Here is a 72,089-nt window from a genome sequence, read left to right on the forward strand (position 1 = left end):
AGTAGCTCATAGCATTTTCTTAAAATGTTTTGTATTTCTGTGGTGTCTGTTGTCACTTCTCCTCTTTCATTTCTGATTTTATTAATTTGGGTGCTCTCTCTATTTTGATGAGTCTGGGTAAAGGTTTGTCGATTTTGTTTATGTTCTCAGAAAACCAGCTCTTGGTTGTATTGATCTTTTGTTTGTTTGTTTGTTTTGTCTCTGTTTCATTTATTTCTGCTCTGATCTTTGTTATGTCCTTCCTCGTACTCTCTTTGGCCTTTTTTTGCTGTTCTTTTTCAAGTTCCCTTAGGTGTAAGGATAAACTGTTGATTTGAGATTTTTCTTGTTTCTTTATGTAGGCCTGCATTGCTATGAATTTCCCTCTTAAGACTGCTTTCACTGCTTCCCAGAGATTTTGTGTCATTGTGTTTTCATTTTCATTTCATTTATCTTGAGGTATCTTTTGATTTCTTCCTTGATCTCATTGTTGACCCATCCATTATTTAGTAATATGTTATTCAGCCTCTATGTATTTGTGTGTTTTCCAATTTTTTTCTTATAATTGATTTCTAATTTCATAGCTCTGTGGTCAGAGAAGACGCTTGATATGATTTCAATTTTCTTAAATCCATTGAGTCTTGTTTTGTGGCCTAACATGTGGTCTATCTTGGAAAGTGTTCCATGTGCTCTCGAGAAGAATGTATATTCTTCAGCTTTAGGGTGAAATGCTCTAAAAATGTTGATTAAACCTAACTGGTCTAATGTGTCATTTAAGGCTGCTGTGTCCATATTGATTTTCTGTCTGGAGGATCTGTCCCTTGTTGTCAGTGGTGTGTAGAAGTCCCCTATAATGATAGTGTTACTGTTGATTTCTATCTTTATGTCAGTCAATATCTGTTTTATATATTTAGGTGATTTTATGTTGGGTGCATAGATGTTTATTAGGGTTATGTCCTCTTGTTGGATTGATCTCTTTATTTTTATGTAGTGCCCTTCTTTGTCTTTTATTTTTTCTTCATTTTAAAGTAAATTTGTTCACATATAAGTATTGCTACTCCAGCTTTTTTCTCATTTACATTTGCATGAAAATCTTAGTCCATCCCTTCACTTTCAGTCTGTATGTGTCTTTTGATCTGAGGTGATTCTCTTGTATACAGCATATGCAAGCATCTTGTTTTCTTATCCACTCAGCCACCCTAAGATTTTGCCTGGTAACATTTTTTTGTATTTTTTTAAAATTAGTTTCAGGTGTACAAAACAATGTAATAGTTAAACATTTATCATTTATATCCCTCACTCAGTGATAACCCCTTCCCCCCATCTACTACCCCTCTGACATCGCATATAGCCATTATATTTCCACTGTCTCTATTCCTAATGCTGTACTCCAGTTCTTGTAAATATGTATATATAAAATTGTAGTTGACATTCATTATTGTTCAGCTTCAGCTTCAGGTGTACAGTACACTGTTCAGGCATCTATGTCATCCCAGAGGTGGTCTCCCTAATGAGACAAATGTCCATCGGATACCCTACAAAATCTTTACAACATTATTGATCACATTCCCCAAATTGACTTTTATATCCCAGTGGTAATCTTGTGGTTATGGATTGTGCTTTCTAATCCCCTCACCTTCCTCCTTATCCACACCTGCCCCTCCCACCCTATGTCTTTTGATTAGAGCATTCAATCCATTTACATTTAAAGTGATTATTGATAGGTATATCATTATTGCCATTTTGCTATTTGTATTTCTGGCCTTCATTAATTAGATTGTTCTCATCTTTCTTCTGTTTAAAAAATCCCTTTCAACATTCCTTCAATGCTGGCTTAGTGATAATGAATTCCTTTAGCTTATTCCTTTCTGGGAAGCGCTTTATCTCTCCTTCAATTTTAAATATCTAGCTTCCTGGATAAAGCAAGCTAGGTCATAGGCCTTTGTTTTTCATCACTTTGAATACCTCCTGCTACTCCCTTCTGGCCTACAATGTTTCTGTAGAAAAATAAGCTGATAGTCTTATGGGAGCACCATTGTAAGTTACTTGCTGTCTGTCTCTTCCTGCTTTTAGGATTCTCTTTGTCTTTAACCTTTGCCATTTTAACTATAATGTGTCTTGTTGTGGGCCTGTTTGGGTTCATCTTAGTTGGAACTCTCTGCACTTCCTGGCCTTGTATGTCAATTTCCTTTATCAGGTTAGGGTAGTTTTCAGTCATTATTACTTCAAATATATCCTCAATCTCTCGCCTCCTCTCTTATTCTTCTGGTATTCCTATGATGTGCATGTTGTTATGCTTGATGTTATCCCACAGGTCTGTTAACCTATTTTCTTTTTTTTTTAATTCTTTTTTTCTTTTTGTGGTTCTGCTTGGGTGATCTCTGCTGTCCTGTCTTCTAAATCACTGATTTGATCTTCGGCTTCATCTAACTGGCTGGTAATTCTTTCAAGTGTGTTCTTTATTTCAGTTATTATATTCTTTAGTTCTAATTGGTTGTTTTTTATTATTCCCCTATCCTTCTATATGTTCTCACTAAGTTCCATAAACATTCTTATCATCAGTGTTCTAAATGCCGTCTCTGATAAGTTGGTTACATCTATTTCATTTAGTTCCCATTCTGGAGGTTTATTCTGTTCTTTTATTTGGGACATGTTTCTTTGTCCTCATTCTGGCTGACTCTCTGTGTTTGCTTCAATGCATTAGGTAGATCCCTAGGTCTCTCAGCCTTTGCAGGGTGGATTTATGTAGTATGTGTCCTTTATATTTTAATTGCAGTCTGCCTATTCTTCTGCACGTGTGTTCCAGAGGTGTCCCTTGTGTTGTGTGTATTCTCCTGTTGAAGTGAGCTTTAATTGCTTTTGATTTGTCACTAGGTGGGATTGCCTCCCAGGCTGACTAGCTGTGAGAATTGGCTCTGCCCACAGTGTATGAGCTGTTGTGTGAGGGTTGACCCCTCAGATGAGGCTTGGCCCCTATGGGCTCTTGTGCCTGTAGAGAATTCCATTTGGGTGTGTCACGTGTAGGTCAAACCTGATAATGCTCTGGTTTGGTCTGAAGTTGGCTTCTGGATGTGTTGAATCTTGTGCCTCTTGGTCTGGGCCCTGGTGCAGGGTGATTTCAGCACAAAACAAACCAACAAGCACAACAACAAGAAGAAAAGAACGAATACACTCATGTAAAAACAACCGACAACCAACACTCAACACAAACAAAAAGATCAAAAATACAAAACAAAAAAAAAACACAAAAAAAGAAACAAAACAAAAAATAGCTACAATCCCCCCAAATAAAAAAGTCAATACAGAAAAATGGAAAGGAGGAAAAGTAGAACAAGGAAAAGAAAAAAGAAAAGAAGAGAGAGAGAAAAAAGGGAATATATATATATATATATATTAATATTCTATATATTTAATATATATATATTAATATTATATATATTTAATATATTAATATTACATATATTATATATATATTAAAAATGATAATAATAATCATAGTAAAAAAAAACAGCGCCAGTCTTGGCTTAAGTCCACCAAGCTGTATCCCCAGGTTGTCCTCTGTTGTACAAAAACTCCTCTGTGTCTTGTGGAGGCAGAGCCAGCCACCTAGCTCTCTAACTCCCAGAGTGACCCTGGCAATGCAGTTCTAGATGGATCGGGCTATGGGGTGTGATTGATAGTTTTTACAAAGTCAGTGCAGTTTCTGCTTTTGCCTGCACAAACATGCACTGCAAGCACCACAGCCAGCCACCGAGAGGTGGGCTTCTTCCCCATACGCATGTCTCCTGAGTTTTAGGGTGGGGGCTGGATAGGCAAGTGCTTTTTGTCTCCCTGGCCAGCCCATCTGCATCACACTCGTCCCAGCCTCTTCCCTAGGTCACAGCTGAAAACTAGCTCTTTCCAGTTCTTGAAGGCTGCAGCTTCTCTGTAATCTGACACTATTCCTGTCTGTTCAGGGATCAGCCTAAGACTCTGGAAGGGTGGAGGTGGGAGAGTGAGGGGAAGGGCCCAGTTATGAAGTTTGCTTTCTGTCTGACAGAGAGCCCAGCCGCAGTTCTCAGGCTGAGGTTTCTGCCTCCAACGCGGGACACCGCCGTCCTCTATGCTGACCTCTCAGAATGACTATGGGCGCAGGGAGGGAGCCCACTGCCTGGCTGTTGCGATCTCTGGTCTGCGCCCTGGGGCCCTGCGTCTGTACATCCACCGATGCAGGCCAGGTCTCCACACCTCTCCCTCCCTTCTTCCCCTGGTAGCCCTGTTTCCCCACCTTCAGGTAATCCTCGTGCGTGTGTTTTAGCTGTTCTGTCTGATGATCAGAGAGTCCTTTAATGAATTAAAGATGTTCAATTTGTGGTAACTTCCAGGGGAGAACTCAAGAAGCCCACCTCACTGCCACCATTTCTATGATCTGTGTCATGCAAGTTTCACAGGTCACTCAAAGACTCCAGCTATTGCTATGCATGAGACAGCAAACCACTAGAAGCTGTTGAGCTGAATGTGACTTAATCTGATTTATGCTTTAACAGTGGGCTTTTAGTACATGTGGAGAATAGACTGTGGGAGCTAGCATGGAAGTGGAGAAGTGGCTTTGCAGGGGGCCTGGTGAAAGATGAGGGCAGCTTGAGCAACCAGGCAGAGTGGGAAGCAGTGAGAAGGATCTGGTTTGTGGATGTAGCATGAAAGCAAAGCCAACAGAATGTGTGATGAACTGGATGTGTGGTGTGCGAGGAAGAGATGAGTCAAGCCTGACTTCAGCGTTGGGCAACCATAGCCTCACCCATTCAGCATGTGAGCCTCCTCTCTCAGGAGGTTTATCAAGGTAGATCTCTAGACAAAAATAGTCCTATCTGTAGAAGGGATTTGGGTAAGATGAGCTCATATAAATAATGTACCACCCAGTATATATCCCTGGGCTCCTTTTCTCCTCTCCCTAAGCAGGCAAAGGGAATTGAACAATCCTCTGGCAGGAAGACACTCAAAGGGAACTTTTCCTAGAATTGTGAGTAACAGAGAGCTACTAAAAATGAAGCCTGACTTTACAGGTCACATACTGGAAATGACTGGAAATGAAAGCTATTAATAGGTTCTTGCAGGACTGCTGCCATGATGAAATAGGCTGTGAGGCAATGAGCCTCGCCCAGCAGCATTCACAGGAGGTGAGAAACAGAACTGCAGGGCTTCTAAGCCACTTGAGAGAAATGAGCTTCATAGAAAGAAAATAATTTCATAGACTTGCCTAGGGTATGCAAAAAAAGCCAGCAGTCATTTTTCATTCACCAGTCTATTGCCAAACATAGCTATGAGCTATTTGAACTAAATAGAAAACTGAAAGCTTATCAAAGTAGCCAAGATAAAAGAATCCACTATAGTTTATCAGAGATGATGAAAAGTAATTTTTAAGGCACCAGCAGGACATAGACAACCTCGAACCTTAAATCTAGTAAAATGGTTCACTTAAATTAATAACTAGTCGACTCCCTGCCCCCACCACCACCACCAATGAGGGATTCTGAACCTAACTCTCCAGGTTCAAATGCTGAAAAAAGAGAAAAGATGCTGAGTTGGATTTTTTTCTGATCCAGTTTTGCCTTTGCATGAAGAACATGAATGCACACTTTGGTTTGCTTCAACATTTACTGACCCCTAGTATGCTAAGGCAGTGGAGGAGCCATAGGACAGCATCTGTGAAACCCAATGTGCAGTGGAACAAAGAGAAAACCATGCAACAAGGATGAGAGTGCTCGAAAAACAGCTCATTTCTCTCAAATGGCAAAATGCAACATGCAAAAAAAAAAGAAAATCTGAATTTCCTTTGTGTGCCTTTTTCCCTAGCCAGTGCTTTGGAAAACTATGGATACATAATGAAACCAATTCAGTGTAGTAAAGAGCACAGCTTTGCAATCTTACAGATCTTATTTTGAATCCCAACTATACCAATTGACCTTTGAGAAGCTGACCTCATCTTTTTGAACCTCAGTTATCTCATCAACAAAATAGACATAACACTGCTTACACTACAGTGCTGTGAGAATGAAATGGGATATTATCAAAAATGACTAGTGAGTTGCTGCAAATATTAGTTTGCCTTCCTGGCTGCTAATGGAAGAGGAAAACAAAGAGTTTAAGCAAAGGGAACTTATGTAGCATGGGAATCCAGAAAGAAACTGTCGTATTATGCATATTTTCCAAATAGCATCACTGACACTGGTCACATATTGAGTATAGTTGTGAGAAATGATGCCCTACTTCTCTGGCTCCCACAAGAATGTTTTCTATGCCAACATAGTATTGCAGTAATTTCCTTAGGATTTGTTCAGTTTGCAAATGAACATGAATTGCCTTGTGCTTTTTTCTTTAATCTTGTAGATTTGTCATGTTTTATCCAGAATTTAAAGTACCCCCAAGCTAGTGGGAGGGCATTGTTTTGATGCCAAGTCTCAGGAAACTCTGTAAGGTAGTTGGTCTCCCTCATTAACTTCTGGATTTCACGTGTATATCACACAAAGCCAGTAACTCCTCAGCTAGAAACAGCCTGTGACTGAATGAACACTTATTTTTCTAACCTCTTAGAAGAGATTTGGGAGGAATCAAAGTATCATTGTAAAACCCACAAAATCCCAAACCCACTGAGTGAGCAACAGATGAGGGAAATTGTTCCATATCCTGTCGAGAGGAAATGAACAGGACTGGGAGGAGGAATGTGTCGCATAGTGAGAAAGCTTGATTTTGATTCCTGATGCTGAACATCTGCCACACTTTTGTGTGGAGCCACCAGCTCAAGCTGACACCAAGGACCCTAAGCCCAGAAGCCTCCAAGTGCAAACTAGAGGTGTCACCCTCGGCATCTGTGGGAATGCAGGCAGGAAGCAAGGGACACTGGAAAAGAGTGTAGGAGTACATCCTGTGGGGATGGATAAAAAAATAACGGCCAGGCTGTGGGAACCTCTTTCGAGCAAACATTTGAGCTTGAGAATTTCCTGAGCCAAAGATCTGACTTTAGTTATTTGCTATATCTGTTTATTTTTTCCCCAGTGATTTTGTATAATTTTGACAAAGGGTAAAAAAAAGACATAAACCTCAAATATATATGATGGCTTTTTTAAACTTTTGCTCACAGAGCCCCCTCATAATACTGGGCAGAGTGGTATCAGTCTGGAATTCAGGATTTGCCATGTGTACCAGCAGAGCACAGGCAGTGACAAGGGTGTCTGACAGGCCCTTCCTGATGACAGAGGAAGTAGGTCAGCAGACATGTTAGGGGACTGGCCCATGGACATTTCCCTCAGCTCTAGGGTGTGCCTTCCTACTGCATCAGCCTACTCTGGGCTAGTGAAGGGGAGTTCTCTCAGAGTCCCGTAACCAGGAAGTAATTTATCACTGTCAGAGGCCTTATCAAAGTCTGGCATTTCTCTGAATTTCCGAGAAAACTCCATAATTTTTACTAAGACTAAGAATTCATCCATCTAATCCTGCATATTCAAATTTTAAGCAATGAAGTACATGTGTTGGGTAAAATACATTTTCTGTACTCTTTAGAGATTTCTGTTTTAACTCTTTAAAGTAGTTACCAAATGGATATTTTTGGACACCATTTCAGCAGCCACTGTGACACAGGTTTGTGTAATGGGCTTCTGCTCTCAGCAGGTGCTGCTGCATCTTTGCTCTCAGCAGGTGCTGCTGCACGTCTATTTTATGCATTTCATCTGAGTAAAGAGCAGAGTTCGGTAAACTGTGTCTCCTCAGTGCCTCTGTGGAATCCGTCTCCAGTGTGTCAAATCTCACTTTCTGACCATGTTTCTTCTCACCTCAAAGCTTGCTTTGCAAAGTAGATACTCCCTGTTTGCACCAAATGAATATTTATGACATGCTCTGTTAAAATTAATTGAACTTACCTTCATTGGATTTTCAGATTCACTTTTTTCTGCCTTGTCTTTCCAACCAAGGATCCCTCCACCTCATGATCTTCCCCTTGAAGTCTCCTCTGTATCCATCTCCTTAGGAGACCAAGTGTTGGGAACCTCCTTCCTACAAGGCTGAAGCTGCATCTCAAGTTTAGGCCCCACCTTAGTGTGGGGGCAGAGCCCCAGAAAGCAGTTTCCAGGCTCTCGGCCTCACACAGACAGGTGCTGGCTCAGGTAGTAAATGGCCATCAACTGTGATTGGATGGCCATCAGCTGTGGCTAGTTGACCATCAGCTGTAACCAGTGAGCCATTAGCCACTAATATGACAGCTGTGGGTACGCTAGCAGAAAGAGAGAGAAGAATGGGGGCTAGCAAGAGTGGATTGCAGAGAGGTGGATGCCGCCAGTGAGAATATAGTGGTATGACTCCCCTACCTATGGCTCCGTGGGTGTTCCTTTTTGGCCTCACCATATCCTGCGTTCTTGTGTGGGGAGTGGGAGCAGAGACCCCGCAGGCCTCCCCGCATGACACTCAGAGACACCATACTCATTGAGTGTAGTTTCTACTAATATAAGTTTTATTTCCATTTGATATAGATATCACAAATACTTTTTCTTTAAAGTCATGCTCCCTTACTTCCTGGCACGCCTGTCTTCAAACCTTTCTCTCTCTCTCTCTCTCTCTCCCCTTCCTTCCTTCTTTCCTTCCTTCCTTTCTTCTTTTCTTCTTTATACACTGTAGTGCTCTTAAAAGATATGACAGGGCCTGCCATCCCAGGTGAAGCCCCATGTGGACTTGAGGGTCATTTCTGTACCACTGCACCAGGACCCCTAACAGTGTGACCTTTCTCTTCACTCCCTTCCAGCAGCTGCAGCCAGAATGCCTGTCTTTCTACCTGCATCCATCTTTTTCCGGCATGTTTACAAGTTCATCTTCCACTGTGAGCCATCGTAGACTAAAGCAGTCCACCCAACAAACTTCTCCTCACCCTTGTGTTTTACTGGGCGAATGTGAACATCCACCTCTGTGATGGTAAATGAAAAGGGACAAGCAGGGAGATGGTCCCAGAAAACACAAAAGAATCATGAAGAAAATTAAAAATACCCCAGGATTTGGTGCTGAACATCTCTTGAAGTATCTTCTGATTTCACAGATCCGATGGAAATATTCTGGAGGTATTAATAGAATGCAGATGTTAGAGAATTTTTGACTTAGAATTCTGCAGAACAAATGACCCTATTGGGAGGTCGTTTCCAGTCTCCAGGGACATTCCACAGAGGGCCCAGCTGACTGTCTCATATTGAAACAACATGTCCAAGACACATTCCAGTTAGAAGAAAGCGGAACAGGGCTACTCTCACCAAATATGAATTATGAGGCAAAAGGGCAACTTAACTCCCTCAGCTCTCTCCCCTCCCTCCTTCCCTGATTCACCCTCTACCCTCCTCCCACCCCTTCTTACCCCCCAAGGAAAACAGAGCATTGACTAAGAGACTGCCAAGCCAAGCTGACTTAGGCGCCAACAGGAGGCCCAGCATGGCACAGATGGCAGCAGTTTGGGAAGTTCACAGCTTTTGGCGCTGAGGCCCTGATGTTTTTACTTCACTGCAATTTGTTTCTGATCTTCGGTCAAATCTACAATGCTGGAATCCCCTGGAAAGTTTATACTTTGACATTATGACAATTAACACCAGAGGCCAAGGAAAAAAATAGATAAGAGAAAAAGTCTGTTGGTGAGAGGTGGATGGTAGGAGAACACGGTGGGGTCTTAATACTAAAGTAAATGTGTTATTTGTGAAATTATTTCCCATCCAATAAAAAGAACACAGTGTCTTTAAAGCGACAAGTTGCCAAGATGGAAAGAAAGTCTTCTTTTAAAAACTGCCAGACGTGGTTACACTGTGTTCAAAAAAGGACACAAATTAGCTGAGGTTGGTGCTGAAGATCTTCCACAGGGCAGAGAGAGTCTTTTGCAGTTCAGTTAGGCTATGGAAATGTAGGCTAGCAGAGGAGGGTACCTGTCTAGGCCCTGCCTGCCCCCACCCCTGAGGTATAGGCCCAAGTCCTCACCCAGAAGCTGCGGTCTGGATTCCAGATTACCAGGGCCACCAGGGCTGCTGGTGGGTGATGGGAGGACACCAGGCCAAGAGGGAACAGCATCTCTTCTTACCTCTCAGACATGGCACAAGGAAGGGAGATAGAAACAACAGCTGGATGCCACCTAACATATCACCAGAAAACAAGGGCCAGTGACACCCAATGCCAACACCACCACCGCCACTACCCACTCCACTGAACAAAAGCATATATATCCTTGGTGATTCACCCAGAAATATGGACTTGAGAACAAATGAACCCAGGGAGGCTTAATCAATGCCTTGCCTGAAAACAGGGACGTCGCAACAGAGTCACTAAAACCAGAAGCCCAACGGAGCATAGACTAGGGCACAGGGCCTCCTGCTCCCAGCTTCCATTCCATCTCTCCCCTTGCTCCCAAATCCCCATGCACATGCAGGGCCAGGCATGGACCCCACAGCTGGGGCAAAGGCTGTGACCGAAGACCAGGGACACCATATGGGGCACTTGCTTAGTTCAAATCTTGGCTTCCTTTTAACTCTCTTTATCTTTCTTCCAAAGATAGTCCCTGTCTGGGGTTTGTTCCAGATCTGAAGTAACAAGGGGCTAGGGTGATATCAGTGTGTACTGATGGAAAATGGCTGGTGTTTGGTGTGCATGAGGTTTGCTGGGAGAACAGGTTTTTCCCCTATGTAGGGTTCTGTGGAGGAGGGTCCTAAAGAGCTTGGGCTGTTCATTATAAATCACCCCACTCCAGTAGAAAACAGCACAGAGCATGACAGATATAAAATGGTTCTAACCCACAAAGAGACGTGTGAGTAAGCATGGAGCAACAAGTCCAGCTAAAGAGGATAAATTTCAAAAGAAATTCCAAGTTGAAAAGAAATAGCCCAAATTAATTTTCCCCCTGAGAATTTATCAGAAAACAAGATTATTATTATCCTGAGCAGCTGAATGTTTAGGCTTCCTCAGAAAATAAAACATTCCTTTGATAGAGGATGCCTACTGACTCCCACCAGGAGTCCTGTTTTGAGGTTCCGACAGGGGCTGGGGTCTGTCCGCAGTGGAGAGCGTGGAGGCTGTCTGCACACCCCACAGGGAGCAGGCGGATTCAAAGAGCTGAGGAGAGAAATCTACTCTAGTTTAGAGAATGAGGTAGGCTGGCAGAGGAAGCAGAGTGTAGGCTGAGATCTGAATGAATTACCCAGGTGGTGAGGGCAGGAACAGTATTTTAGGCAAAGGGACCCACCAATCATTTTCTAGGACCTGGTATAGGGAGTGGGCTGGAAGTGGAGAGAGGATGATGCTGTGGAATTTGGTTTGCAGAAGCAAGCAGTGACAAACCATTAACCAAACTATGTTAAGGAGACTTCCTTTTTCAATTTTTTTATTGTGGCACAACACACATAACATAATATTTACCATTTTAAACATTTTAAGCATACAGTTCCATGGCATTAAGTATTATTGTGCAACCATTCACCAACATCCATTTCCAGAACTCTTTTCATCTTGCAAAACTGAACCTCTGTGCCAATTAAACAACGATTTCCCATACCTCCTCTTTCCAAAAATGACTACTAGTCTACTTTCTGTTTCTGTGATTTTGACTACATTAAGTACCTCATATAAGTGGAATCATACAATACAGTATTTCTTTCTTTGTGTCTGGTTTATTTCACTTAACATTACATCCTCAAGTTTCATCCATGTTGTGGCATATGTCACAACGTCCTTCCTTTTTAAGACTGAATAATATTCCATTGTATGTATACATTACATTTTGCTCATCCATTCATTTGTTGATGGACACTTGAGGTGTTTTCAATGTTTTAGCTATTGTGAGTATGCTCTTATAAATATGGATATACAAATAGCTCTTCTAGACTCTGCTTTCAGTTCTATTGGGTATATATCCAGAAGTGGGATAACTGGATCATATGGTAATTCATTTTTAAGTTTTTAAGGAACTGCTGCTATACTGTTTTCCATTAGAGCTGCATCATTTTACAAACTTGTTATAAAAATTAGACTTCTCAAGAGAAAAGCTGTGAAAGATTTTTGTAAATGTTCAATGCAGGGGGTTGAGTTAATCATATTTCCCTGCTCCTGGCACATTATCATCCTTTCAAGTCCCCTAAAATCGTTAAATTTCACTGAATCCCATACCCCACTCCATTCCCTTCCCCTTCAAAGACAATGTCTTTAAAATGTGTTTCTTCTTATTTGCATGTGTTCCTACAAAGTGTATTTTGTGGTTTTGTGCACACATATTCTCAATTTATGTAAATGAATGTAAGTTTATCTCATTACATTTTCTACCTTTTTTTAACCAATTGCTGTTTTTCAGACAGTCCATGTCACTAAACACACACAAAATCCATCGCTTCTAACCAGTATTCAGGTGGTCCACATACACAACTTTCCTTCTATCCCAGGTTGCTCCAACCTCCTGCCCCCCACACACAAAGCTTCAACGAACATCTTCAGACCTGTCATTTCAAGGTCTGGGGATTTCCAAGGAGTCCATCGCTGAAACAGGGCATCCCATACTTGATTTGGCTTAATGGGATGAAGTCTTGTCCAGAATCAGTGTCCAACTTGCACAACCCCCAGCAGTGCATGCGACTTCCCACAATGAGGGAGCTGTGGTGAGACATCATGCTGGAAAGCTGAGCTTGCAAACCTGATTTGAGCTGAGACTTTAGTTTCTGAAGAGTGGAGCCACCGAAGAATTTTTAACAGCCTCCTTAATCAAGGGAAATGATCCTACCTTTCGTATTCTAAATATGTACTTAACCAATGCCTTTTTTCTTATCACTCTCTTATACAAGGAACTACTGATAACTGGAATTGACAAAAAGATCAAACCTCATTCACACTTGGAAGCTCATGCAACTTTTTAAAACACATGTCAAATGCCATTTTCTAACAGGAAACTATATTAGAGGCAAGGATTAGGGGATTTCACCACATTGCTGTGATATTTCAGTCTGTTATTATAACCTTTACTCCCATAAATGAATATACACCTTAAATCGTAGGCTGAATGAAGAACTTAATGGAGGATGAAGGGTGTAGTCAGTGAGGAGAGTGAGAGGAGAGTTTTAGATGGAGGTAAAGTCTGCTAAGTAGATGCCACTACAAAACAGGAGGTCAGAGAACAACCTTCCTGGAGCTCCCTTGTCACCGACTATCAACATCCTAAAAGGGAACTGCAGTACAGAGGAACACAGAAGCACAAGGAGACCCCGAGACAGTGGCATTCTCCTGGGTTATATAGCATAAGGTTTAAGAATAAGTAAATTACATATGAATTAGAAATTAAAACTCTAGATCCTTCCCTTACACACTTAGCTGTCTCTAAACCCCAGTTTCATTACCTATAAAATGGTGTCAATAATAATCTCTATTTGTGTTTGTTGGGAGGGTTCACTCATTCTTTGTGCCATGCACTGCTCTGGGTATAAGGAACTTCAGCAATGAGCGAGTCAGACAAGATTTCTATCATTAGGAAGCTTACACCCCAGTGAGGTAGGATGGTGATAAAAATAATTTCATAGAGATGAAATCCCTCAATAATTTCATAAAGATGAAACCACAGCTATGGTAATCCAGATGTTAGCTGAGGACTCCAAGCTCCTTAAGATCTAGATAATATTGTATTTTACCCCTTTCCTGAGCCCTGTGGAAAAATTCCTTTCAAGATTTTTGCAAACCAATTTTCAGGAATTTACTTCTCAAGGTCATGTCTGCCTCTTTTTTTCTGCCTGCTCTGAATTATCGTTCTCACATACTACATCAGCCGAGTCTTTTCTTGATTCACACACACACACACACACACACACATACACAAGTGACAGAAAGCTTTGTTGAGTTTAGAGCTGTGGGTGGGGGCTCAGAGAGAATCAATGCAAAACTTTAACATTTATTTTTGGTTGTTTGTATTTGTTATGTTCCTTTTGCCATTGGGCCATGTGGTTCAGTCTCTCCTTCTGTGTACCCCTAGTTCTCTCCTCTCTGTTTTTCTTCAATCCCCAACACCAAGTACATCCTCCCATCCCTCTAGTCCCATAAGGCTCCCCAGTGACAACCCCCCTCACTGTCCTCATCTCCCTTTGACCTCCAAAACCTTCCACACTGCTGACGGCACCTTCCTTATGCAACTGCTCTTTTCTCTTGGATTGTCTCTCTCCCCCCTCTCTGCCACTCCCACGCAGGGCCCTTTGAGGCTCACACTCCTCCACCAGCATATCAAATGTAGGATCTCTTCAAGGATCAGCCCTAGGCCCACTTTTTTCCTCACGTTATGTACCAGGTGTCAATAAACTTTTTCTATTAAAGGTCAGAGAGTTAATACTGTAGGCTTTGCAGACTGTAGAGTTTTTGTTTCAACTGCTCAATGATGACAATGAAGCACAAAAGCAGCCGTAGATGACTGTCACAGACATGACAGTGTTTCAATAAAAGTTTATTTGCAGAAGCTAGATTTGGCTTGTGGGCCTGCGTTTGCCAACCCCTATACTCTACTCTCTCTTGAATGAACAGATGCATTCTCAAGGCTTCAACTACTATGCGAATTTGTGGTTTCTACCAGGTTTCTACTCTGAGTTCCACACCCATTTTTGCCTCCTCAGATAAATAAAATGCTCCCCAACTCAATATCCTCACATGGACCTCATGACCTTCCTACTATCCATTTACCCCCTTTTCTTTTCTATCTCAGAAATGACACATCAATCAGGTCAGGCAATCCAGACACCTGAATTCATTCTGAACACCTCCTTCACCCTCACTCCCATGTTTAAATCTAAGATGAAGTATGCTGATTTCACCCATTAAAAATTGCTTGAGTTTTACACTTTCCTCCACTTTCATAGCTACTCCTTTTGCTCACACTTCTGCCATTTTTGCCAGGAGAATGACACCACCCTCCCACCTGATTTACCCACATCCACCCCTCCACTTTCCAATCCATTCTCTTCAGCACAGCCAACAGGATGGTTCTAAAACATAACTATGTGTTCATGTCCTTGCATAAGACACTTTCTATTATTCTCAGAATAAATACAAAAGTCCTGAACCTAGCAGAATGGCCCAGCAGGGCTACTACCACCCTCCCTCCCCAGCTTCTCCTCAGACCATGTCTCTAATCCTCTTCATCTGCCTTAAATGCATTTTCTCCCCTTCTTTATCTAATTTCTTCTCATCACTCAAATCTCAATTCAAATATATCAAATTCCTTTTCATATAATCTAATTATATCACGTGTCTCTCCTTCATAGTACTTACTACATTTCAATTGTATGTTTATTGTTTCAACTGTGTTTGGCAAACTACAGCCCACAGTTTAAATCCATTCTCCATCCATCTTTGTAAAAAAAGTTTTTTTTGTGTGTTTTTTTTTACAAATCCACACTTGTGTGGTTGTGCATTGTGGCTGCCCATAACTTGGGCAGTTATGACAGACCATGAGATGCACAAAGCCTCAATTATTTACTCTCTGACCCTTTAGAGAAAAGTATGCTGCCCCTGGTTTTGTTTATTTGATAATTTTGTCTTCCACGCTGGACAGCAATCCCGCAACAACAGAGATCATGTCTCTTTTTCTTCATACTCCACACTCAGCACCTGACACTCAGCACAAACATGATCAGTAGTGGTAGAATGAATGAATCATCAGATATGCCACGTCAGGTCATGCTTTCCATCCTAAGACATTTTCTTAAGTTATGGTAATGGTAGTTACGATGGTAATTTTTCAATTTTCTTTTTCTTTGTCGCTTATAATTCCCACTCATTCCACCAGCTATAATAGTTGAGGCTCACTGAAGAAACTTCATGCTTCTAAAGAGGGAGTGAGCATAGGAATAAATAGTCTGAATAGAGGGTACTTGTTATTCCAAGTGTGGGTAAAGTGATCATACACTAACCAAGAGTTAACAGGCCTCTTTGTAAACAGCCCTCTGCTACACATTCCACACCCAATGTCACACAGCCTATGAGGGTTCCTTGGATCTACCCTCACTTTACAGCAGAGAGAACCTGGCTTGATGGTAAAGTCATTTGAAGAATCTCACCCACATCTTATGGCTGCAAATTCTTTTCTTTCAACACACCAACATTTCCAAAAATTGTGCTTTGTAGAAATGTTTATGAGAGAAAAGGGGTTTCCATGTTCAAATGTGATTGGAAAGCTGGTCGTATTCTATAGCGCTGGTAGAGGCTCTGCAAGAACAAAATCTGTTTAACATTCCCTAACTATATTTGACCTCAGCACACCTTTTCCCATAAAGTACCCACAAAATCTCTGCAGAGACTTGAAAAAAACACATATTTTTAACAATTTATCTAGAGGCTGTGGAGAAAAAGGAACCCTCATACACTGTTGGTGGGAATGCAGACTGGTGCAGCCGTTATGGAAGGCAGTGTGGAGGTTCCTCAAAAAATTACAAATAGAATTGCTATATGACCCAGCAATCCCTCTCCTGGGTATCTACCAAAAAAATCTGAAAACATTTATACATAAAGACATGTGTGCTCCAATGTTCATTGCAGCTTTATTTACGGTGGCCAAGACATGGAAACAACCAAAATGTCCTTCGATAGATGAATGGATAAAGAAGTTGTGGTATATATACACAATGAAATACTATTCGGTGGTAAGAAAAGATGATATAGGAACATTTGTGACAACATGGATGGATCTTGAGAGTGTAATGCTGAGCGAAAAAAGTCAGAGAGAGAAAGCAGAGAACCATGTGATTTCACTGATATGTGGTATATAAACCCAAAACAACAAAAGAACAAGACAAACAAATGAGAAACAGAAACTCAGAGACACAGACAATAGTTTAGTGGTTACCAGAGGGTAAGGAGGGGTGGAGGGTGGGAGATGAGGGTAAGGGGGATCAAATATATGGTGATGGAAGGAGAACTGACTCTGGGTGGTGAACACATAATGGGATTTATAGATGATGTGTACAGAATTGTACACCTGAAAAAAAAAATCTATCTGCCATTTATCCCAGCTTAAAGCCAATGCAAGAATCCATTCGATTCTCTGCACAATACATATTACATGCCTGTCCTTGCTGCCCTGAAGATGGGAGGATTTGACTGGTAGTGGGAAGCAGTGTCTCAGGCCTTCCTTCCTATAAAATGCCTTCAATTCCTAAATTACCCCCATTGTTCCATTTTCTCAGAGCAAATGATTTAAACTGTCTTAAGAAAAATGAAAATTCATTATCTGAACAAAGGAATTCACTCAAAATAAAAATGAAGGAGATAATCCTCTTAAGTGATTTTTGAGTTTAAAGAGCTTACCTACTTACATGTTAAGTTGAATATGAAAATACTGCAGGTTATGCCCCTGTAAGCATCCCATCTATACTCCATGTTCATAAATAAGGATTAGTTAAGCAGCATCATTCTGAGGTGCTACCAATTGCCTAATCTGTTCTCTGTTGCTTCAGGTATGTAACTCAATATATATGATATAGGAGGCCTGCAATTAGTTCACGAACTTGTTGCAACAATGTTGCAAATGTGTTTTTTTTATATCAGAGGGATTATTCATTATGAATTTGTAACAACTGAACAAACAGTTAACCAAGTTTACTATTTGGAAGTGCTGAAAACGCTGCGTGAAAAAGTTAGACGAAAACGACCTGAACTTTTCGCCATCAATTCATGGCTCTTGCATCACAACAATGCACCAGCTCACACGGCACTGTCTGTGAGGGAATCTTTAGCCAGCAAACAAATAACTGCATTGGAACACCCTCCCTACTCACCTGATCTGGCCCCCAATGACTTCTTTCTTTACCCGAAGATAAAGGAAACATTGAAAGGAAAGTGTTTTGATGACATTCAGGACATCAAAGGTAATACGATGACAGCTATGATGGCCATTCCAGAAAAAGAGTTCCAAAATTGCTTTGAAGGGTGGACTAGGTGTTGGTGTTGGTGCATAGCTTCCCAAGGGGAGCACTTCAAAGGTGATCGTAGGGACATTCAGCAATGAGCTATGTAGTACTTTTCTAAGATGAGCTCGCAAACTTAATTCTCAAGCCTCGTACTTTATTCCTCACTCAGTGATAAGCCTCTCATTTGTCTTTATATCACCCTCACTACATGGCCTGGTGTTCAAAGAATGTCCATTGAATAAAATTGAAAGCCTTTTGATTTTTATTTTACATGCCTCTAACCAAAAAATATTTGGGTGCACCTACTACGTGCCAAACACCATTCTAGGCCTAAGCCTAGGAGTTCACAGTCTACATGTGGAGATAAACAATGACATGATGTCTCATAGTGCACAGCAATGAATGCTATGTCATTATCCTTAACAATAGCAATGGTTTTCCAGAAAATTGGGAGAAGGCTTACAGAATAGACTTACTCATTAGAGCTTCTCTTCAGGTCCAGGCTGGAAAGCGGGACATGTATGTCACTGGGCAGGAGGGGCTGTGGGGAAGCAGGATGGCAGGTAGAAGAGGCTGTCTGAAGTATGGATTGTGGAGGGTCTGGTGGACTAGCCTGAAGTGTCCCAACTTTGTTCTATAGGTAATGAAAGCCATGGATGATTTTTAAGAAGATTTTGTTCCTAAATTGATTAAATCTATGTTTAAGAAGAAAACTCAGTCGGAGAAAAGATTATAAGAGAGAAAGCCTTCTCTTTATTTGAAAAGGCACTGGACTCCGATAAGGGCTAGTATCCAAAATATACAAGGAACTCATGCAACTCAACAACAGAAAAACAAACAACCCAATTGAAAAATGGGCAGACGACCTGAAGAGACATTTCTCCAAAGAGGACATACAAATGCAAATAGACATATGAAAAAATGCTCAACATCACTAATCATCAGAGAAATACAAATAAAAACCACAATGAGATATCACCTCACCCCAATCAGAATGGCTGTCATCAACAAGACAAATAGTAACAAGTGTTGGAGAGGCTGTGGAGAAAAAAGAACCCTCATACTCTGTTGGTGGGAATGCAGACTGGTGCAGCCGTTATAGAAGGCAGTGTGGAGATTCCTCAAAAAATTAAAATTAGAATTGCCATATGACCCAGCAATCCCACTCCTAGATATCTACCCAAAAAATCTGAAAACATTTATCCATAAAGACACATGTGCTACAATGTTCATTGCAGCTTTATTTACAGTGGCCAAGGCATGGAAACAACCAAAATGTCCTTCGATAGATGAATGGATAAAGAAGTTGTGGTATATATACACAATGGAATACTATTCAGCGGTAAGAAAAGATGAAATAGTACCATTTGTGACAACATGGATGGATCTTGAGAATATAATGCTAAGCGAAATGAGTCAGACAGAAAAAGCAGTGAACCATATGATTTCACTGATATGTGGTATATGAATCAAAAACAACAAAAGAACAAGACAGACAAATGAGAAACAAAACTCCATAAACACAGACAATAGTTTAGTGGTTACCAGAGGGTAAGGGGGGGTTGGTAGATAAGGGTAAGGGGGATCAAACATATGGTGATGGAAGGAGAACTGACTCTGGGTGGTGAACACACAATGAGATTTATAGATGATGTAATATAGAATTGTATACCTGAAATATATGTAACTTTACTAACAATTGTCACCCCAATAAACTTTAATTTAAAAAAAAGAATTTATTATCTAAAGACAGCTCAATAAAACTCCTAATGGAAAAAAGAAAGGCACTGGAACAAAGCTACAGTGTTCTTAAACTAATTTTAGGGGGTATCCTACTGTACATCACTTTAAAATACAGATAGAGTTTGCTAACTTACCAGTGACTCATGCAGTCTAAGCAACATTACAGGGTGCTGGAGGTGAGGGTGCTTGAGGGAGCCATTTCCTCTGAGGCTCTCCAACTTGTTCTTGCTGGACAAGGCAGAAAGCCAAGGATCAAAAGGAACCCACTCTTTCAAAGCCTTCTTGTTTCCTCGTCAGTAGGGGGTTGAAGAACATGCAACCATGGTGAGGCATGGTGAGGGTTCATCTATTCCAGGAGACTACAGGAAGTCACCTACGCCAGGCCATACTGTCTCATTGGTGTGGCCAGGGAGAGGGCCCTTCAGGATGCTGGACAATACTGGGAAGGAAAAGGAGGGAATCCTTGACCTTGGGCCTGAGTGGGGCTGTAGAACACTGAACCCTGAGTGTCTCTACAAGTCTCAAGAAGAAAAAAAAAAATCTTGGAAGCTGACAAGGCAGCAAGTGAAAACAAAAGATTCTATCTGGTAGGAAATAGTACAAAATGTAGAAAAATTTGTTTTGTTTGGGAAGATAAAATAAGTAATAGACCGCTGAACTTGGGTCAAGAGAGCACAGCAGCTTTCCCCCGAACTGAGAGCAGATAAAGAAGGAAGTGTTTTGGAGACATGTATAAAAAAAGAAGCTATTTTTAGGGAAATTGTCTTAAACCCAATATGGCTCCTTTCTGCATAGATGGTGGCATCTTTCTGAACAGACTAACCAAATCCATTATGATAAAACAATACCCAAGGAAACATTGGGTTTTATGACCCCAAAGTCAAGCCTGTAGTAGGTTCTTTGTGCAGTCTGGAGGTAGGAGGGGCGGGGAGATCCTAAATGATGCACACTGGCTTTCTTCCCTAAGTGGATTCCCTCACTGAGTGAGTCACGCACCAAGTTTACATTTGGCTTTGTGCTCTGTGAATCAAAACCCCAATCAGAGCAACCTCAGATAGAAGAGCAGCCTCATTCAGAAGACCTGAGTTATTCCCCACTAAGCCTAAGGTCAGCCCAATGGCTGCAAGGCTATTGTGCTTGGAAAAAGAAAAAAAAAGAAACCAACTTTGGGCCAGTAGGATTTTCTATATGCTTTGGATTCACTATTTATACAAAAGCATTTTTTGCTAACAGTAATCCATTGAATGCTACCTGAATACACTTAACCAACTACAGAGCACTGCAGAAGGGCTTTGTGTCCCTCTGTGTAGTCTAGGTGTTTTCAGAAGTGGAGTGGCCTCCTCATTGGGTGAATTCTCTCCTATTTCATCTCACATGATGCTCTTTTACAGAATGGCCAGAAGGGATATCCAACAGGAACCATTTGCATCAGAAGATCCTTAGGAATTGAACACTTCATTGTTTTTGCTTCCTTAGAAGATTTTGTTCCCTACATATATAGCCACCTTCATTCCAACAGAGGGGTCTAGCCATAATATTGGCCGCTTTGAATATAAAGCTTAGTGGAGCAAGCACCATCTTACCTGTCTTACAGGGGTAGACAAATGAAGCTGTCACATGGGCAAGTGATTTAGAGGACTGTGGGGACAGAGCCAGGAGAGCAGTTTCCAGGCTCTCAGCCTCATGTGGAAAGGTGCTGGCTTGGGTAGTACATGGTAATCATCTGTGACTAGTTGGCCATCAGCTGTTACTGGTTAGCCATTAGCCACTGATATAACTTCCGTGGCTAAGCTAGCAAGGGCAGATGGCAGATTGCAGCTAGCAAGTCAGGTGAGTTGGCAGAAAAGCGGACAGCAGGTTTCAGATTGTGTGGATCCTGCTTCCTGTATCTCCAACCCAGCCGCCAGCAAGAATATAGTGGTATGAACCCCCATCTATGGCTCCGTGGGTGTTCCTTTTTGGCCTCACCATATCCTGCATCATTATGTGGGGAGTGGGAGCTGAGACCCCGTATGACACCCCGCATGATAAGGATCAGTACAGTTATCCAGAGCAGTCCTGTCAAAAGACACAAATATTGGGACAAAGGGCCATTTGAGATTTCTAGTGATAGGTCATTTTCATGGTAAGAGAGCTGGAGGGCTTCCTGCCACTACTTAGCCATGTACGAGCCCAAGGGGGGTGGGAGATTATATCTATCTATCTATCGATCTATCTAATCTATGTATGTATACCGGGGGTGCCAAAAAAAATGTATACAAGTAGACACTTTGGTCAACATTGCTTGAGCACCTATTGTAATTGCAGAATCAAACGTGACCTGCATTCATCTTTTGTAATTGGTATATATTGAATATTACAATTTTAATAGTTTTCTTATATTCAAATGTGTATACATTTTTGGGCACCCTCTGTGTGTGTGTGTGTGTGTGTGTGTGTGTGTGTGTGAGTGTATGTGTATGTGTATGTATATCAGCTCTATTGATCTATAATTCACTCAGTGTCCCAGAGAGCAGTTTCCAGGCTCTCAGCCACACGTGGAAAGATGCTGGCTCAGGTAGTAGATGGCCATCACCTATGACTGGTTGGCCATCAGCTGTAACCAGTTAGCCAATTAGCCACTGATATAACTGCCGAGACTGAGTTGGTTGGTTGGTTGTTTGGCAGGCAGAAAAGTGGTCAGTGGATGGTGGATCGGGTGGATCCTGCTTCCTGTGCGTGTTTCACTCAGATTCCAGTGAGACTGGGGAGCAGGAAGACCTTTTGTTGGGGTACTGGCGGATGTTTGCTTTTGTATTCCACCCCAGCCGCCAGCGGGAATATAGTGTTATGACTCCCCTATGGCTCCATGGGTGTTCCTTTTTGGCCTCACCATATCCTGCATTCTTATGCGGGGAGCAGAACCAGGGACACAGCATGACAACCTGCATGACAAATGGCACAGTGAGCAGGGTACAATGCTGGCCAGAATGCTCAAAGGGGTAATGGAGCAGTTTATATGTGTGAAAGCTCATCTTCGGGGCCCATGAGGAGCTGCACCGGGAACGGGAGGCACGGACTGCCTGGGAGACTCAAGCCTCCAGATGGCACACCACCCTCTTGGCCATAGAAGGCATCGCCTTCCTCTTGGTAATCTGCTGCTGCTGTAGGCTCTGAGGGTTGTGGACATCTTGCACTGAGGCCACCACCCACTCAGACACCTGGCACGGCGAGCAGGATTCCAGCCAGGTAGGAATGGTGTTTGACTCTGGGCAGGTGGCCCCCACACAGTGTGTTATTGTTCCCGTGGCCATTGTTCTCAGAAATTAGACCCCCCGAGGAGGAGTGCGCGGACATTCATGGCTCTCCGGCCAGTGTGGAGAGGGCCCTGCAGGTTCTGGCTAAGCAGGTGCCGGAGGAGGTGAAGGGGACAGCTTGCCATGTGGGCTGGATGTTCCTCACAGCGTTGCGTCATAACATGGAGGACGCACTTAATGAAATAGCTCAGGTCCAGACCAGCAGCCCCGGGGGAGGTGCTGGAAGATGGGGACCACCAGTTGGAGGAGGTTCTCACCGTGGTGCATCATAACTTGGAGGAAGTGCTTGCTGGAATAGCCCAGGTGCGGGACCAGGTGTCCTGGTGGGAGGCTCTGGAAGCTTAGGTCCTCCTGTTAGAGGAGGAGCCCCACAGTGGAGACTCTGAGGCAGAGGCAGACGATGCAAGTGGACACAGTGTAGCTCCCATCACCCACGCATGGCCCATCTTCAAGCAAAAGGTAAAACCTGAGCAACCTTTGAGCCCTGGAGGCATTGCTGCCCGCAATCCATCTAAGACCGAGTTCACCACCTGCACCCCTTATACTCCCACTGAGTTGCAGGAACTGGGGAGGCAGTGACAATAGCGCCCTGGAGAGCCAGTCACGGCTTGGCTACTGTGTTTATGGGATGAGGGGGCAGATAGCATTCTCTGCTCCCCAGGCAAAATGGAAAAGCTAGGCTTTGTGATGGGTCATCCATCCTTGCGACAAAGGTTACAGAATTGCCATAGGTTGGCCCAAGACCAGGGCAGCCACACTCTAATGGAGTGGCTCACTGCTGCAGTACTCACAGTATGGGGAGAGGCTGGTGAGCTGCCAGACACTGTGAGTCAATGGCAGTCATATACGGAACTTACTCAAATCATCTGTGAAATGGGTATGAACATGCTATGTTCAACCCTAATATGTGGGGGTCAGATGACGAGCTTTTTACAGCCAGCATGAAAGATCTGGTTTTGGATACTGCCCCTCCAAGTGCTTTTGGATCCTTGGTTGCCATTCTTACACCCTATGTGGGGCGGCGGATCCATGAAGTTACCACCGCCATGGCCACCCTGGGGGATGTTGAAAGCTGGCAGCAAAAGAAGTTAAGACAGGAGGTCCGAGCAGTCGAGACCTGGAAGCCCAAGTCAAAAGTAAGGGGGCGAGGTCGCAGTCCTCAGAAGGTAACACGCAGGCAGATGTGGTGTGATCTCGTGGCAGCAGGGGTTGATCAGGAAAAAATAGACTGAAATCCAATGCACCCTTGTTGGAACTTTGGAAACAGTTGCGCCTGGAACAACAATTCCGGCAAAGCCTAAAGGAGAAATCCGGAAAAGCGCAACCTGTGTCCCTCCAGGACTTCATGCAGCCGCTTGAGGCCAACTCCTCTCAGCTTGATTAGGGGTGGGGCCAAGGTACCTGGTCAGAGGGGACAAGCGGGGACCAGAGGCCCCACATGGAACTGTCCATACATTGGTCACCTTCTAATGTGCAGAGGGTTTGGCCCTAGCTGACCTGGCACAGACTGCAGTCTTATTTATGAGAAACCCTGGCTGTGCCCAGGAAGTCTGGCTGTGCCCAGAAAGTAGGGGGACATTGAGGGACACCCCCTGAGACATTACTTGAACTGGACTGAAATTTTTTCTTGTGAGCTGGGTTCCTAACACAGGGCCCCTGGCGGAAGACGCCTGTCACCTAGATTGTGAGGCGAGATCCTGGAGGGGTGGTGTGTGGGGACAGAGTCCCAGAGAGCAGTTTCCAGGCTCTCGGCCTCATGTGGGAAGGTGTTGGCTTGGGTAGTAGATGACCATTGGCTGTGACTGGCTGGCCATAGCTGTAACCAGTTAGCCAATTAGCCACTGGTATAACTGCCATGACTGCGTTGGTTGGTTGGTTGGTTGGTTGGTTGGTTGGTTGGTTGGTTGGTTGGTTGGTTGGTTTGCAAGCAGAAAAGCGGACGGCAGATTGCAGATCAGGTGGATCCTACTTCCTGTGTGTGTCTCACTTAGCCGCCAGAGAGACTGGGGTGCAGGAAGACCGCTTGTTGGTGTACTGGCGGATGTTTGCTCCTTGTGTCTCCAACCCAGTTGCTAGCGAGAATATAGTGGTATGACTCCCCTACCTATGGCTCCATTGGTGTTCCTTTTTGGCCTCACCATATCCTGCATTCCTTTGTGGGGAGTGGGACCAGAGACTCCACATGACACCCTGCATAACACATACCATATAACTCACCCATTTAAAGTGCACAGTTTAACAGTTTTTAGTATATTCGTAGTATTGTGCAACCAGAACCACAATCTATTTTAGAATATTTTCATCACCCCAGAAGAAAACCCATACCCATTAACAGCCACTTCCTATTTACAACCAACCACTCCAGCCCTAGGCAACCACTAATATACTTTCTGTCTGTATAGACTCCAGACAAATTTTTAATATGCCTGAGTCTCAGTTTCTCTACCTACAAGAAAAGAGAAACTGGGATATGTGCATACTAAGGAAGCCGTCAAAAGTCTCTGTCTCTTTAAGACACCTAAAACCTATAATCATGTAATACGCAGCTTTTCATGGGATCCTGCAAAAACAAGCCATGGCATTAGTCCTGGCTTGGATTATGTCCTTCGTTTAGTTAATCTAAAATTCATTTGAGAGGTCGAGTGTACATGGCATCCCATTTTCCTGGTGCTCATAGGCTCCACTCTGTTGCACACTCCCCTTTGGAGAAAGGAGCCCTAGCCATGCATGGAACCTCAACACAGATCGCAGAGCACAGATTGCAGAGCACAGTAACAGCGTATCTCACTAGGTTGACTGCACTAGTCACATTTTAACAAAAAGTGATAGACTTTCCAAGTGATAGCCTGATATCTGTTCCCAGACAGTTAGTCACCACACACATCATGTGTAAGGAAAGGTTCCAGATGTATGGAGCAGATTAAGAGGGAATTTCATTAAATTAGTCATTTTTAAATAAAGAATTCAGTAGCATTTAGTACATTCACAGTGTTGTACAAGTACCACCTCTATCAAATTCCAAAACATTTCCATTACCCCAGAGTAAAATCTCTTACCCATTAAGTATAGTTTCTTTCCATTTCCGTCTGCCCCCAGTCCCTGAAAACCATGAATTTGAGTTCTGTCTGTGGATTTATCTATTCTCATATTTCATATAAATGAAAGCATGCAATATATGACATTTTGTGTCTGAATGATTTCATTTAGTATAATGTTTTCAAGGTTAATCTATATTGTAGCAGTACTTCATTCCTTTTTATGGCTGAGTAATAGTCCATTATATGCATAGACCACCTTAGTTTATCCATTTGTCTATTAATGGACAGTAGAGCTGTTTCCATCTTTTGGTTATTGTTAATAGAGCTACTATGAACATGCATGTGCATGTACTTATTTGAGTACCTGTTTTCAGTTCTTTGGGGTATATACCTAGGAGTAGAATTGTCGGGTCATATGATAATTTTATTTTTAACTTTTCGAAGGACTGCCACACTTATCCACAGAGGTTGTACCGTTTTACATTTCTAGCAGCAATGTACAAGGGTTCCAATTTCTCCAGCTTTGCCAACACATGTTATATTCCATTTTTAAAAAATTATTGCCATCTTAATGGGTGTGAAATGGAACCTCATTGTGGTTTTGAGTTGCATTTCCCTAATGGTGAGCATATTTTTGTGTGTTTATTGGCTATTTGTATATCTTCTTTGGAGAAAGTTTTTTGCCCATTTTTTAATTGATTTGTTTGTCTTTGTTGAGTTGTAAGAATTCTTTACATATTCTGGTAACTAAACACTAAATCATATACTAGGTATGATTTACTATATACTAGATATGATTTTCAAGCATTTTCTTCCATTCTATAAGTTGTCTTTGCTTTCTTGATACTTTTGATGTACAGAGATTTTTCATTTGTATAAAGTCGAATTTATTAACTTTTTTGTATGTTGCTCATGCTTTTAGTGTCATATCTAAGAATTCATTATCAAATCCAAGATCCTGAAGACTTACCCCTATGTATTCTTCTATGAGTTTTATGGGGTTAGTTCTTATATTTAGGTCATTAATCTATTTTGAGTTAATTCTTGTACATGGTGTCAGGTAGGGGTCTAAATTTTTCCTTTTCATATGAATAACCAGTTGTCCCAGGACCATTTGTTGAACAAATTATTCTTCCCCATTGAATGGTCTTGGCACCCTTGTCAAAAATCAGCTGACCACAAATGTATAGGCTTATTTCTCAACTCTCAATTCTATTCTATTTGTCTATATGTCTATCTATATTCCAGTACCACAATGTTTTATAGTTTGTAGTAACTTTTAAAATGAGGAAGTGTGAGTTCTCCAACTTTGTTTTCCTTTTTGATTGTTTTGGCTATTGAAGTCCCCTTCCAATTTCATATGAATTTGAGGATTGTCTACTACATTCCTGCAAAAAGTCACTAGAATTTTAATGAAGTATTGAATCTGCAGATTGATTTGGGTAGAATTTAACATCTTAACAATATTAAGTCTTCTAATCCGTGAACACTGGATGTCTTTCTATTTATTTGTCTTCTTTAATTTTTTTCAGCAATGTCTTATACTTTTCAGTGGATAAGTCTTTCACCTACATGGTTAAATTTTTTATTCCTAGGTATTTTATTCTTCTGGATATTATTATAAATGAAATTTTTTTAAAGTTCCTTTTAGAATCTTTGTTTGCTGGTGTATAAAAACAAAACTAAATTTTTGTGTGTTGATATTCTGCAACTTCATTGAAATCATATATTGTCTCTAGTAACTTTCTTGTGAATTATTTGACATTCTATATGCATATATATATATATATATATATATATATATATATATATGATCATGTTATCTGCAAATAGAGATAGTTTTACTTCTTCTTCTTGAATATGGACATCTTTTTTTTTTTTTTCATCCTGCCTAATTGATCTGGCTAGAATTTCCAAAACAATAAACAACAATGGTAAAAGGGGCCATCATTGTCGTGTTCCTAAATGTAGGGGGAAGGCTTTCAGTCTTTCACCATTGATTGTGGTGTTAGCTGAAAGTTTTTCATAAATGTCCCATATATTTTTGAGGAACTTTCCGTCTATTCTTATTACAATTTTCCTTTACTTTTTTATTTTATTTATTTTTTTAATTTTATTTTATTAAATTTATTGGGGTGACAATTGTTAGTAAAATTACATAGATTTCAGGTGTACAATTCTGTATTACATCATCTATAAATCCCATTGTGTGTTCACCACCCAGAGTCAGTTCTCCTTCCATCACCATATATTCGATCCCCCTTACCCTCATCTCCCACCTCCCATCCCCCACCCCCCTTACCCTCTGGCAACGACTAAACTATTGTCTGTGTCTATGAGTTTCTGTTTCTCATTTGTTTGTCTTGTTCTTTTGTTGTTTTTGGTTTATATACCACATATCAGTGAAATCACATGGTTCTCTGCTTTTTCTGTCTGACTTGTTTCGCTCAGCATTACTCTCTCAAGATCCATCCATGTTGTCACAAATGTTCCTATATCATCTTTTCTTACTGCCGAATAGTATTCCATTGTGTATATATACCACAACTTCTTTATCCATTCATCTATCGAAGGACATTTTGGTTGTTTCCATGTCTTGGCCACCGTAAACAAAGCTGCAATGAACATTGGAGCACACGTGTCTTTATCTCTAAATGTTTTCAGATTTTTTGGGTAGATACCCAGGAGAGGGATTGCTGGGTCATATGGCAATTCTATTTGTAATTCTTTGAGGAACCTCCACACTGCCTTCCATAACGGCTGCACCAGTCTGCATTCCCACCAACAGTGTATGAGGGTTCCTTTTTCTCCACAGCCTCTCCAATATTTGTTATTATTTGTCTTGTTGATGATAGCCATTCTGACTGGGGTGAGGTGATATCTCATTGTGGTTTTAATTTGCATTTCTCTGATGATTAGTGATGTTGAGCATTTTTTCATATGTCTATTTGCCATTTGTAGGTCCTCTTTGGAGAAATGTCTCTTCAAGTCCTCTGCCCATTTTTCAATTGGGTTGTTTGTTTTTTTGTTGTTGAGTTGCATGAGTTCCTTGTATATTCTGGATACTAGCCCCTTATCGGAGGCACTGTTTGCAAAAATCTTCTCCCATTCAGTTGGTGGCCTCTTTATTTTGTCAATGGTTTCTTTTGCTGTGCAGAAGCTTTTAAGTTTCATATAGTCCCATTCGTTTATTTTAGCTTTTACTTCCATTGCCTTTGGAGTCAAGTTCATAAAATGTTCTTTGAACCCAAGGTCCATAAGTTTAGTACCTATGTTTTCTTCTATGCAGTTTATTGTGTCAGGTCTTATGCGTAAGTCTTTGATCCATTTTGAATTAACTTTGGTACATGGTGACAGAGAGCAGTCCAGTTTCATTCTTTTGCACGTGGCTATCCAATTCTCCCAGCACCATTTATTGAAGAGGCTGTCTTTGCTCCATTGTATGTTTTTAGCTTCTTTGTCAAAAATTATCTGTCCATATTTATGTGGTTTTATTTCTGGGTTCTCAATTCTATTCCATTGGTCTCTGTGTCTGTTTTTCTGCCAATACCATGCTGTTTTGATTATTGTAGCCCTGTAGTACAAGCCAAAGTCAGGAAGTGTGATACCTCCATTATTGTTCTTTTTCCTTAAAATTGCTTTAGCTATTCGGGGTCTTTTGTGGTTCCAAACAAAGCTGATGATTTTTTGTTCTATTTCTTTAAAATATGCCAGTGGGATTTTGATGGGGATTGTATATTGCTTTGGGTAATATGGCCATTTTAACTATGTTGATTCTTCCAATCCATGAGCACGGAATGTCTTTCCATTTCTTTGTGTCTTCTTCAATTTCTTTCAAAAAAGTCTTATAGTTTTCAGCATATAGGTCTTTCACATCCTTGGTTAAGTTTATTCCTAGGTATTTTATTCTTTTTGCTGCAATTGCAAAAGGAATTGTTTTTTGTATTTCTTTTTCTGAGATTTCATTGTTAGTATATAGGAAGGCAATGGACTTTTGTGCGTTGATTTTGTAACCAACAACTTTACTGTATTCGTTGATTGTTTCTAATAGCTTTTTGGTGGAGTCTTTAGGGTTTTCTATATATAGCATCATGTCATCTGCAAAGAGTGATAATTTAACTTCTTCATTCCCAATTTGGATGCCTTTTATTTCTTTCTCTTGCCTGATTGCTCTGGCAAGGACTTCCAACACTATGTTGAAAAGCAGAGGTGATAGGGGACAGCCCTGTCGTGTTCCTGAACATAGAGCAAAGGGCTTCAGCTTTTCTCCATTAATTATGAGATTAGCAGAGGGCTTGTCATATATGGCCTTTATTATGTTAAGGTATTTTCCTTCTATACCCATTTTATTAAGTGTTTTAATCATAAATGGATGTTGTATCTTGTCAAATGCTTTTTCTACATCAGTTGATATAATCATACGATTTTTGTCCTTTATTTTGTTTATGTGATGTATCACATTGATGGATTTGCGTATGTTGAACCATCCTTGTGCCCCAGGGATGAACCCCACTTGGTCGTGATGAATAATCTTTTTAATGCATTGTTTTATTCGATTTGCTAAAATTTTATTTAGGATTTTTGCATCGGTATTCATCAGAGATATTGGTCTGTAGTTTTCTTTTTTTGTGCTGTCCTTACCAGGTTTTGGTATCAGGGTAATGTTGGACTCATAAAATGAGTTAGGGAGTACTGTCTGTTCTTCAATTTTTTGGAAGAGTTTGTGCATGCAGGATTGGTATTAGATCCTCTTTGAAGGTTTGGTATAATTAACTAGTGAAGCCATCTGGTCCCGGAATTTTGCTTTTGGGAAGGTTTTGGATGACTGATTCAATTTCGTTACTGGTGATCGGTCTGTTTAGATTTTCCAGTTCTTCATGGTTCAGCCTTGGAAGGCTATATGTTTCTAAGAACTTGTCCATTTCTTCTAGGTTGTTCAATTTGGTGGCATATAGTCCTTCATAGTATTCTTGGATGATCCTTTGTATTTCTGTGGTGTCCGTGATAACTTCCCCTTTTACGTTTCTGATTTTGTTAATCAGTGTCTTCTCTCTTTTTATCTTAGTAAGTCTAGCCAAGGGTTTGTCAATTTTGTTAATCTTTTCAAAGAACCAGCTCTTTGTCATATTAATTTTTTCTATTCTCTTTTTGTTCTCTATTTCATTTAGTTCTGCTCTAATTTTTGTTATTTCCTTTCTTCTGCTGACCTTGGGTTTTACTTGTTCTTCTTTTTCTAGTTCTTTAAGGTGTAACATGAGGTTATTTATTTGGGAGTTTTCTTGTTTCTTGAGATAGGCCTGTAATGAGATAAATTTCCCTCTTAAAACTGCTTTCGCTGCATCCCAAAAATTTTGGTAGGATGTATTTTAATTGTCATTTGTTTCTATGTATCTTTTGATCTCTCCTCTAATTTATTCTTTGACCCAGTTCTTCTTTAAAAGTATGTTGTTTAGTCTCCATGTATTTGTGTTTTTTCCCGCTTTCTTTTTACAGTTGATATCCAATTTCAAAGCCTTGTGATCAGAAAATATGCATGGTATGATTTCAATCTTCTTAAATTTGTTGAGACTGATTTTATGTCCCAATATATGGTCTATCCTTGAGAATGTTCCATGTACACTAGAAAAGAATGTATAGTCTGCTGTTTTAGGATGAAGTGCTCTATAAATGTCAATTATGTCCATTTCATCTAATGTGTCATTTAGGGCTACTATTTCGTTATTTATTTTCTGTTTGGATAATCTATCCATAGCTGTCAATGATGTATTTAAGTCCCCTAGTATAATTGTATTTTGGTCAATTTCTCCCTTTAGTTCTGTTAGTAGTTGCTTGGTGTATTTCGGTGCTCCCTGATTGGGGGCATAAATATTGATGACTGTTTTGTCTTCTTGTTGTACAGTCCCCTTCACCATTATGAAATGTCCATCTTTGTCTCTTGTTATCTTTTTCACCTTGAAGTCTGTTTCATCTGATATCATTATGGCTACACCTGATTTTCTCTGGGTACCATTTGCTTGGAGTGTCAATTTCCACCCTTTCACTTTGAGTCTATGCTTGTCCTTGTAGCTGAGATGTGTCTCTTGGAGACAGCATATGGTTGGGTTTAGTTTTTTGATCCAATCTGCTACTCTGTGCCTTTTTATTGGTGAGTTCAGTCCATTTACATTTAGGGTGATTATTGATATGTGAGAATTTCCTGTCATTCTATCTTTAGTTTTCTGGTAAGGCTGTGTCTCCATTGTTTCTTTGCCTTTTTGTTGTTGTCTATTATTTCTGTGTGGTGGTATTCTATGATGTTTCCCTCTGTTTCTTCTTTTATTTCAGTATATATTTCAATTCTGGATTTATTTTGAGTGGTTACCCTTAAGTTTATGTAAAAGAAAGTTTGATATTTAGAGTATTCCATTTTCTTCAGCATGCTTACTTTCTCCATTCCCATATTCTGGTTCAGGCCTTTACTCTCCCCCTTTTTGAGTTGTGGTTGCCACAAATTGTCCCTGTTGATGGTGGTCGAATAGCCTCCTTTAGTATTTCTTGTAGTGCAGGTCGTGTATTAGAAAATTCCCTCAGCTTCTGTATGTCTGGAAAGGTCTTTATTCCTCCTTCATATCTAAAGGATATCTTTGCTGGATATATTATTCTTGGCTCATGATTTCTCTCTTTCAATAGTTTGAATATTTGGTTCCACTCCCTCCTGGCTTGTAGAGTTTCTGCTGAAAAATCTGATGATAATCTAATGGGCTTTCCTTTGTAAGTTACCGTCTTCTTTTCCCTGGCTGCCTTGAGGATTCTTTCTTTGTCGTTGATTTTAGAGAGCTTCAATACAATGTGTCTTGGAGAAGGTATGTTGGGTTTGAGGTAACTAGGTGTTCTATTTGCTTCTTGGATTCGAGGGTCCAGTTCTGTCCACAAATTTGGGAAGTTCTCATCGACAATTTGTTTGAATATATTCTCTGTTCCCTTCTCTCTTTCTTCTCCTTCTGGTATGCCCATTATTCTTATATTGCTCTTTCTGATGGAGTCAGAAAGTTCTTGTAGAGTTCTTTCATTTCTTTTAAGTCTCAAGTCTCTTTCTTCTTCTATCTGTGTCATTTCCACGTTTCTATCTTCGATGTCACTGATTCTTCGCTCCATCTGGTCAACTCTACTACCTAAACTGGTTATTTCATTCTTAATTTCTTCTATTGAGTTCTTAATCTCCAGAAATTCTATTTGGTTCTTTTTTAAGATTTCAATCTCTTTCGTAAAATGCTCATGCTTTTCTTTGATTGAGTTTCTGAGTTCATTTAACTGCCTATCTGTGTTTTCTTGTATCTCGTTGAGTTTTTTCAGAACTGCAATCTTGAATTCTCTGTCATTTAACTCACATATTTCTGTATCTTTAAGTGCCTTCTCTGGAGATTTTTCACTTTTTTTCTGAGCTATCTTGTTGCCTTGATTATTCATGGCGATTACTGGTTTACTATTTCTCTTCCTAGACATCTACAGGAGTGACTTCTGCAACAGGTTGATAGAAAGCAGTCTTTCTTTTGTTTGCCAGTAGTTGTTGGTAGAATGTTTTATTATTTCTCCAACTGCAACTTATTTTTCTTCTCCCACACGGTAGTGCTATGTTTTCTCTGCACTATTCCAACTTCTCACACAATGGGGGGATTCCCTGGGAGACGGGCTTCTCCTCTGTTAATAGTTCGTCTAGGTCACAGGGCGCAGTGTCCCGGTGGGTATGCGGAGAGCTTTTGATGTTTCAAAGCTCTTCCAGCTCCTGATTCAGAGCCCGTATGTTTCAGCAGTTCTGTTTACTCCTGCAGGGATCCGCCCAGATAGGTGGGGTCAGGGGTGGGGTGAGTTGTGAGAGGTGGCCCAGAGCAATGGCAGCGACCACCACCACAGCCGGTCCTGCTTCCTCAGGTCTCTCCCCTTTGCTGGAACTAGTTGGGCTGTGAATTTGTGTTTGCGGTCCAGAGTTCTCAAAACAGCAAATTTTCTGTTGTTTTGATCTGACACTGCTACTGTTCCACTTCTAGCACCGGGCAGGTGGGGGCAGGGCGAGCTCTGGAAGGGGAGGGAGGGGGCGGCTAGTCTCAGTGCCTAAGGCTCCGTTCTCTGCTCGGCAGTGCGGGCTTAAACCACCGTTTTCAGCCTTTTTCCCTCAGTCTTTTCTCCGAGGTCTCTGCCGTGAGCGTTGGGTTCAGCCGTGTTATATGCTGTCCCCTCAGCCCTGTGGAGCCCTGGCGGAGCCCTAGCAGTCCGAGTTCTTCCCTCTCCCGCAGCTGCGGTAGTTCCGGGAAGCAGCGAGCTCGGCGCACTGAGCGAGGTCTGCGTCCTGCGCCCCCGCGGCTCCGTCTCCGGGCACTTCTCCCTTTCCTCCTCCCCCCACTCTCGCGAATCTCCCACCTGTAGGTGATTTCAGTCGGTAGTGGGCCTCTTCGTCTTGTCTGTCTGCTGTGCAGGGAGTCCTTTGTGGAGTTTTTGTTGTTCGATTCGTTGTAAATTCCAGGGGAGCTTTACAGAGGCTCACCTCACGCCGCCATTTTTCCAGAACTCCTTATTACAATTTTCAATGAGAATTTTTACCATGAGGGAATGTTGAATTGTGTATTACTCCATTTTGTCAATATCTACCTTTGAAATGAAGAGTTTAATCCTTTTTTATTTAATGTAATTAAATGTAGGGAAGGAAGGACTAGTTGATAAAGAAGAACTTGCTTCTGACATTTTCCTGTTTGTTTTCCTTTTCCTTTTTTTCTCATTTCCTCCATTACTGTCTCCTATTATATTTAGTTGATTTTTTTTTATTTGGTAGTAAACCATTTTGACTCCCTTCTCATCTTCCTTTAGGTATATTTTTGTCTTTTTCTTTCTTTATTTTCTTTTTTTAATTAAAGTTTATTGGGGTGAAAAAAGTTTAACTAAACTTTTTTTTTATATTAAATTTATTGAGGTGACAATTGTTAGTAAAATTACATAGATTTCAGGTGTACAATTCTGTATTACTTTTTAAATTAAACTTTATTGGGGTGATATAGACTTCAGGAGCACAATTCTGTAATATGTCATCTATATACCACATTGCATGTTCACCACCCAGAGTCAGTTCTGTTTCCATCACCATATATTTGAACCCCTTTACCCTCATCTACCACCTCCCTATCCTCTAGTAACCATTAAACTATTATCTGTGTCTATGAGTTTTTGTTTCTTCATTTGTTTGTCTTGTTGTTTAGTTGTTTTCAGTTTTATATATCACATATTAGTGAAATCATATGGTTCTCTACTTTTTCTGTCTGACTTATTTCGCTCAGCATAATAATCTCAATCCATCCAAGTTGTTGCAAATTGTACTATTTCATCTTTTCTTATGGCAGAATAGTGTTCCGTTGTGTATATATACCACAAATTCTTTATTCAATCATCTATTGAAAGACACTTTGGTAAATAAAGCTGCAATGAACATTGGAGCACATATATCTTGATGGATAAATGTTTTCAGATATTTTGGGTAGCTACCCGAGAGAGATTGCTGGGTCATATGGTAATTCTATTCTTAATTGTTGAGGAACCTCCACACTGCCTTCCAAAGCAGCTGCATCAATCTGCATTCCCACCAACATTCCCACCTCTTGTATGAGTGTTCCTTTTTCTCCACAGCCTCTCCAACACTTGTTACTATTTGTCTTGTTGATGATAGCCATTCTGACTGGGGTAAGGTGATATCTCATTGTGGTTTATATTTGCATTTCTCTGATGATGAGTGATGTTGAGCATTTTTTTCATATGTCTATTTACCATTTGTATGTCCTCAGTGGAGAAATGTCTCTTCAGGTCCTCTGCCCCATTTTTTAATTGGATTGTTTGTTGTTTTGTTGTTATCGAGTTGTGTGAGTTCCTTATATATTTTGAATATTATCGGAGGTGTTGTTTGCAAAAATCTTCTCCCATTCAGTTGGTTGCCTCTTTAATTTGTTGATGGTTTCTTTTGCTGTGCCAAAGATACCGTCCCATTATTAGAGTCCCATTCATTTTGATATACTCCCATTCATTTATTTTAGATTTTAATTCACTTGGCTTTGGGGTGAAATTCATAAAATGGACTTTGAACAAAAGGACCGTAACTTTAGTACCTATGTTTTCTTCTTTGCAGTTTATTGTTTCAGTTCTTACGTCTAGGACTTTGATCCATTTTGAGTTAATTTTGGTACACAATGACAGATAGCTGTCTAGTTTCACTCTTTTGCACATGGCTTTCCAATTCTCCCAGCACCATATAAATTTTAGGATTATATGTTCTATTTCTGTGAAAAATGTCCTTGGTAGTTTGATACGAATTAATAGGAATTGCATTGAATTTGTATATTGCCTTAGGTAGTATGAACATTTTAACTATATTAATTCTTCCTATCCATGAACATGGTATGTGTTTCGATCTTTTTGTATCCTCTTTAATTTCTCTCTTCAGTGTCTTATAATTTTCTGAGTACAGATCTTTTACTTCTTTGGTTAAATTTATTCCCAGGTATTTTATAATCTTTGAATCAATTGTAAATGGGATTGTTTTCTTAATTTCTCCTTCTGATATTTTATTTCATTTATATCAGAAATGCAACTGATTTCTGAATATTAATTTTATATCCTGCTACTTTACTAAATTAATTTATCAGTTCGAATAGATTTTTGGTGGAGTTTTTAGGGTTCTCTATATATATAGTATCATGTCATCTGCGTATAATGACAATTTTACTTCCTTCTTACCAATTTGGATGCCTTTTATTTCTTTTTTTATTAGTTTCAGATGGACAAAACAATGTAATAGTTAGACATTTATCATTTATATCCCTCACACAGTGTCAACCCCCTCCCCACATCCGCTATCCCTCTGATATCACACACAGCCATTACATTTCCACTGTCTCTATTTTTAATGCTGTACTCTGCTACTTGTAACAATATATATATGGATATACATACATACATACATATATATATAAAATTTTAGTTGACATTTATTATTGTTCAGCTTCAGCTTCAGGTGTACAGTACAGTGATCAGGCATCTACATCTTCCCTGAGGTGGTCTCCCTAATGAGACAAGTGTCCATCGGATACCCTACAAAATCTTTACAACATTATGGATTAGATTCCCCAAATTGACTTTCATATCCCCGTGGCAATCTTGTAGTTACTGACTGTGCTTTCTAATCCCCTCACATTCCCCCTTATCCTCCCTCCCATCTAGCAATGCTCAGCTTTTCCTCTATGTCTCTGAGACTGTTTCTGATTAGTTCATTCATTTATTCTTTTCTTTAGATTCCACATATAAGTGAGATCATATGGTATTTGTCTTTCTCTGACTTATTTCAGTTAACATAATGTTCTCTAGGTCCATCCATGTTGTTGCAAATGGTAAGATTTCCTTCTTCTTTATGGCTGTATAATACTCCATTGTATAAATGTGCCATGGTTTCTTAATCTAGTCATCTACCGATGGGCATTTCAGTTGTGTCCATGTCTTGGCTTTTGGGTATAGTGCTGCAATAAACATAGGGGGGCACAAATTTTTTTGAATTAGAGTTTTGGATTTCTCTGGTTAGATACTAGGAGTGGAATTGCTGGATCATAAGGTAGTTCCATTTTCAGATTTTTGAGATACCTCCATACTGTTTTCCATAGTGGCTGCACCAATCTGCAATCCCACCAACAGTGCACAAGGGTTCCCTTTTCTCCACATCCTCGCCAGCACTTGTTGTTTGTTAACTTATTGATGATAGCCTTTTTGACTGGGGTGAAGTGTTATTAAATTGTGGTTTTCATTTGCATTTCTCTGATGGTTAGTGAGGTTGAGCATTTTTTCATATGTCTGTTTGCCATCTGTATGTCCTTTTTAGAAAAATGTCTCTTCATGTCCTCTGCCCATTTTTTAATTGGCTTTTTTTTTTTTTTGGGTTTTTTTTTTTTTTTGGAGTTAAGTGAGTTTTTTTTATAAATTTGGGATATTAACCCCTTATCGAATATATCATTGGCAAATATCTCCTCCTATTCAGTAGGATGCCTTTTTGGTTTATTGATGGTTTCCTTTACTGTGAAAAAACTTTTTAGTTTGATGTAATCCCACGTTTATTTTTTCTCTTACTCCCCTTGCCCAAAGGGATAGATCAGTAAAAATCTTACTCCGGGTAATGTCTGTAAAGTTTCTTCCTATATTTTCTTCTAGGAATTTTATGGTTTCAGATCTTACATTTACGTCTTTAATCCATTTTGAATTTATTCTTGGATATGGTGTAAGGAGGTGGTCCAGCTCATTTTTTTGCATGTGTCTGTCCAGGTTTCTCAGCACCATTTATTGAATACACTGTCTTTACCTCACCATAAATTCTTGCTGTCATTGTCGTGGGTTAAATGACCATATAGGCGTGGATTTATTTCTGGGCCCTCTATTCTGTTCCACTGATCTATATGTCTGTTTTTATGCCAGTAACCATGCTGTTTGGATTACTGTAGACTTGTAGTATAATTTGATGTCAGGTATCGTTATACCTCCCATTTTGTTCTTATTTCTCAAGATTGCTGAGGTTATCCAGGGTCTTTCATGGTTCCATATAAATTTTAGGATTAGGTGTTCTATTTCTGTGAAAAATGTGCTTGGTAGCTTGATAGGAATTGCGTTGAATATGTATCTTGCCTTAGGCAGTATGAACATTTTAACTATATTAATTCTTCCTATCCATGAACATGGTATGTGTTTCCATCTATTTGCATCTCCTTTAATTTCTCTCTTCAGTGGCTTACAATTTTCTCAGTACAGATCTTTTACTTCTTTGGTTAAATTTATTCCCAGGTATTTTATAGTCTTTGAAGCAATTGTAAATGGGATTGTTTTCTTAATTTCTCCTTCTGATATTTTATTTCATTTATATCAGAAATGCAACTGATTTCTGCATATTAATTTTGTCACCTGCTACTTTACTAAATTCATTTATCAGCTCTAATCATGTTTTGGCGGAGTTTTCGGGTTCTCTATATATAGTATCATGTCATCTGCATATAATGACAATTTTGCTTTCTCCTTACCAATTTGGATGACTTTTATTTATTTTTCTTGTCTGACTTTGTGGCTAGAACTTCCAGCACTATGTTGAATAGAAGTGGAGAAAGTGGGCAACCTTGTTTTGTTCCTGATCTTAAGGGGCAAGGTTTTAGCCTTTCCCCATTGAGTATGATGTTAGCTGTGGGTTTATCATATATGGTCTTTATTATGTTGAGATATGGTCCCTCTATTCCCACTTTCTTAAGGGTTTTTACCATAAATGACTGTTCGATTTCGGCAAATGCTTTTTCTGCATCTATTGATATGATCATATGATTTTTATTTTTCATTTTGTTAATGTGGTGTATCACATTAATTGATTTGTGTATGTTGCACCATCCTTGCATACCAGGAATGAATTCCACTTGATCATGGTGTATGATCTTTTTAATGTATTGCTGAATTCTTTTCGCTAATATTTTGTTGAGGATTTTTGCATCTATGTTCCTTAGAGATATCAGCCTGTAGTTATCTTTTTTTTGTGGTGTTTGACTGAATTTGGGATCAGGGTGATAGTGGCTTCGTAAAAATTGTTTGGGAGTCTTCCATACTTCTGGATTTTTTGGGAGCGCTTGTGGAGAATAGGTGATAATTCTTTTTTGAATGTTTTGTAAAATTTACCTGTAAAGCCATCTGGTCCAGGGCTTTTATTTGTGGGGAGTGTGTTGATACTGATTCAATTTCCCTGTTGGTAATCAGTTTATTTGGGTTTTCCATTTCTTCTTGAGTTAGCCTTAGAAGATTGTATGTTTCTAGAAAGTTGTCCATTTCTTCCAGATTGTCTAATTTGTTGGCATATAGTTGCTCATAGTAATTTCTTAATTTTTTTTTATATTTCTGTGGAGTCTGTCACTTCTCCTCTTTCATTTCTGATTTTATTAATTTGGGTCCTCTCTCTCTCTTTTTTTTTTTTTTTTTTTTGATGAGTTTAGCTAAAGGTTTGTCGATTGTGTCTCCCTTGCCTAAAAACAAACTCTTGGATTCATTGATCTTTTGTATTGTTTTTCTGGTTTCTACTTCATTTATTTCCACTCTGATCTTTATTATCTCCTTCCTTGTACTACATTTGGTCTTCTATTGATGTTCTTTTCCCAGATCCCTTAAGTGTGAAGATAAACTGTTGATTTGTGATTTTTCTTTTTTCTTTAGGTAGGCCTGCAATGCTATGAATTTCCCTCTTAGGACTGCTTTCACAACATCCCATAGATTTTGGGTCGTCATGTTTTCATTTTTTTTGTCTCGAGATATCTTTTGATTTCTTCCTTGATCTCCTGGTTGACCCATTCATTATTTAGTAACATGTTATTCAGTCTCCATGAATTGGTGTGTCTTCCAGTTTTTTTCCTGTAGTTCATTTCTAATTTCATAGCACTGTGATCAGAGAAGACAATTGGTATGACTTCAATTTTCTTAAATTTATCAGGACTTGTTTTGTGGCCTAACATATGGTCTATCTTGGAAAATGTTCCATGTGTGCTTGAGAAGAACGTGCATTCTGCAGCTTTGGGGTGAAATGCTCTGAAAATATCGATTAAATCCAAGTGGTCCAATGTGTCATTTAAGGTCGTTGTTTCCATATTGATTTTCTGTATGGAAGACATGTCCCTTGTTGTCAGAGGTGGGTTGAAGTCCCCTACTATGATAGTGTTACTATTCATCTCTATCTTTATGTCACTCAATCTCTGTTTCAAATATTTAGGTGCTCCTATGTTGGGTGCAAAGATGTTTACGAGGGTTATGTCCTCTTCTTGGATCGATGCTTTATTATTGTATAGTGCCCATCTTTGTCTTTTTAATATGTTCTTCATTTTAAAGTCTATTTTGTCAGTTATAAGTATTGCAACTCCAGCTTTTTTCTCATTTCCATTTGCATGAAATATCTTACTCCAACCCGTCACTTTCAGCCTGTGTGTGTCTTTTGATCTGAGGTGAGTCTCTTGTATACAGCATATACAAGGGTCTTGCTTTCTTATCCACTCAGCCACTGTATGTCTCTTGATTGGAGCATTTAATCCATTTACATTTAAAGTGATTATTGATAGGTACATAGTTATTGACATTTTTAAATTTGTACTTAGATAGTTTTCATCTTTCTTCTATTTACAGAATCCTTTCAGTATTTCTTGCAATGCTGGCTTGGTGGTAATAAATTCCTTTAGCTTATTCTTTTCTGGGAAGCTCTTTATCTCTACATCAACTTTAAATGATAGCCTTGCTGGATAAAGCAATCTAGGCTCCTCTGTAATCTGACACTACTCCTCAGTTCAGGGGCCAGTTTAAGTCTCTGGAAGGCCGGGGGTAGGATTGGAAGAGGAGCGGGGAGGAGCCCAGGTATGGAGTCTGTGTCCTTTGTCAGCCTCGGGCCCAACTGGAGGTCTTAGCTGAGGTTACTGCCTCAAATGCTGGATATGCTGCCCCCTCGGTAGGAGAGATCAGCTGTGGGACACAGGGAAAGAGCCCAGCTCCTGGCTTTTGTGTTCTCTGTTCTGTCCTAGGATCCCCTGCGTCTCTGCAGCTGCAGATGCTGGCGGAGTTTCCACCAACGCAGATGCAGGCCGCATCTCTACTCCACTCCCTTCCCTCTTCCCCTGCTAGCCCAATTTTCCCACCTTCAAATAATCCTTGCACGAGTCTCTTAGCTGTTCTGTGTGATGAGCAGAGAGTCCTTTGATGTGTTATAGATGTCCCGTTTATGATAAGATCCGGAGGAGAACTCAAAAAGTGCACCCCGCTGCCACCATTCCTATGACATCACTCCCTTATTCAGTATTTTTTTTATCTTAAAGTGTTTATTGATAGGTAGATAGTTATTATCATTTTTGTCTGTGGTTAGATTGTTTTCATGTTTCTTCTGTTTACAGAGCCCTTTTAATATTTCCTATAATGCTGTCTTGGTGGTAATAAATTCCTTAACTTATTCTTTTGGGAAGCTCTTTATCTCTCCTTCAATTTTAAATAATAGCCTTGCTGAATAAAGCAATCTAGATTGTAGGCCTTTGTTTTCCATCATTTTGAATACCTCCTTCCACTCCCTCCTGGCCTGCACTGTTTCTATTGCAAAGTCATTTGATAGTCTTATACCATTTTCCTTGTATGTAACCCACCGTCTTTCTCTTGCTGCTTTTAGGATTCTCTCTTTGTGTTTAACCTTTGCCATTTAACTATAATGTGCCTTGGTGTGGACCTGTTTGGGTTTATCCTGGCTGGAACTCTCTGTACTTCCTGACTTGTATGTCGGTATCCTTCACCAGGTTAGGGAAGTTTTCAGACATTATTACTTCAAATATGTTCTTGATCCTTTGCTCCCTCTCTTCTGGTACTCCTATGATGAGCATTTATTGTGCTTGATGTTATCCCAGAGGTCTCTTACACCACTTTCATTGTTTTTCATTCATTTTTCTTTTTGTTTTTCCATTTGGGTGATCTCTACTAAGTTGTCTTCTAAATCACTGATTCAATCCTCTGCTTCATCTAACCTGCTGGTAATTCCTTCAAGTGTGTTCTTTATTTCAGTTATATTCTTTAGTTCTAACTGGTTGTTCATTATGATTTCTCTATCCTTCTTTATGTTGTCACTAAGCTCCTTAAACATTCTTATCATCAGCATTCTGAAGTCTATCTCTGATAGGTTGGTTACCTCTATTTCATTTGGTTCCAATTCTGGAGGTTTCTTTTTGTCTTTTATTTGGGACATGTTTCTTTGTTTCCCATTCTGGCTTACTCTCTGTGTTTGCTTCAATGTATTAGGTAGATCCCCTAGGGTTTTTGGTTTTTGCTGGGTTATCTTATGTAGTATGTGACCTTTATATTTGACTTCCACCACTTCCTTCTTCTCCTGTGCGAGTGTTCCACAGGTGACTCTTGTGTGTATTGTCGTGTTAAATTTGATCTTTAACTGCTTTTGTCTTTTGAGTAGGTGGGATTGACTTCTAGGCTGACTAGTTGTGAGTCTTGGCTCTGCCCACAATGGATGCTCTGCTGCATAAGGGTTGACCTCTCAAATCAGGCTTGGCCCCCATGGGCTCTTGTGCCTGTAGAGAATTCCTTCTGGTTGTGTCACTTGTAGGTCAAACCCTGTAATACTCTGGTTTGGTCTGGAGTTGGCCTCTGGGTGTGTTGAATCTTGTGCCTCTTGAGCTGGGCCCTGGCGGAGGGCAATTTCAGAACAAAGCAACTCACCAAGCACAACAACAGCAAAGAAAAAACCAAATACACTCACATGTAAAAACACAGGCAAAAATATCAAAAATACAAAAACAAAACAAAGCAAAAAAATCAGCGCCAGATTCGCTTAAGCCCACCAAGTAATCTCTAGGCTGTTGTCTGTTGTATGAAAGAGTCCTCTGCATATTGTGCTGGCAGAGCTGGTCACCTGGTGCCCAAAGTGACCTTGGGACTGCAATTCGCGATGAGTGGGGCTATGGGGTCTGGATGGTAGTTTTTACAAAGTCAGTGCAGTTTCTGCTCTTGCCTGCACATATGCGCACTGAGAGTAACACAACCAGCTCTATGCCCAGGTCTCCTGAGTCTTAGGGCATTTCTTCCTTGTGTATGTGTGTGTGTGTGTGTATAAGGCAGGATATTTCTGAGCAGCAGAAAGCCCAGAGCTGTATCTGCTGCCTGCTGCTGACCCCTGCGTATGTCTCTGCAGTTATAATTTCCCTGCCCTAGGCAGGCCAGAAAAGGTGGGGGCTGGAGATGGAGGAGTCTTCTCTCACCCAGCCCAGCAATGTCACACTCTTCCCAGCATCTTCCCTGAGTCAGAGCTTCAAGCTGTCTTCCCAGATCCTGAGCGCTATGGCTCCTCTGTAATCTGACACTATTCCTCAGTTCAGGGGCTAGCTTGAGTCTCTGGAAGGGCGGGGGTAGGATTGGGAGAGTTGGGGTAGGGGCCCAGGTATGATCTTTAAGTCCTTTGTCCAACCTAGGGCCCAGTTGGAGGTCTTAGCTGAGGTTACTGCCTCAAATGCTGTATATGCTGCTCTTTCAGCAGGAGAGATCAGCTGTAGGATGCAGGGAAAGAGCCCAACTCCTGGCTCTTGCTGTCTCTGTTCTGTCCTGGGACCCCCTGCTTCTCCACAGCTGCAGATGTGGGCTACGTTTCCACTCCACTCCCTTTCCTCTTCCCCTACTCGCCCAATTTGCCCACCTTCAAGTAATCCTCATAGGAGTCTCTTAGCTGTTCCATGTATGAGCAGAGAGTCCTGTGATGGGTTATAGATGTTCAGTTTGTGGTAAGTTCTGGAGGAGAACTCAAGAAGACCACCTTGCTGCCACCATTTCTATGATGTCGCTCCAATGACTTCTTTCTTTACCCTCAGCTGCAGCTTGCAGTCATGGTGACATCCCACACAGATGGCCAATGGGAACTGGGCTGCCAGACAGGGAGTCCAAGATTACAGGTCCAACCAGAGTCAGTCTGTGCCCATGAAGCCCATTTTATGTTTTTGTTGTCACAAGTTATCCCTACTTATGTTGTTAGTTGATTTCTGAGTTGCAGTAGCAAGTTTTCTTTTTCCCCTTTTTTAAGTCGCTTTTTTTTTTTCCTTCTTTACTCTGTATGTTATGTTTAAGCTTATAGTGTCCTATTTGGTGTAGGAGTTGTCATTTCCTGCTTTGGTCTGTTTGTAATACTCCTCATGGTTTTGTATGCTTTTGTGTTTTTGTTTCATGTCAAATAGCCTTCTTCAATATTTCTTGTATTGCAGGTCATGTGTTAAAAAATTCCCTCAGCTTCTGTATGTCTGGAAAGGTCTTTATTCCTCCTTCACATCTAAAGGATATTTTTGCTGGATATATTATTCTTGGCTCATAATTTCTCTCTTTCAATAGTTTGTATATTTGATTCCTCTCCTTCCTGGCTTGTAGGGTTTCTGCTGAGAAGTCTGATGGTAATCTAATGGGCTTTCGGTTGTAGGTTACCATCTTCTTTTCCCTGGATGCCTTGAGGATTCTTTTTTTGTCATTAGTTTTTGACAGCTTCAATACAATGTGTCTTGGAGAAGGCCTGTTGGGGTTGAGGTAATTAGGTGTTCTATTTACTTCTTGTATTCGAGGATCCAGTTTTTCCCACAAGTTTGGGAAGTTCTCATTGACTACTTTTTTGAATATACTCCATGTTCCCTTCTCCCTTTCTTCTCCTTCTGGTATGCCCATTATTCTTATATTGCTCTTTCTTATGGAGTCAGAAAGTTCTTGTAGAGTTCTTTCATTTTTTTCACTCTCAAGTCTCTCTCTTCTTCCATCTGTGTCATTTTCAGATTTCTGTCTTTGATTTCACTGATTCTTTCCTCCATCAGGTCAACTCTATTACTTATGATGGCTATTTTATTCATTTATTTTATTACGGTTATTAATCTCCAGAAATTCCATTTGGGTCTTTTTTAAAATTTCAATTTTGTTCTTTGGTAAATGTTCATTTTGTTCTTTGATTGTGTTTCTGAGTTCATTAAACTGCCTGTCTGTGGTTTCTTGCATCTCATTGAATTTTTTAAGAACTAGAGCCTTGAATTCTCTGTCATTTCAGTCACATATTTCCATGTCTTTAAGTTCATTTTCTTGAGACTTTTCATTTTCTTTCTGATCTCTTAATACTGTAGTTATGCATGGCTATTAATGAATTATTGTTTCTCTTCCTAAGCATCTACAGGAGTGAGTTCTGCAACAGATTGGTAGGAAGAGGTATTTTGTTTGTTTTCCAATAAGTGTTGGTAGAGTGTTTTGTTTTCTCTCTGACTGCAGACTTTTATTCTCTCTCACACTGTAGTGTTACATTTTCTCTGCACTGTTCCGGCTCTCACACAATGGGGGGATTCACTGAGAGGAGGGCTTCTCCTGGGTTACATGGGGGTGTGTTGCCTGCGTGTGGGGATGTGGAGAGCTTCTGAAGTTCCAAAGCTCTTCCTGCACCAGTTTCAGAGCCTGTGTGTTTCAGCAGCTCTGTTTACCCCTGCAGAGATCCACCCAGATAGGTGGGGACCGGGACAGGGTAGGTTGCAAGAGGTGGCCCAGAGCAATGGTGGTGACCACCAGTACAGCCATTCCTGCAGCCAAGGCTCCCACCCCTTCACCAGAACTAGTTGAGCTGTGCATCCATGGCTGCAGGCTGCAATTCTGAGAACTGCAAGTACTCTGTTCTTTTGATCTGACACGCTACTTTTCCGCTTCTAGCAATGGGAGGGTAGGGGTGGGGTGAAGTCTGACAGGGTGGGTAGGGGTCAGCTAGGCTCAGTGCCTATGCCTTTTGTCCTCTGCTTGGCATTGAGGGCTTAAACCCCCATTTTCACCCTTCTTCCCTCAGTCTTTGCTATGAGGTCTCTGCCGTGAACATTGGATTCCGCCGTGTTATATGCTGATCCCTCAGGCAGGACTGTGGGCCATAAGCAGAGCACTAGCAGTCTGAATTTCCCTCTCCCATGACTGTGGTTGCTCCAGAATGCAGGGAGCTTAGAGCTCTGGGTTCCGTGTGCTTCCTTTGGCCCACGCCGTGGCCCATGTCTCCACACTTCTCTCTTCTCTCTTCCCCTGGTCTCCCAATTTGCCCACCTTTGGATCATTTCAGTTGGACACCTCTTAGTCTTGCCTGTCTGCTGCACAGGGAGTCTTTTGTGGAATTACAATTGTTCAATTTGTTGTAAATTCCAGGGGAGATTTCAAGAGGCTCACCTCACACCACCATTTTTATGATGTCACTCAAAAAATTGTTTGTTGTCATTTTCTTTGTGGTTACAATGTAGATTGCAATTAACATTTAATTTTTTTTAACATATATTTATTTAAGTGTGTTCTTCCAGGACACATCTGCTCCAAGTCACACAGTTGTTTCAATCTAGTTGTGGAAGGCACAGCTTGTGCCAGTGTGAGCTGCACCCTCCACAATATCCTAAATTTTAAACAACCTAGTTTGAATTGATACCAAGTTAACTTCAACAGAATACAAAAACTCTACTCCTATAAGGCTCTCTCCCCACCCATTTGTGATGTTGTCACAATTTGTATTTGTATACATTGTGTACACAGTAATATAGTTGTAATTATTTTTGTGCATGTGTCTTTTAAATCATGTAGGAAATAAAAAGTTGAGTTACAAACGAAAAATTCAATTATATTGGCTTTTATACTTGCCTATATAATAACCTTTCCTGGCAACCTTTATTTCTTCATGTGGTGTCATGCGGGGAGTCCGGCTGGGTCTCTGCTCCCGCTCCCCACAAAAGAACACAGGGTATGGTGAGGCCAAAAAGGAACACCCACGGAGCCATAGGTAGGGGAGTCATACCACTATACTCTCGCTGGTGGCTGGGTTGGAGAAACAGGAAACAGGAACCACACAATTCTCAACCCTCATTGCTCCGCTTGCAGGCTCAGCCACCATCTTCTTGCTAGGCCCCATTTTCTGCTAGCGTAGCCACAGCAGTTATAGTAGTGGCCAATGGCTCACTGGTTACAGCTGATGGCCATCCAATCACAGTTGATGGCCATTTACTACCTGAGCCAACACCTTTCTATGTGAGGCCGAGAGCCTGGAAGCTGCTTTCTGGGGCTCTGTCCCCACACTCCACCCCTATAGGCTCTCGCCTCACAATCTACATGACAAGCGTCTTCCACGAGAGGCCCTGTGCGAGGAGCCTGGAGGTGAATGCAATATCCTGGACACAGCTAGGCTCTCTGGCACAGCCACGGTTTCTCAGGGCACCACCAGTACTTCTGGGCACAGCCAAACTTCCTGGGCTTCTTAGGGTACCACCAGTCTTCCCGGACACAGCCAGGGTTTCTCAGGGCACCACCAGTGCCCCTGGGCATAGCCAGACTTACTGGGCTTCTTAGGGTACCACTAGTCTCCCTGGACACAGCCAGGGTTTCTCAGGGCACCACCAGTACTTCTGGGCACGGCCAGACTTCCTGGGCTTCTTAGGATACCACTAGTTTCCCCAGGTACAGCCAGGGTTCTCAGGGCACTGCCATTTTCTCTGGAAACAGCCCGACTTCCTGGGCACAGCCAGGGCATCTCAGGGCACAGCCAGACTTCCTGGACTCAGCCAGGTCTCTCAGGGCACTGCCACTGTCTGGGCCTCTCAGGGTACCGTGCTGGAACAACAGTGACTCACAATCAAGGTGCTTACATATTCTCAATGGTGGCCAGTCAAGATACAAAAGCAAATATCCCCCAGTTCCACTACATGGTGGTGTGTTCCCAAGCAAACAGTCAAGCGGTCCATTAAATTAGGGATGGAAGGCAATTCCCCATAGTCCATAGTCATTTGCCAGGGCTGTCCTAGGGGTGAGGGATGACCTTGAACTCACCCTCATCTCCCACGGAGGACTCAGCAAGCGTTTCCTCCTGGGAATACAAGTCCTGCATCCAGGCTGCCTGAGCAGGAACTTCCCAGCCCACAGGGCTGCAACGACCTTTGCTATCTCCGGCCTGTGCTAGTTGGGAAACCGTCCACATCTTTCCACCTCTCCACGGGGCTCCATCTCTCCAGCAGCTGCATGGCTTTTCCTGTGCTGGTGGGAGAACCGTCCACGTCCTCCCACCCCTCCACGGGGGTCCAGCTCTCCGGCAGCTGCTCCTCCTGGTCTTCCTCAGACTGAGTGTTCACACGCACAAACTGCTCCACCACTCTTCGGAGAGCCTTGGCCAGCACCATATTCTGCCGATTACACCATGTGTCGTGCGGGGAGTCCGGCGGGGTCTCTGCTCCCGCTCCCCACAAGAGAACCCATGGTATGGTGAGGCCAAAAAGGAACACCCACGGAGCCATAGGTAGGGGAGTCATACCACTATATTCTCGCTGGTTTCTGGGTTGGAGAAACAGGAAACACACAATTCTCAACCCTCATTGCTCCGCTTGCAAGCTCAGCCACCATCTTCTTGCTAGCCGCCATTCTTCTGCTAGCATAGCCACAGCAGTTATATTAGTGGCCCATGGCTCACTGGTTACAGCTGATGGCCAACCAGCCACAGCTGATGGCCATCCAATCACAGTTGATGGCCATTTACTACCTGAGCCAACACCTTTCTATGTGAGGCCAAGAGCCTGGAAACTGCTTTCTGGGGCTCTGTCCGCACATGTGGCTTCAAGTTCCTGTCTAGTGTCCTTTCAATTCACTCTTTATTATTTCATTTTTAAATGATTTTTATTAAAAATATAGTTAACATACAAAATTATATCAGTTTCAGATGTACACCATGGTTGTTCAACATTTATATACCTAAAGAAGTAATCACCATAAGTCCTGCAACCATATGACACTGTACTATGCTATCACCATATTATTGACTATATTCCCCATGTTGTACGTTACATCCCCATGCCTTTTTTGTTTTATACCTGGAAGTTTGAGCCTCTATTCCCTTGCAACTTTCTCCCCATTTTTTAAATTTTTTCAATTACAGCTAACATTCATATTATTCTGTATTAATTTCAAGTATACAGCATCATGGTTAGTTGTTTGTATAATTTAAAAAGTGACCCGCTGACTAGTCTAGTACCCAGCTAGCAGTATATATAGTTATTACCATGTTACTGACTATATTTACTATGCTTTACTTTAGATCCCCATGACTATTTTGTAACTGCCAATTTATACTCCTTAATTCCTTCTCCTTTTCACCCTGTCCTTCAACACCCTTCCCATCCATCACCCCAATAAACCTAGTACCCTTCTGACACCCCACATAATTATTACAATATTATTGACTATATATTCCTTATGCTATACCTTACATCCCCATGACTGCTTTGTAACAACTAATTTGTACTTCTTAATCCCTTCCCCTTTTTCACCCATCCCCTCAAAGTCCCTCCCATCTGGCAACCATCAAAATGTTCTCTGTATCTATAAGTGTGTTTGTGTTTCATTTGTTTATTTTCTTCTTTAGATGCCACATATAAGCAAAATCACATTGCATCAGTCTTTCTTGTCTGACATACTCCACTCAGCACAATACCCTCCAGGTCCATCCATGTTGTTGCAGATGGGAAGAATCTATTCCTTTCTATAGCAGCACAATATTCCATTGTATATATGCACCACCTCCTCTTTATCCATTGACAGACACCCAGGCTGCCTCCACATCTTGGCCATTGTAAACAATGATACAATAAACATATCGACGCACATGTCCCCTCAAAGTGGCGCTTTGGATTTCTTCAGATAAGTACTCAGAAGTGGGATTATTGGGTCTTTCTTTGTCTTTTGTTATAGCCTTTGTTTTAAAGTCTGTTTTCTCTGGTATAAGTATTGCTACCCAGCTTGTATTGCTTCTCCTTCTTTTTTTTTTTTTTTTTTCATTTTCACGAAATAACTTTTTCCATCCCTTTACTTTCAGTCTGTGCTTGTCTTTCAATCTGAAGTGAATCTCTTATAGGCAGCATATGTAAAGGTTTTGTTTCCTTATCTATTCAGCCACCCATTGTTTTTGATCAGAGCATTTAACCCATTTACATTGAAAATAATTGTTAGATATGTAGTTACTGCCATTTTATTATTCATATTTTTATCTTTTTTTTTTCATCTTAAAGAAGTCCCTCTAACATTCCTTGTAATGCTGGTTTGGTGGTGATGATGAACTCCTTTAACTTTTTATATTCTGGGAAGCTCTTTCTCTGTCCAATTCTAAATGATAACCTTGCTAGGTAGAATAATCTTGGTTGTAGATCCTTGCTTTTCATCACTTTGAATATTTCCTGTCAATCCCTTCTGGCCTGCAAAGTTGGGAGCTCATTTATAAGTTACTAGTTGCCTTTCTCTTGACACTTTTAGGATTCTCTCTTTGTCTTTAACCTTTGCCATTTTAATTATAATGCATCTTTGTGTGGGCCTATTTGGGTTCAATCTATTGGGGGCTTTCTGTGCTTCCTGGGTTTGTATGCTATATCCTTGCCAGGTTAAGGAAGTCTTCAGTCATTATTTCTTCAAATACATTGAGAATGTCAATCCCTTGCTTTCTCTCTTCTCCTTCTGGTACCACTATGATGCGAATGTTGCTACATTTGATGTTGTCCCAAGGGTCTCTTAAACTATCCTAACTTTTTTTAAATCCTGTTTTTTCTTTTCTTTTCTTTTCTTTTCTCTTCTTTTCTTTTCTTATGTGTTCCAATTGGGTGTTTTCTGCTACCTTGTCTTCCAAATCATTAATATGATCCTCTGCTTCATCTAGTCTGCTGGTGATTCCTTCCAGTGCATTCTTTTTTTTCAATTAACGTATTCTTCACTTCTGATTAGTTCTTTTTTATGGTTTTTATGTCTTTTCTATGCTTTCTGTCTCTTTGTTGAAGTTCTCACTAAGTTCCTTTAGCATCCTTACAACCACTGTTTTGAACTCTGTCTCTGGTAAGTTGTTTACCTCCATTCATTTAGTTCTTCTTCTGAAGCTTTGTTGTGTTCTTTCATTTGGGGTGTATTTTTTTGTTTCCTTATTTTGGCTGCCTCTCTGTGTTTTTTCTACATATTAGATAGATCTACTACATCTCCCAGTCTTGCCGGGTCACCTTATGTAGTAGGTGCCCTATGGGGGCCAGTGGCACAGTCTCCCTCGTCACCTGTACTGGGTGCTCCAGGAGTGTCCCTTGTGTGGGTTGTGTGTGCTCTCCTACTATATTTGAACCTTGATTGCTATTGACATGTCAGTGGGTGGGATTAACCCTCAGGCTGACTGGCTATGGTGTTTGGCCATGTCCACAACTTATGGGCTGCTGTGTTCTGGTGCTTACCACATGGAGAAAGATTCTCCCCAGCTGTCTTTGGTATCTGTTGAGACTACCCTTTGGGTGTGCCACTTGTGGGGCTAATTGGGTGGTGCTCTACTGTGGCCTGAAGCCAACCTCCAAGCATATTTGTTCTAGGGCCTCTTGCGAGAGTTTCCATCATTGCAGTCCCAAGTTAGTCATGGGCTGTAACCAGCCAGGGACTACCTGGTAAGAACTACAAAGTAATCCACTGTTGGTCGCTACCTGTGCTGGACCTGGAGGCATGTGGGAGAGGCCATACCATTAACCAATGATGGCTGCCACCAGTACCAGTACCAGGTCTGGGGTAGCTCTACAAAAAGCCAGGATACACCAAGGCTCCTGTAAGGTTCAGCTGCCAATAAAGCCTTGTGTTGCAAGGAGTAGAATGTGGTGGGAGATCTGTGAGTCACTAGGGTGGAGCAAGCAGAGCTCACCAGACCAATTCATATTTAGATTTGGCCATGGGTGTAGGGGAGGGCTCGACAAGGAAAAACGGTGCCTGCCTGCCAGCTGCACATGAGAAGGACCCCACACAGGGAAAACAGCGACTATCTTCCAGCACTTACCTGAAGTCATACATTTAAATCTGCTCCCCCACCCATATATCTCTGATGCCCCCTGAGTCACTGTCCCTTCACCTCCACCCAGGTAAGTGCCTGTGAGTATGTCTGTGTGGGCACTTTAAGAGGATGCCTGGGTTTTCCACAGCATTCCATTGCACCCAGACATTCAGAATCCCGTTTTTCACAGCCAGATGTGGGGGCTCCTCTTCCCATCACCAGTAGTCTGGGCTGGGGAGTCTTGATTAGGGTTGGGATCCCTTGTTCCTCTTTGAGGAACCTTTGTAACTGAGATAGCCTTCCCAATTTTCATCCACCACAGGGAGGTTTCGGGCCAACCCGTTTCACATCTTTGCCCCTCTTACCAGTCTCAATGTGTTTTTTTCTTTATATTTTTAGTTATAAAATTTCTGTTCATCTAGGCTTCAGATGGGTCTCCAGGTTGATTGTTCTATAATTTAGTTGTAATATTGACATGTTCACAGGATGAGGTAAGCACAGCATTTATCTACTCTGCCACCTTAGATCATTCTCTCTTTATTATTTCTTGCAGGGCAAGTCTACTGGTAATAAATGTTATCAGGTTTTGTATATCTTAATTTTTCCTTCCTTTTTGAAAGATAGTCTTCCCAGATATAGAATTCTCAATTGACAGTTTTTCTTTCATATTTCATTATATATATATATATATATATATATATATATATATATATATATATATATATATATATATATAATTTTTTTTTTTTTAATTGGGGAATATTGGGAGACAGTGTGTTTCTCCAGGGCCCATCAGCTCCAGGTAGTTGTCCTTCAATCTGGTTGTGGAGGGTGCAGCTCAGCTCCAATTCCAGTAGCCATTTTCAATCTTTAGTTGCAGGGGGCACAGCCCACCATCCCATGTGGGAATTGAACCAGCAACCTTGTTGTTGGAGCTCATGTTCCAACCAACTGAGCCATCTGGCCACCCCTCTGGCAGCTCAGTGACAGCTCATTGTCTTCAATCTAATTGTGGAGGGCATAACTCACTGGTCCATGTGGGAATTGAACCAGCAACCCCGTTGTTCAGAGTTCACGCTCTAACCAACTGAGCCATCTGGCCAACCCATCTTTTATATTTTAAATATGTTATTCCACTGCCTCTGTCCTCCATGGTTTCTGATGAGAAATAGGCTGTTAATATAATTGAGGATTTTTTGTATGTAACGAGTCACTTCTCTCCTGTTTTCAAGACCATCATTGTCTTTAGCTTTTAACAGTTATGTAATGTCTCACTATGGATTTCTTAAAATTTTATTTTTTTTTAAAGATTTTTTATTGGGGAAGGGGAACAGGACTTTATTGGGGAACAGTGTGTACTTCCAGGCCTTTTTTTCCAAGTCAAGTTGTTGTCTTTTCAATCTTAGTTGTGGAGGGTGCAGCTCAGCTCCAGGTCCAGTTGCCGTTTTCTAGTTGCAGGGGGTACAGCCCACCATCCATTGCGGGAGTCGAACTGGCAACCTTGTGGTTGAGAGGACGCATTCCAACCAACTGAGCCATCCGGGAGCTCAGTGGCAGCTCAGCTCAAGGTGCCGTGTTCAATTTTTAGTTGCAGGGGGTGCTGCCCACCATCCCTTGCGAGACTCCAGGAATTCAACTGGCAACCTTGTGGTTGAGAGCCCGCGCTCCAACCAGCTGAGCCATCCGGGAGGCAGCTCAGCTCAAGATGCCGTGTTCAATCTTAGTTGCAGGGGGCGGAGCCCACCATCCCTTGTGGTACTCGAGGAGTTGAACCGGCAACCTTGTGGTTGAGAGCCCACTGGCCCATGTGGGAATCGAACCAGCAGCCTTCAGAGTTAGGAGAATGGAGCTCTAACCACCTGAGCCACCAGGCCGGCCCTTAGAATTTTTCTTACTTGGAGTTTGTTGAGTTTCTTGATATTTTTAATTTCTTTCCTCCTATTTGGGGGAATTTGCAACCATTATTCTGTTAAATATTCTTTCTGACCATTGTTCTAACTCTCTTCTCCCTGGGACTCCCATTATGAATATGTTGGTTTGTTTAATGATATCTCACAAGTCTCTTGGCTCTACTTACCTGTTCTCTTCTTTCCTCCTCCCCTCCATGGATTATATAATTCCAATTGTCATTTCTTCAATTTTTCTGGCTCTTTCTTCTGTCTGGTCAAATCTGATGTTGAAATCCTCCAGTGAATTTTTCATGTCAGTTATTGTACTTTTTTAGTTCCAAAATTTCTGTTACTTTTACTTAGTTCTTTTTAAATAATTTTTATCTGGTTTCCTTTATTAGTTCTTTGTCTATGTTTTCCATTAGTTCTTTTAACAGATTTAAGACAGATGACTTAAATTTTTGTCTAGTAACATGAATGTCTGGGCTTCGTCAAGCATGATTTATTTCCATTAATTTTGTTCCTTTCAATGAACCACACTCTTATTTCTTTGTATGTTTGTGATTGCCTGTTTAAATTGGATGTTTAAGTATTATAATGTGGCTACTCTTGAAATCAGATTCTCTTCTCCAACATTTGCTGTTTTTAATTTGAAGGCTACTGTCAGCCATTTCTATAGTGACTTTACCAAACTATTTTTTCAAAGACTATATTCATTGTCATGTGTGGTTACTGAAGGCTTTGTTCCTTTAGCTTGCTTTCAGATTTCCTTGAATGCCAGGAGCTAAAAAACAAAGCAAAACAAAAGTCTACTAATCTTTGAAGATTGAATCTATGTTGAACATTTCTTCAACACTTAATCTGTTTACAATCTATCTGTTTACAATTCTGCTTTAGCTTTCATTTTGTGCTTGCACTCAGACTACAGATCACCAAGATGAAAGCCGAGGGTTTTCTCAGATCTTTTCTGTGCATGTGTCTTGCCCTGGGCTTGCATGTTGCTTTCTAAATTGCCTAGTATATACAGGTGTTTTTGAATGCCTAATTTCACAAAGAAACTGTCTCCAGTTTTCCCTCCAAGGATTTAAGTGGTCTATTGTATGTCTCAACCATAATCTTTTGCTCAGAATGTTGTAGATTGTTTGTTTGCCTTACAATGTTTCTAAGAAATGCTGACTACTTTTCCATCCTGAGTGACTTCTGAGTTAGGTGAAACAGAGACAAGCACCTCATGTCAGTCCTTCAGGTAGCCCTCAGAGAGGTGAGAAGAGATAAACACAATAATTTTCAAATAAGGTCTTGGAGTCAGGAATAAGGGTTACACTCTGTAAATTTAGGCTGCCTTCTTCAAAACCACTGTCAACTGTAAAGGGCTTGGGGTAAGGCTAAATAACAATGCCGCAAAGATTAAATATCATTTTAAGTTTGCCTTTTCCTTAAGTCAGCATTCTCTTAGTTGCTATAAACTTTTGACTGTTTTTTAGAGTTCTGAAAATGTGGTTCTGACAGTTTATGCTCATATTCTCACATTTCCATAGAGGGATAGCAGCTGCCTACTCTGCAAGTTTCCTGACCTAACCTGCCAAAAGGTAATTTAAAATAAGGGAGTTTTTGGCCTAGTGGGAAAGAAGGTCTTATGGTATTCCCACCCTCTTCCCAAGACACATGTACCTTAAGCCAAATGAGGGTGTTTCAAAGGCCCAGTGGTACTTGTAAGGCCTGTCAGGAAGGTCTTCAGGAATTGGATAGGTGTGGCTGCTTCTTGTTGGAAAAGTCCAACCATGAGGGGCTGCGTAAGCTACCCTGATGATGGAGAAAGGAGAGCAAGTTTCAGCAAGAAATGCATTTCCATCTGTGAGATAGGTCATGACCCTGGTTCATCATGACCCAGATTCCACGGTGCACAGGCAGGTGAGCTCTCTTGAAAAGACCCTGACCTAAGAGGACTGAAGAGTGAGGCTGCTCAGCAGAATGAGTCTAGGTGGGGTGTACTGTTGGAGCAAAAGTCTAAGGTAAGTCAAAGTTGTCAGCTGGACCATATAACTGTGTTAGGAAAATTCTCAGAATTTGAGGTTTCCTTTCAAAATGAGTGTTCTCCAAAGAATCCACTAGAGCATCTATTTAAAGGAAAAGCCAACATCTGGGCACTTGGAGAGGGCACCAATATCAAATAATAGCTACCGTAGGCAAATGAGACCTCCCTACCACAAATTCTCCTCCTTCCCCAGCCATAACTACAGAGAAAGAGGAAAGGATGTAGAAATATTCTCTTTCCCCAATGCCAGATTCCAAGCCTGGGTCATGACTGAGATGGGTTCAGCAGGGCATGAAGAACACTTCCAATTTGATGAGAGATTAAAGTTTTTATTTAATTCAAGTTTAACTTAATACCTGAAAGTGAACAGTAACAATGAAGGAAGCTTCATTAATTAAAAATAGTGTTGTTTCCTGTTTTGCATGTTCCCAAGCCAAGTCCATTCAATATATGAATGACCCACATAACTAGAAGATGAGTGAAGGAAAGAGGAGCAGGAGAAAGCAGGAAGTCAGATTTAAGCAGATTCAATCCATTGCTCAATTTTATAAATCAGAAAAATTGGGGCAAGAATTAAATTCAAAATTTAGTATCACATGCAAGTGCATTAAAAAATGTTAGGGTTGAAACATGTATTCAGTGCACTACCTTCCCTGCCATGTTATGCAAGATGTGAGGGAGAGGTATAATCATGAGTTCATAGCATCCCAGGCTCCTCTCCAGAGAAAGCACCTCCTCACTCTCAGGCCTATGAAATGGCCAAAGCAGAGAGGGCTCCTGTAGGCTTGCTGCTGGGAGCCTGGGAAGGCATGCGTCAATCTGGCCAGTGTGGGGGAAAACATGTGCTGTTTGATGGTTTTTTTAAACTTGATGTCAGGGAAGCTTCAGCAAGTTGCATGTCTGAGATGTTCTCTGGAGTGTGAGAGACATTCCAACTCTCATACTCAGCACAAAATTAAAAAAAGAGAGGTGATGAAAGGAAGTCTGAAGTTCACCGGAGTCAGATAAGGCTTGAACCAACTGTATTCATAACTCTACTAATACCATCTGGAAATAGGTGCACTGAGGTAGCCACCCTTGTCCTTGTGTCTCAGAGCTCACAGAGTGGCAAGGGTCACTCAGCAGAGTTTGCTTGTCTTCTTCCGAAGTAGATCCTGTTTAACCTGATTAGTATTTGCTGTACACTTGGTTCATGTCTTCTTGGTAATAAAATCGAAATACTTTATTTTCTTGGATGCTCCATAAAATGTTCTATAAATTTATTATAAAGCAGAAAAGGAAGAATGAAGAATAAATGTGGTGTTGGCTTTTCAATTGTGGTTTTTATTTCCATAAACCTTAGATCACAAGAATGCATGACATATTTAAACAAATTTTTCCACAATTCCTGTGGCCTTTGGGGGCATAGTATTTGCATGACTTCACTCCCATGGCTTGCGTGTGCTTTCTCAGCAGCTTTGCTTGCAACAGGGAGCAGTCCCACCAGTGCTTGTGTGTGTGTGTGTGTGTGTGTGTGTGTGTGTGTGTGTGTGTAGGATTTGTATATATGTGTGCAGAAGGAGAGAGAGAGAGAACAAGGAGAAAGGAGAAATTGTCATTTCCCTTTTTTTCTCTCTTTTTCTGTAGCAAATTCAATTTTAAAAAGGAATTCCAATTTTTCTGCATCACAATATGGTGAGTTTTCTCATTGTAGCTATCTACTTCTTTTTAGATAATTTCTTTTGGAATGACAAAGTAAGAGACCCCTAACTGAGAAGAGCAAGACCTGATTTTTGCAATGAGGCAACATGAGGGTATGTCTGGCTCAGATGAGAAGAACATAAGAAAGATTTAGGTATGAGGCAAATGGGACCCAGGTTCCAGCTTCTCAAATGAGTTAGATTTCTGGGTCTGCAACAGCTGGGAGGGTGAAATAGCCAGTGTGCCCTCCGGCCAAGCAACTCCTTGGCAACAAGCTGGGGAGCAGAAGTCGCCCACACAGAGAGTGCACAGCAGGTCCTTGGCCATCCAATTCCTAGGCCTCTTACCGCTGTTCCCCATGTAGACAGCTACTCATTAAGAAGCACCAGCATGGATGACTTCAAGTGCCACATGTATGCTCCAACTTAATATGTGCTCATCACCCCACTAAGCCACCTGGTATCCTGGTGGAATACAAATCAATCATGTATTGTGAAGACATCACACTAGCTTTTCTCACATTAGTCATCTTATTTCATATTTCTCTGTTTTTCCATTATTGTACACAGTGAATGTTGGTATCATGATCATCACTATAAATAGCAACATATCCAAGGGGATGATATGGAGGTTGAAAAGATATAGCCCTTACATAGCAGTAGACAGTTTACCATTTTAGCCCTATTTCTACATCTTCACTCCACCCGTGACAGATAGTGCACTTTGAGAGAAAGAACACAAAGTTCAGCCAAGTAAAACCGCATTTAAGTCCTGTCCTATCACTCTGTAGCTGTGAAATTGTGGTCACGTTCCCTAACCTCTCTGCCTCAGTTGTCTTATCTAAAATATAGAGGAAACAATCTATGCCTTACAAGAGTGTTGTAAGGATGAAAAGCAGTAATTCATGCAATAGGCTAGTGCAACATCTGGGGCATAGGACACGGCTCAGTAAATGGAAAACTGAAATAGGCTCCAGATGAATCTGAAAACAAGTGTTCTCTAACTCGGTCTGTAATTTTCCTAATTCCCCTAACATCTGCAGTGGGCCGGAGCCACAGAGCACAAGTGAGAGTGCCTCCACCCAAGTAAAATGGAAGGACTTCATGCACAGCAGGGAAGCAGAAGACACCCAATAGTATGGTGTTTCACACTCTGTCTGTGGGTGCTGTGTGCCCTGAGCAAGGGCCCAGTAACCCTGTGAGAATGCAGAGAAGGTGAATGCTTCCAGCAGGAGCGTATGTGCACAGCCAGCTTCATGGATGCACAGTGGCTGGTCAGACAACTTAGTCCATGAACTTGTTGCAATGATGTTGATAACCTTTTTTGACACCAGAGGGATTATTCATTGTGAACTTATACTAACTGGACAAACAGTTAACCAAGTTTACTATTTGGAAGTGCTGGGAAGGCTGCATGAAAAAGTTAGACGACCTGATCTTTTCGCTAATTCATGGCTATTGCACCACAACAATGCACCAGCTCACACAGCACTGTCTGGGAGAGAGTTTTTTAGCAAGTAAACAAATAACTGTATTGGAACACCCTCCCTACTCACCTGATCTGACCCCCAATGACTCCTTTCTTTACCCGAAGATAAAGGAAATATTAAAAGGAAGACATTTTGATGACAGTCAAATGTCAGGACATCAAGGTAATGCAACGACAGCTTTGATGGCCATTCCAGTAAAAGAGTGGCAAAATTGCTTTGAAGGGTAGACTAGGCACTGGCATCAGTGCATAGCTTCCCAAGGGAAGTACTTAGAAGGTGACCATAGTGATGTTCAGCAATGAGGTATGTAGCACTTTTTCAAGGATGAGTTTGCGAACTTCATTGTCCGACCTCATACTCCATGCTCATGCTTCCAGCCAACCACAGATTCTTCTTACTCCATCCCCCTCTTATAAGTGTTCCTGGGAAACTTATTTTCTTTCCTCCCAGATTTAACAAGAAGCAATATGGCTTTCATTACATATGAATTACATAGCCTAATGGAAAAGCTTCAATATATTTTGGTATTTTAAGGTGACATTAAGGCTTTATTCTATCTTGGAGAGCTAAATCTCATTTGAAAATTTTTTATGTAACAACAAAAAACCCCAAACAACCAGAACAATCTTGAGAAAGAACAAATTTGGAGGTTATCATGCTCCCTGACATCAAACTGTACTATGAAGCTATAGTAATCAAAACAGCATGGTACTGTCATAAAAGCAGACATATAGATCAATGGAACAGAATAGAGAGCCCAGAAATAAACCCACGCCTATATGGTCATTTAATCTATGACAAAGGAGGCAAGAGCATACAGTGGGATAAAGGCAGTATCTTCAATAAATATTGTAAACTGAATAGGTCAAGAGCTTTTCTTTTAAAAAGACATGTCCATAGCAAGCATAACAAAGAACATAGAAACCATAAAGAAGAACAAGTCAGAAATTAACACAATAACTGAAATTAAGAATGCACTAGATTTAGTGGTTGCCAGAGGGTAAGGGGGGTGGGGGGTGGGGGGTGGGAGATGAGGGTAAGGGGGATCGAATATATGGTGATGGAAGGAGAACTGACTCTGGGTGATGAACACACAATGGGATTTATAGATGATGTAATACAGAATTGTTCACCTGAAATCTATGTAATTTTACTAACAATTGTCACCCCAATAAATTTAATTAAAAAAAAAAAAGAATGCACTAGATTTAGTGGTTGCCAGAGGGTAAGGGGGGTGGGGGATGGGGGGTGGGAGATGAGGGTAAGGGGGATCGAATATATGGTGATGGAAGGAGAACTGACTCTGGGTGATGAACACACAATGGGATTTATAGATGATGTAATACAGAATTGTACACCTGAAATCTATGTAATTTTACTAACAATTGTCACCCCAATAAATTTAATTAAAAAAAAAAAAAAAAAAGAATGCACTAGAAGGAAACACCAGCAGATTAGACAAAGCAGAAGATTGAGTCAGGAATTTGGAATACAACGTAGTAGAAAACAGCCAATTAAAACAGCAAAGAGAAAAAAAAAATTTCAAACAAGAGTCCTAAAAGCAGCAGGAGAAAGGCAACTGGTTACTTAAAGAGAGCTCCCATGGAGAGCCCAGAAAAAACCAACACCTATACGGTCATTTAAACTGTGACAAAGTAGGCAAGAACATACAGTGGGGTAAAGACAGTCTCTTCAATAAATATTGGTGCTGGGAAAACTGGACAGAGCCATGAAAAAAAAAAAGAAACTGGACCACCTTCTTACACCATATACAAGAATAAACTCAAAATGGATTAAAGACTTATATGTAATACCCGAAACCATAAAATTCCTACAGGAAAACATAGGCAGTGAACTCTGACATTGCTCTTAGTAAAATTGTTCTGATATATCTCCTTGGACAAGGGAAACAAAAGAAAAAATAAACAAATGGGAGTATATCAAACTAAAAAGTTTTTGTACAGCAAAGGAAACCACCAACAAAATGAAAAGACAGCCTACTAGATAGCAGAAGATATTCGCCAGTGATATATCTGATAAGGGGTTAATATCCAAAATTTATAAAGAACTCATACAACTCAACACAAACAAACCAACAAACAAACAAAAACCCCAAATCCCAAAACAAACAAACAAGCGAACCTGAACAATCCAATTAAAAATAGACACTTCTCCAAAGAAGACATAGACATGAAAAGATCCTCCACATCACTGATGTTGAGAAATATCAGAGAAATATCAACTCACACCTGCCAGAATGGCTATCGTCAATAAATCAACAAACAACAGTGTTGGTATGGATGCAGAGAAAAGGGAACCCTCGTGCACTGTTGGTGGGATTGCAAATTGATGCAGCCACTATGGAAAACGGTTTGGAGGTTCCTCAAAAAATTAAAAATAGAACTGCCTTACAACCCGGCAATTCCACTTTTGGGTATTTATCCAAAGAAAGCCAAAACACTAATTTGAAAGGCACATACACCCCTATGTTCACTGCAGCACTATTTACAATAGCCAAGACATGGAAGCAACCTAGGTGCCCATCAACAGACGATTAGATGATGAAGAGTTTGAATATATATACAATGGAATATTACTCAAAAATAAAAGAATGAAAGCTTACCATTTGTAACAACATGGAACTATTGTCTGTGTCTATGAATTTCTGTTTCTCATTTGTTTGTCTTGTTCTTTTGTTGTTTTTGGTTTATATACCACATATCAGTGAAATCACATGGTTCTCTGCTTGAGGATCTAGAGGGTATTATGCTAAGTGAAATAAGTCAGACTAAGAAAGACAAATACCATATAATCTCACTTACATGTGGAATCTGAAGAAGAAAATAAATGAAGAAACAAAAGAGAAAGAGACTCAGATACAGGGAACAAACTGATGGTTGCCAGAGGAGAAGGGGTTGGGGAGCTGAGTGACAAAGATGAAGGAATTAAGAAGTAGTTACAAAATAGTCATTGGGATGTAAATTACAGCACAGAGAATATAGTCAATAATGTTGCAACAACTATGTATTGTGCTGGGGGTGGGGGTTGTGGAAGTACTAGACTAATTGGAGGGATCACTGTATAAATTATATAAATATCTAACCACTATGTTGTACACCTGAAACTAATATAAAACAATATTGAATGTCAACTGCAACTGAAAAAAATAAATAAATGATTTAAAATAAATAAATAAATGAAACCATAAAACGTGAAAGGGGGGGGGGGGCGCAGGAAGAGAGGCATAGTATTTTCTTGTCAAGCTTCTCCAAACATGCAGTTCCTCAAACTAGCAACCTACTTCATGTTTCTGTTGCATGTGCTGTTCTCACTGTCTAGAATGACCTTTCCTGACTCGTCTACCTTGTATACTCTTTCACTCCTTACAAGGCCCACCTTTAAAGTCACCTCTTCTGTGAAGAATTCTCTAAGCTTTGACCCCCTCCACAATTCCTGAGGCTCTGTGTTCATAGTCCCATCATAGACCTCATTTTGCTGTGTTGTAATTGTTTGTTTACAGAGTTGCCCTCCCAGTAGACTAAACCCTTGAAAACCTGTATTATAATTAATTCATTTTTGTATCCACAGTGCCTAGTTCAGTGGCTCCCACATCATAGTGGTTCATTACATATATACAGTATAACTACTATTAATGAAATCAATTTCTCTGTTCATACAAAACTGTGCTTGATGAATTTAATTTCAATCACAATCTAGCTGACTGGAAGTAGACCTGGGGAAGCTTTTGTAGAAGGCAGGTTTAAGACTAATAAAAATTCTGCTTTTACAGAATAACTGAAAATGTAATAAAATTAAAAAATAAAAAGTCATGTTCAGGTGTGTGAAGAACAATCTGGTATCTGAGACTCTCTTGATAAAGATCCTGGGGAAATCTTCACTTACTTCCTGACTGAGGTTATACTTAGCAATGTAGTTTTATTAACCAAGAAGCATTGATCCCTGTTCTTTGTATTTTCCCTCGATTCTATGAGCTACGCCATATCTTTTCAATGAATTGCTATTTATGTTACTAAACAGCAAGGGCTTGCTGCCCCAAGCGCATAGAAGCCGATACTATGGCACTAGCTTTGGAGAAATGAAAAAAAAGCTTTAATTGAGAGGCCTACCGGCAAGGAGACAGGAGGCAAGCCTGAAATCTGTCTCCCTCATCCAGGATTCCAGGCAAGATTTAAGGGATTTCTGCACTGGATCTTCTTGGACAACAGACCCTTTGCTTCTGAAAGCGTTCTGGTGTTCAGGTTCTGGAGTTCAGATTCTGGTCATATCCTAGTCTGTTGGTTCCATGCCAGGGGCTGAGGAGGGGCAATTAAAGGTTCACAAGTGTTACTCATGAGTGGTGTTCACAAGTGTTTCAAGTAAACTTTGTTTCCGAGTCTTGTTAGCAACAGGAGAGGACCAGTTTGAGCTGGTTCTGTGGTTACATTCACTTGAAGTTGGCCAGGTAGGTTTCTGTTGCTTGCAGTCAAAGGGAACTAACTGAAATCATACTGAAATGACAGGTATATGATGGTTTAGAAAACACCAAAATGTGCCTTACCATTTGGTTGTCAAACAAATAATGCCAACCTTGCATCCCAGCCTATGTCAATGAAGAAGGCACTTGGAGGATTTGGTCTAACAAGCCATTTCAGGAATACATTGTTTAAATCATTCACCTTGAGAGGAAGCCTAGTAGAAACAGCTTGCAATAATATATCCAGAATGTTTTAATGGGCCCTTCTTGCTTCCTTAACCAGAATCTGTGCCCTCAGTTTCCACATGGATCTATGAAATATGCCCCATGGCCTGCTGCAAACTACCTCTAAGCTTTAAATATCTAGGCCAAGCTATAGTTATAAAGGCAAAGGGAAAAACAAAAAATAAAGGTAATACTTTTTGAATCAGGGCCAGGGATGGAATTTAGAGCACAAATAGATGTATGTCTCCAAAGAGTATTTGTAGATATTTTAATGCCCCTCCTTCTTCTATCTAAAGGATTTCTGTACATTAGTACAACCAGACCTTAATCCCCAAGCTGGCCAAGGGAAGTCTCAGGAGGCATGGTGGCTCTGTTTGTAAAGCAGAACAGAGTTGTCTCAAACACTGGAGCTGGCAGGATATTCAGAGATCATGCAACGCTCATCCCTCACTTAGTAGGTGGAGACTCTGTAGTCCAGAGAGGTGAGGCTGAGGTGAGGCAACCCGTAGAGGTGGCTACCTCCACAAGGGCTATGTCCAGCACATCTTATGCATTAGACTCGCCATGGTGGTCACGGCCCAGAGGTGTCCTTGGTACAGGATTCACTGACCCAGATAGACACAGAACACCCTGAAGTAAACAAAGTTGAGCAAAGTCATGCTGGTCAAAAAGAAAGATGCACATACCAATGGCGGTGTCCTCCAGTTTCCTGACCACATAGAGATGGACCCTGTCAAGCATTGCCAGAGGTTATCCCGTTGTCACTCTGCATGGTCATAAACAATTGTCCGAGGCTTTGGTCAGTTGAAAGTACATCACAGCATTTATCTGAACACAAATAGACTGAACTAGGTTATGGATGAAGAAATATAACTTGATTATGCATTGAGCTGGATTTACAGGCATGGGGTTAGTCATAGAACAGGAAGAGTTTGATGGTTACAGTTAATGGAGTGTTTCAATGAATTGATTTTTCCTCCTTGCAGTTACAGGCTTTGCATTGCTGGGTATCATGTTGTACCTTGTTGGTTTGAATGAAAGGTTCTTCCAATTTCATTTAAATTCCAATGCTAGAATTGAGTTTCTGGTGAGGAAACAACAATCCAGGTTGATTGTCATTGATTAAGCTGGTGTTAGAAAGGAAAACCAAGCCCAGAACCATGCCAAATGGACCTGCCTTAGTGTGTATTGATGGTATTGCAAAATTATGGATGACAAGGAGAAAGCCAGTCACTCATCTGGAAATTGCCACAAATTGTTCTTAAACTGTCATACCCTTAGTGCATCCTGCTTTCCCTGGGGCTTCCTCAACTTACCATTCCTGACCCTGCTCCTGAGGATGAGACAAATGAGTGCTCTGTACCTTCATTTATGCCTTCGATAGCTTCCTTGTGCACTGCAGGTTATTGCATGTCTCATTTCCTAGAGAATCACTATTGAAAGAAAACTCTCAGAAGGTTTCTGCATGCTTCTATTTGTGTTTTTACTTGGTTTGTGAAATATTGTTTAAATCATTTCCAAGATTAGCTTCAAACACTGTTAGCATCACAGACCATGAGGAGTTGTCTGGTCTGATCTGGTTGTAGTATACAAAGAATTTGTATTTTCTGGCAAAGAAAACAAATCCATTCCTGAATAATATATTAAGTACCACAGAGAAAGTCTTCCTCACAAAGATCTACATGGGGCATATATTTTCATCAGGAATTTTAAGGTGCTTTGACTTTTAAAAGCACTAATAGGTTTGGTTTTTCTTCTGTGGGGGAACTTTCTCATCCTCTCTGTTCCCTGCTTAAGTTAAGAACCACTATGCCGAATTCTGAGGTTTATGAAGCTTTTGACTCTTAAAATCTGCTAGCTTTTATCTCATAAGTGCTAGGTGGTAGAGAATGAAAATATTGACAATGCTGTGTATCACAGCCAACCATTTTAGTGTTCGTTTAAGAGACAAAGGTACCACCTATGGTCAGTGAGAGATGGGATCAATCCTGGGAGGGGGCCCTGAGCTCAGAGTACAGGGCCCTTGACTTGGGGTTAGCTCTCCAAGATAGAACAAAGCCTTAATGTCACCTTAAAATACCAAAATATATTGAAGCTTTTCCATTAGGCTATGTAATTTATATGTAATGAAAGCCACATTGCTTCTTGTTAAATCTGGGAGGAAAGAAAATAAGTTTCCCAGCAACACTCCTAAGGGGGGGGATAGAGTAGGAAGAGTCTGTGGTTGGCTGGAAGCATGAGCATGGAGTATGAGGTCGGACAACGAAGTTCGCAAACTCATCCTTGAAAAAGTGCTACATACTTCATTGCTGAACATCACTATGGTCACCTTCTAAGTACTTCCCTTGGGAAGCTGTGCACTGATGCCAGCACCTAGTCCTCCCTTCAACGCAATTTTGCAACTCTTTTTCTGGAATGGCCATCAGAGCTGTCGTTGCATTACCTTGATGTCCTGACATTTGAATGTCATCAAAATGTCTTCCTTTTAATATTTCCTTTATCTTCGGGTAAAGAAAGAAGTCATTGGGGATCAGATCAGGTGAGTTTGGAGGGTGTTCCAATATAGCCTAGAGAGTATTAGTCAGGCAGCTGGTTAGCTCAGTTGGTTAGAGCACAGTGCTTTTAACAACAAGGTTGCTGTTTTGATCCCTACATGCACCACTGTGAGCTGTGCTCTCCAGAACTAGATTTAAACAACTGCTTGACTTGGAGCTGATGGGTCTTGGAAAAATACCCTTAAATAAATACAAAAGTTAAAAAATATATACAGTCAATAAAGTTGCAAGAACTATGTATACTGCTGGGAGGTTGTGGGGGTACTAGACTAATTGGAGGTGTCACTGCATAAATTATATAAATAGCTAAGCACTATGCTGTACACCTGAAACTAATATAAAATAATATTGAATATCAACTGCAACTGAAAAAAATAAATAAATGTATTTTTTAAAAGGACTGCAGTGCTAGCTCTCCCACTAACAAGCTACTGAGGATCTTTTCCCCCATCCACAATATATGAGGTCACCACTATGTTTCTATGATCCCTATGATCCTTCATCCTTTCAAATATCAGTCTCTATGATTCTTGCATCAAAAATAGAACCCTTGAGATCCAGCTTTTTACCACTTCTTTCTCTAAGAGCAGGAAAAAAATTCAGGGTATAAATTGTATACAGTAGAGATTGCAAAAGAACAAATTGCATTACTCAGTTAACTGATTAAAAGAATTCAGCTAACTTCTGAAAGCCTCTAGTCATTACTTTCCTTTAGCCGTGAGGTTTTTATTCTTCTGGGCTGGTCTATTGTAGTTTCACCATGATACCAGAGTTGAATCATTACCTTTAGCTCACTTGAAATAAAGTCTTTTTCATATGGTAAACCAGATGCAATCATATTTGAGTTCTTATTGAAAATATACTCATTTGAAGATACAGCCTCTCCATCTCAGAGGCCCCTGTTGCAAACATACTGTTGCTGCCTTCACTCTGTCCATGGGCTCTATCCAATACTCTACACCTTTGTAATTTCCTCTCTTCTTGGAAAGGACCCTGTGTTCTTCAAATCAATAACCCTGGATGTGATCCCCCTCCTAAAGCCCCAAACAAGTTTACTTCCTCTGAAAGGCATACCCCTCAATTAGCCACTGACTCAAAAATATTCCCTGTTTACATCTGCAAGTTGATATACTCTATTGTCATTGTAAAGTATAACAAGATAAAGAATAAGGAACTCTACATTTAGGGAACTTACAGTATAGCAGTGGGTGCCGGGGTGCAAATAACTTCAATATTAGACAGTATCTGATGATGTCATGGAAGAGATCCAAATAAAATGCTAAAACCATTTGAGAGAGATAAGATGTTCAGTTGGGGCAATTCTGAATAAAAGCTGCTTGTAAAACGTGACATTTAAGCTAGGTTTTAGAGGATAGAGAGAATTTGAATTGATAGTGATGGTAAGGGTATTGTAAACAAAAAGTAAACACAGAGACAAAAACAGAATAGCAGGAAAGGTGGGGCATGCTCTGTAAGAGGCATAGTGAAAGTGTGGCCCTGAGGATAGGAAGCACATTAAAGGAAGCTAGGAAGCCTGGTTACACCCAGGTAGTGGAAGCTTTGGATCCAAAGTAAAATTTATTTATTTATTTATTTATTTATTTATTTATTTATTTATTTATCTATCTATCTATCTATCTAGTAGATGATAGGGAATCATATTTCTATCATAGCTGTTATCACACTCTATTTTAATTTGCTTTTAGTCCAGTTCTCTATGAAGTAGATTGTGAGATCTGTAAGGATCTCTAAGGCTGTGCCTTTTTTCTCTGTAATCTCAGCACTTATCCCGGTGTATGGCATATAATAGGTTCTCAATACATGTTTGTTGAACAAATAGGTAAATTAATTAGATCTCTACTTTTTGAAAAGTAATCTAGCAGCAAGGAGTCAATGGATCACAGTTACAGTGAGGGACAGATCTGAGGAATACAGAAATAGTTAAGAATTCAGAACCATGGAGAATGATGGAAAACAAAGTGAGAAGAATGAATTAGAAAGAAATAGTGAAAGGAGAAGCAATAGGCCTGGATGAAAAGTAAGACATAAACATGAGGGGAAACTTAAATTGACTCTAAGCATTTGACACCAAGAGATGCTTCTGGTAGGTTTGCACCCCCATCAGAGCAGAAACTTGACTGTTTTTTGTTTTTTGTTTGTTTTTGTCTTTTTTCACTACTGTATCCTCAACACCAAGAACATAGACTACTAGGCACTCAACATTATTTGAACGAACACACAAACAAATAAATGAATACCCTCTTTGTAATTCTTTGGAGGAGCCATATCCCTCTCCTAGTTGCAGAACACCGCACTTCAGTTAGGAAAAATAACTTACGAAGGGATTAAAAGCCAAAACACGTTTCATGACGTCCAAGGGAGTGTTAGCGCAAAGAACCATCTCAGACAGGAGGTTGACAGAAATTAAATCAGAGGGATGAATGGGCTGTTAGATAAGTTGAAAAGGATCCGAAATATTCTGCCTGTGTGTTTAAACATTTTATTGAAATTATCATGGCGGGGGGCGGGGGGGAGGCTGCCAAGTACTTCATGAGAGCTGCCAGCCGTCTGCTATGACACCACACAGATTTTCTAATTCCCAGGCGCGCTCACACTCACACAACGGCGAACAGAAAAGCGCAGCCTCGCGCATAGGGCTGGCTCTATAAATCTCCATTAGGTCTGACAGAGTGCCGTGGGGAGTGGCAGTGTCCAGAAACAGCTCCTTTCCTGCAAACGTCTCAAGATCGCAGCTGAGACAAGGCCTGTGAGAGGGAGCGTCTTCAGTGGACGGTGGAGGCTGAGAGAGGCCGAGGCCACCAAGGCGTAAGACGGACTTAGAGGAATAAGCCGCTTTTAAAGTATCTCATAAATGTGACATTTGCTGGGAAGCGGGAGGAAGTGGAGGTAGCTTTGGCACACGTGGCCACGGTGCTAAATTAACTGTTAACACAAATAATCAAAGTGCAAGACCCATCGAGCAGCTGGCGCCAGCGAAACGCGGGGAGTAGGGGTGAGGGGAGGCGGTCAGCAGAGTTGGCAGGCGGCAGGCGGCAGGTGGAGTGAACTGGGGAAGGTGGACAGGGAGGGGGCACGGAGGGAGGGTGGAGACTGGAGGTGGGGAGGGGGTCACACTCGGGGACCCAGTGCATGGGGAGGCGCCTGGACCCTGGGAATGGCCGCACTGAGCCCCGGTCCGCATAGTGGAGGAGAGCATTGTGATTCTTACACAGGTGAACATAACGTGACTTCCGCCCTCTGAAGCCCAGCGCCTCCCCTTACCGGCAAAGGTGGTGGGACCTTACACGCTATGCCGCTGGTTGCTTAACTAAGGGACCAAACATAGGTCAAATCTGAGGCCTGCCCTGGCCTTTGCATGTCCGCTCAGACTACAGGGTGCAGAGACCTTCTGGGGCGGCTCCCCAGGGAGAGTCCAGCAAGGAAAGCATCGAAAATCTGCTTTGTGGGTACGCACTCCTTTTTTCCACCAGTAGAAAGGTTGGAACATTTTTTCACAAACCTTTTTCACATGCCATTTCTGCAGACTTGCTTTGTGAGCTGTGTGCCTGAGACCAGCATCTTCAATTTGTAGACAGAGAAATTAATTGGGTGGAAATAAAACTGGCCTGCTCAGGGCTGGGTCTCCTCACCCTTATGCTGCAGGAGGGCCCTGGGTGTCCTGTGCCATGTGACATCTACATTGCCAAGTGAGATGGAATAAAATCCCGCTTCTAACAAGGTGAGAGAGGAGACCCAAGTAATGGAATGTGTTTGGGGGTGGCCATCCTGGGATCCTGGAGTTAGGAGAAGGTACTTCCTGGAAAGAACCGTCTTTTGAGAAGATTCTTAAATATTAATTGATACCTATTTTTGGGTAAGGTGTTCTCAACCATGTGTGTGTCTCTGGATCAAAGCAAGGTAGAATCAAAATTATTCTGGCAAATGAATTGTAAAGAAAAAAAAAAGTAAGGAGGCAAGTTGGCCAGCAGCACAAGCCCCCCAGATCTGTGAGACAGCGACCCTAAATGCCCCAATAAGAACAGTCATGTCTTTACTAAGTCAAAGCAGTCAGCTTCTAAAGGCTAAAATACAAGGCCAAATTGGTAAACTGGCGTAATTTAGTTTTTGTAAGTTTTTAAAAATTAGATTTAACTTTAACTTTAGTGCATTTATGTCCAACACATATGTTTATAGAGACCTGGCCAGTGAAAAATAGAATTTGTCCCTTTGAAAAAGGTATTAAAATTATGATACAGTGATTAAGAAAACTACAACATGCTAGTTAAATTCCCATAAAATATCTTAATAAGAAAGGAAGATTGTTGAAATTTGTCATCTACTACTTCCCTGGATATTCAGAACCACTCTGAGAGAGGTGTGATCATAAGTCCTACACCTCATGCCTGAGGGCCCGAGGCATGAGGGTCAGCAATGCAGCCAATGCCAGTCAGCCAGTGCATGTGGTTTGAACCCAAGCCTCCATGTGGAGCCTAGACTCTTTTAACCCTTCCCCAAGGCGATGGTCCAGAAAGCCAACAAGAATGTGTCATCTCTCTGTATTCCTTCGTTCAATAAATATTTATTGAGCTCCTACCTTTTGCTTGAGTCAGGAGCCAGGCTCAAGAAGGAAAAGCAAATAGATGGGATTCCTGCCTAGCAGAGCCAGCCAGCCCTCTTTACTTTATGGAACAGGGAGAGGACATGAAGTGAAGAAACACAAATAACCATCTAATTACAGATTGTGACTTTGTAGAGGTCATAGAAGCAGTGTTGAGACATTCCCAAAAGCCAGGTTCTCTCCCAGCACTCAAATGGACGAGGACAGTGACCTCAATTTCCTCACTGCCCAAAATAGCAGTATCTGTGGAAAGAGTGCTGGCTATGTGCCAGCTTCTGTGTGAAACACCTTCATAGATTGTTTACTCCTACTAATCATCCCATGACTGAGGCTCTATTGTTATCCCCATTTTACAGATGAGGAAACTGAGATTTAGAGAAAATAAGGACATTCCACAGGTCTCACAGCTACAGGGTAAAGCCTAGCTTCACAATTATGTCAGGTCTTGTGTTTTTTTAAAAGCTTGTTTTCTTCCTCTCTGTGTCCCAGTATATAAAAGAAAAGAGTATACAGCTCATGTCCTTGGTCTGCTTTCATTACAACATTAAGAGCATGACCATAAGTGAGTGGTGCAGCATATAAATACAGGGTGTATTCCAGGGTACACAGCACAGAGTGACCAGTGTTGGGGCTGCGGGCATGGGCCACTTGCTCTGCATTGGATCTGCACCTGTCTTTCTAAGCACAGACAGGGCCATTAACTTATACACACTAATGATGATAATACTGATAGTGATGGTACTAGTACCATGCCCTCCACATGTAATCCTAAGAGCAACCTGGGG

The sequence above is a fragment of the Rhinolophus sinicus genome, chromosome 7 (genome assembly GCF_057876585.1).
Source record: "Rhinolophus sinicus isolate RSI-liver-muscle chromosome 7, RSI-T2T, whole genome shotgun sequence".
In the NCBI taxonomy this organism is placed as follows: domain Eukaryota; kingdom Metazoa; phylum Chordata; class Mammalia; order Chiroptera; family Rhinolophidae; genus Rhinolophus; species Rhinolophus sinicus.